We start from the raw sequence: 72089 nt of genomic DNA on the forward strand, positions 1-72089 counted from the left end.
TTGGCTTTACGACGTTGCCATCTCCCTTATGTCTCGCACTGCGAGACATACGGCCTTTTCAAAACAACCTTTTCTACTCCAATTGAGTCGCCTTAATCAGAGCCAAGACCTTTCATCGAATACGATCTCTGCCAGGAACCCTCTACAATCTTCTTCGGGCTACGCACAATGTTCGGCCGACCGAACTCATTTAGCTTCTTGGTCATTCCAGCGTCAACAAAGATGGCGACAATGAGGATGGCGTCTTGTTTATAATCTCCTCACTTTTATTTCTTTAGTCGTTTACTGCTAATGCATTATAATATTTAAATATTTTACTTTTTTCCCGAAACCTGTATAGTTTCTTTCGGTAAAGCACCCATTCCCTGGCCAATCCCCCTGAGTGAGTGAGAGCCATCTAACTGGTACCACCAGCATCACCACGATGCGAGCGCCCCGAAACTTCCCTGAAACAGGTTACGGCGTAAAAAAACTGAATGCAGCTTGCATTCTCCCCTTTAATACGGCTACGCAATGCTCAAAGCAAAACGCGGAATTCCGAAGTGAAATGAACGACGTCCTGGGACGTAGGCCCTACTCTGACATTTTATCCCGCTCCGAACACACCGGAGGAGCAGAATGAAAAGCGGGTCTTATTCTTGACGCAGACCTCAAATTGGCTTACAAGGGTTTCAGTAATGTCTCTGAATTAAGAAAAAAAGCTCCACAAATGGTTGGTCCAAAAAGGTTGCAAGTTATGCAGGGACGGGAGTGGGAAGAAGCAAAGAACGAGGCCAAGCAAGCATAAAGGAAAACACAGTTACACCAGGAAAATAAACGCGGAACATACAGCTGTGCTTTGGGAATGATGAATAAAAAAAAAACGATCAACGCAAGGAATGCGCGACAGTTACCAAGCTCTTACTAGATTGGGGTCGGAGAAAAAGCTTATCTGGGCGTAAGTATTTTCGAGCCACGACTACTTCGTGGAATTCTGTGAAATAAATAAGCCGCCCTGCGGTTGGTTTTCCCGAAAATTCCTGGATAAACGCCCACTGTTTGAACTGCTACTCCCCGGCTACTTCACAATGTTGGAAATCCGGTTCGGCTGCTCAGAGTGCAGCAGCAGCGCTCGGGCGGCATGTAGACGTATGCACGACATCAACAACCCACTCCGCTCAGAAGTAATATCTCTCCCCCCAAACAGGCAAATATACTTGCCGTTGTTAGCGAACCGCATGACATGACTGCAGGAGACGCAGTCGATACAAACTCGCCGCCCTAGACAGGTCCCACATTCGAGTGATGAACAACGCACCCTGACTATCAGTCGCAACGTTGCGTGACATTCGGGAATGTCTGACAGGTCGCCGGCAAAAACGAGGGGATCAATTAAATACGCTGTACCGGAAATGGCATGACTGCATGAGGAGCGCAGCTTCGAAACAGGAAACATCCGGAGCACATCCTAGGGATGCCAACACACGCGGCCACTCCAGACGTAGCCCCGATCGAGCGCGGCGGTCGGAGAGGCGGGGGCGGAGGTTACCTGTTGCTGTCGCTGTCCGGCCGTTGGGTGCCCTCGGGCGTCGTGGTCGTCGTCTCTCCTGCCGGGGTTGAGCGCGCGCGGCTGTCTTCAATCAGCACCTGGCTGGGCTCTGGCGCGGCCCGCGTCTGACGAGCCTATTTGAGCGGCCGACAGACGAGCCCCGGCCGTCAGCCGGCGATCGATAAGAAGCCGGCGGGCAAGAACGCCGCCGCTGCTCGGCGCGCCGCCGCCGCCTCCTCGGGGGGGACGGAACCCCGACACGCGACGAGGAGTCACACCTCCCGGGGTCTGGAGGAGACGGCACCACTTGTGGTCCCGATAACGACAAAACATGGCGCGCTGATTCGTGTGACCGCTTGATCGATTTTCAGGGGCCGCAAACCTGACTACGACATACCGGGAGACTGACTCCCCGGTGTCATCTTCCGCGCCGACACAGTGGCCATGTGTGCATTTCTTACGTGAAAGTGAGCGATATATCGGAGGTGCATTTGAAAGTGTAAATGAAGAAGGGTATTGTGCTCTATTCGAAAAGAAATAATCAGGGGTTTATTCAGAATTTCGATTTGGGAAGGGGGGGGGGGGCTTGGGGGGGGGGGGTGTAAATCCCTGGACAGGGTGCTTGCGGCTGTGGAAGTTTCTGGTGGGTGTTGAAATCCTTCTTGGGGCGGGGGGGGGGGGGTGTTAAGGGGGTGTTGGGGGTGTCTGTATAAATCCCTGGAAATAACATATTTTACGTGAGGTTGGTAGTAAAGATAACTATAGCGGATACTACTGCATCGTTTGTCAGCGGAATGCGACGACTATGAATTCCAAACGTTCATCCGGGATCCACGCGTTTTGCATCTTCATGACAATTTATTCGGCGCAGCATCATGGGAGAGTGACTGCGCTGTTGGCGCAACAACGCTTCGAATCTGACAAAAATGCCGCAAATGGATGCATGGGTGTCGAGAAGTGCGGGGTGTTCGCGTAAGCTATCCTCTTACATTAAGAAAACTAGTAACACTTGAGAGAACATTTGTAATGTTTGGAATCCAACGCACTGCAGAGCCATTTCGGCTACGAACCACGCTGCAATGGATGGCTTCGAAATAATCCACAACACCCGAAAATAGTTAATGTGAACAGATTACGCGGTTCACGAAGTTCTTGTCTCTCGCTTCCATCGCAAGGTCAGGTGCCGCATCGTGGTTTCGAAACATGAATTATGTGCGAAGATGCTCAACCACTTATCTACTTAGTCTGCCGTGGTGTGGGCAGAAAATGGATGTAAAATTTGAATGTCATTCAGTTAAAGGGTGCGAATGCATGTGTAATAATATGTAAAAAAATATCTCGGGCCATCTCTAAGGTCCCTAAAGTAATTTTAGGGACCTTAGCCATCTACACTAACGTGAAACCTGGAAAGGGGGGACGCATGCAGTGTATAAGTATTCTTGGCGCCTTGGCGTTTTTTCCCGCGGAGATGAAACCGTTGGGGTAGAGGTATAGAGCTTTGCTGTAAAAGTCTCGTGTCTTTGAAGCACGAAGCGTTCTAGCGTGAGGCGTTGGAAAATGAGTGTCCCGGTGTGTTCTTTTAGAGCGCGTTTTTCCCATGGAGGAGAGAGAGAGAGAGAGAGAGAGAGAGAGAGAGAGAGAGAGAGAGAGAGAGAGAGAGAGAGTGAGAGAGAGAGAGAGAGAGAGAGAGAGAGAGAGAGAGAGAGAGAGAGAGTAGTAAACTTTATTTGTCATAGCTGGGCGTGACCCAAGGAGGTTGTATAAGCGTAACCACCCGAGAGGGAGGTTCCGAACTTCCGCGCGGGTGCTTCGTCTGACAACGGCCAGAAACCCTTGGTCCTTGGCGACGCCTTCCGCCAGCTGGACGACCGCAACTTGTACTTCGGGGTTGCAGCTGAGTGGCGCGGCCTTTTACTGCTCGTCATTTCTTATGTGGAATCCGGGCTCGGCGGGCTGGAGTTTGAGATGGCAGTCGGAGTCCCCAAACAATGTGTGTAAGTGAAGCAGCTGACAGCCCACACCATTTGCATGTGTCCTGGTGCCTTTCCGGATACTGTCGATGGCATAGAGCGGGGTGGGTGAAAGTGTATGGCTGCTGCCTAAACCACAGTACTAACTGTCTTCTTTTAAAGGATCTGTGAGCTTCCGGAAGTTTAAGACGACTCAGCCTATAGTGCTGATATGTCCAGAGAATATCCTTCCCCCACCCCGTGTCAGGTGGGACCTCTTCGAACTCGAGGTCAGCCTTGTTGCAGAATCCTCGGCCTGCCTCGTGTGCCATGTCGTTCCCCGGGAAGGACGAGTGCGCTTGTGTCCAAATCAGGTGGACTTGTCTTGCTGTCGTCTCAGAGCGGGTCCGTAATATTTGCGCCGCTTCCGTAGAAACTCTCCCTCTTGCATAATTGCGCAGGGCGGTCTTAGAATACGATGTGATGATGCTGGCCCGTGTACCCATGACGGCGAGTGGAACGGCCACTTCTTCTCCCTTGTCTGTAAGGGACGTGTTGGCTGAACACGAGAATACCGCATACCACTGCTGTTGCCGCGCTTCGGCCAGGCTAGCTCGCCGTGGCTACGTAGCAGACCTTTGCGTTAGAGTGTTACTGATTCTGTAGCGCCATGACCCTTGCTTGTCTGCGCTCCTGGTGATGTGATAGATGCCTGTTGCGGGGGATCGGTGCCACACTGATGTGCTGCCGGATTTCCCGATTTAAGGTGGTCTTGTGTCCATGTTGATGGGCGTAAGGGATGCGCAAGGATTCTAGGATTGGTTCTCCCGGTGATGGTGGCTGCTAACCGATTGTATTGGGCCGTGTGTTGGGCTTCAGTGAGCGTGTCCGAGGTGTTATGAATGCCCATCTCTAGCAGCCGGTCTGTGGCGGCGCTGATAGGGATTGCGATTGCTGCCGTCGCTCGCAAACATGAGGTTCGTCCCAGTGCGCACGCCTTGTGACGGCTCTAGGGGCCCGCCACACGGCGTTTCTCGTTCACCCCTCGCACACGTACCGTGCCAACCGTTCTTCGCGCTCTGGGAAACCATCTCAGTAGTCGCGTCACTGGGTGCCTGTCGCTCCTTTTAAGTGCAATGCACTTCTTAAGCGACCCTGAACCTGCGTCCACCGGCGATGTCCGCGCACGTGGAGATGGGCGCGCGCAGCCTGGCCGCTGACATGGCACATACCCACGTGGGGGATTGGCCAGGAATCTCCTCGTCTTCGTTGGCAACGGGGGGAGATGGGCGAGCGCTGCCTGGCCGCTGACATGGCACATACCCACGTGGGGGATTGGCCAAGAATCGGGCGTGAGAAGGGCTAATGCACCTGCTTAAAGGAGTACTGACACGAAATTTCAAAGCTGAGATCCGCTCTAGCAATCAAATACAACGACAACACAAATAGGTGTCTGTGAATAAATGCATCTTTCTTTCTTTGTAGTTGTGTGTGTGTGTGTGTGATCTCTCTTTCGCGAACATTACCGAACCGCGCAAATTCAACTCGTGCATTCGCACTTTCACATTCTTCCCCTCGGGGAAATTCGGGGAATTTTTTTGTTGTCCACCTGTCTGGGCATTTCGTCGCCACCATTACCCTTCCTTCATCTTTTACCGCCCTGCGCGCTTCATGTTACAACGCGTACAAGCGGCTTAGGAAATCATAGCCTTAAGCGGGGGACACATGGGCGGAGAGGGACGCGTCTGTGCACGCGATTCTCCGTTCCGGTAGCCGGAACGGCCCCCGCCTGGCACCCAAAACCGGCTCTCCGCATGCGTCAAACCTGCTAGATATTTGCCGCCGCTGCCACGCGTCAAACGTGTGGGCAATTAACTGGCCGGGAGCGGCAGCCAATAACAGCACGAGGCGCGGAAGCGTCATTCATGACGTTTCGCGCGGGTTTCAAACTAGAGACTATATTCGGTGTGTCCTCCGCTCCTGGATTTCGCGAGGTGGCTTTCTCCTGCGCCGCAGCCATGAGTAGCTCAAGGGCGGCCCGCATCGCCGAAAACGATCTGCTGATATCTCTGGTACGAGCAGAAGCAAATATATGGGATCAAAAAACAACTGCGTATCGCTTTCGCTTGCCTTGTAACTGCAAAAGACCACGCTGCATAAAGTTAAGAGCAACATCTCTGAGAAGTGTCGCATTGCAGTGTTTTTTTTTTCTCCGTGTAGTCAGTGAAGGCTTTCTTTATCGTGGTTGTTTCGGTGGTTTTATTAAAGTTCATGTGAAAAGAACGACCACCTAAACCATAATCTTGCCACGTTGAATGAGAAAAGCATTTGTAGAAATCCAGATAATTGTCAATAATGCCTAGCATTCTTACGCCGCTAGTATTCATTGAGTTTTTTAGAGCGAGATTTGGCTATGAGTAGCCAAATTTTATTTTGATTTTTTATTTTGTTTCTTTTCGGCAATGATCTAGACTGCATCATTATATTGATTAAGCGCATTCACTTGACCAATAGTGTGTTCTTCCGCAGATGACAGGGGTAGGGCTGGTTTCGTCCGTTTGCGCGATTATTTATTGGTGTTGCCGTCGTTCTTTTCCGGGATTTTTTAGTTGAGTCTTCGTTGTTCGGAATATATGTAACTATGCATTTTTTTTAAATTTCGTCCCAATTTTTGCGAAATGGTTGTGCTGTGTATATGGGTGGATATCCTGTTTGACCATTTACTTCATTACGCTATTACAACGATTAAATGTGTTACTTCCGCCAGTTATGCATTTTTGTGGAACTGCAGGGCGTTACATGACTGGCTCGTCTCCGCAATTTTTTTCCGAAATTCTAACGTTCTTTTGTTGGCTTTTTAAGTTGCGTCTTCGTTTTCGAGCACATGTAGGACATAATTTTAGTATGTTCACTGTTGTGATTATTTTTTTTTATTTTTGTAGTACTAAAATGTGCTACAAAAACTAAAATGTTCTTCAAAACTCCGCTTCGCAAATCATATCCATTTAAGCTATTAATGAATGTAATTGACCCCAATTACCTAAAGCAACAATCACCTACGAGAGGAGAACTCCGTCAAGCGTCAATGCGACCCTTGTGCGGGCTGCCAAAGGCTGCATGCACGCACGACGGAACGGGGCGGAGCTAAGGGGCCCGACGCGTCGATGGCGTCCGCGCACCATGTGTCTCCAATTCCACCAAACGGCGGTGGGGAGCGGTTTCCGGAGCGTTTACCGGCGCCGAAAACCGGCTGCGAAGACGGACATGTGTCTGGCCCTTTAAGCTACGTGCACACTAGCGTCCAACTTGCCGCACCGCCCTTCCGAAGGCCGCCAGCGGCGTGGCGCCGCGCCGTCGATGATGGCCACACCAACTTGCCACCGCTGTGGTCACGTGGTACAGCCATTCTGCGGGAACAGCTTGGCGGGCACGTGACTAGCGCGTCATCCCACTCTCTATCGCTCATTGCCCTTGCGCTCTGCGGCACGGAAGAAATGGGTCTCGGATCCATTTGCTCCGCGGCAAGGAAAACGCGCGGTTATTGGCGAAAACAGGTTTCCAGCGGCTGCCAACGTCTACAAGCGGCGCACGGCATGGCACGGCGACGATAGTGTGCACGTACCTTTACAGGGCCCGTCGAGACGGCGTGTGGCGGACGCGGTGGGCGGAAAGTAGCCAGCCAGCACCACTGTGACGACGTCCCTCTAGGAACTGCGAGAGCAGCGCCATCGCAACCAATGTCGCTGCCGGCCGGGGCTCGGTTTATCGTTCCCATTTCTACAGGCCTCTGTCATTATCGGCTCTTCTTTCACTCGGTGTTGACGGATCGACGGCGCAGTTTTTCGCCGACATGGCAATTAAATATTCAAGGGTTGTTGCAATTCTATACCCATCAGATAACTTTGAAATTTGCTCAAAAGATTTTTCTCTCTCCCGTTCTTAGCGTTCTGGCGTGTGTCATTACAGTGGTGTATCGGCTGTTGGCAGGCTTTCCTCCAGTTGCAGCAATGAACGCATTCGCTAGCCGCTTAAAAAAAAAAGCCACGAAAGCAAAGCAGAAACGGAAGCCATATCTGCTGCGACGGGCAAATCACGCAGTGCCGCTCCGTGCTGGCGATAACTATATATAGCTTTCGCAGGTCTTCCAGAAGCGAAGGAAAGACTGAAGGCGTTTATCGGAAGTGTTTTACAGTCCCTTTAAGAAACACACCATCAAAGGCCTCTTTCGTATGTGCTGCAAAGTTAGCTTCACATGCATAGAAAAACGAGACGTCAACAGGAAATAAATCCCAGGTTTGAACGTTTGGATCGGGAACTTCTGACATGCAATTAAACTTAGTTCCTAAAATTTATGTGATATACGCACTTCTTTCTTCCTTTCTTTATTGAATGAAACAAAGGAGAGGTTGACACCACATATGAGCTCCGGTCACTCCTTCTCACCCAAGGTAAACATTCCTATGAAGACAATGCAACGCCCCCATAGCCGTTACACGGTCCTGTAAAGGTGAACTCTTCTTACAAAGTCTTTGCAAAGGTCATTGAGTTATAAATAGTCTTAGAGAGAAGGACAATTAAGCTACAGCAAAGTGCACACAAGACACTGAATGCGCCAATTTGTTCCTCGAAGCAAGTGAGTGGATATAAGTTCGAATGGCAAGAGGAGGAAACGGGTCAGAGTGCCAGTTCGTATACAAAAACAACAGACCACAAATGAGTTCGTACACACACGATAATATACGATATACAATACGGATTGAGGAGGGAAAGAGACTCCACAATGACAAACACAATAAAAAGTAATAGTAACTAGTAGTGGTTCATGCCCTCTAAGGAGAGCATTTAAGCAAAAGATAGTTTCATTTCAAATATAATAAGATCCGACAATGTGAGTAGACCCCAGGAACAGTTTAAAGGCAGAAACGAACGTCGTTGCTGACTCGGTATCGATCATGGTTTGAAGACTTTGGTATGACTGAACGATTGTCTAAAGACATGAGGATGCTTTTAAAACGCCGCCTCGCAGCGTCATGACGGGGACATTCTAAATTGACGTGGACGATAGTTTCATAAGGATGACCCCATAAACAGCAAGCACTTTGAACTTTGCCAATTTCGTGCAGAAAATGTTTTGTCTAAGCATGCCATTACGCAGGCGGTGTGTTAGCGTCTCTAAGCCTCTGAATGAGGGTATTGGAATTTTGACTGACTGTAGGGTTTAACGCGTCGACGCAACGCAGGCGATGAGGTGCGTCGTAGTGGAGGGCTCTGGATTGATTTTGACCACCTGGGGATCTTTGAAGTGCACCGAAATCTCATAAGTCGCTTTTCGCCTCCATCAGAAAAGCGGCCGCCGCGGCCGGGAATCGAACCCGCGTCCCCAACGCCTTAGCCACTGAGCCAAGGCAGCGGGTCGTATCGTAATTTTGAACCGCATTAAACGATCAACCTCAAAGAGCAGGCTGCTTTGCGACTGTCCCGAAAACCACATAATGTGACAATGACTATCAGTAGCTCTCATTAGAATATATATCGCAAGTATGGAATGTGCAGGGGCAAGATGTCCGTGGTTGCAAATTGATGTGCTTGGCGAGCTGCCACATCTTCCGTTGCGTTGCCGGGAACATTACAGTGGCCAGTAATCCATTGAAAAACAATATGGTGCACCTCAGAGGCTGTAGTGAATGCTTTTAAAGTTTCATATACTAATGAATCATTGAAAGCGCTGCTAGTGTGTTTCATAGATGCTAGCGCTGCTTGAAGGTCGGAGATGATAATCTTCCAGTTTTGATGAACTTCATCCCACACTGCAGATGAACCGCAGTGCCAACAAAATAGCGTAAAGTTCCGCCGTAGTTGACGAAGTAGAATGGGACAGCCTAATTTTGTGTTCGTAATGAAATGCTGGCATAACAAACGCAGACGTAGAGGAGTTTACTAGGCAAGACCCATCTGTGTAGACATAAGTGAAGCCGGGGTCGTTCATGTACACAGTCTAGTCCACTTATAACAATATCCAAGTGCCGAAGAAATCCCATCGTTATAACCGATAATTGTTATAAGCGGGTTTCTAAATAAAAAGATGGAACAGAGCTCAAAACATTTTATTCGCATGCCAGCAAGGTGGTACTACTACTAATTTGCGAAAAAGAAGCCACAGTCGGTCATATTGTTTGCCGCGAGTGAAGCTAGCGCCAATATTTTCCAAGAGCGTCTTTAGGTGTTTCACCTAGCTGAGGTAAATGTCCTTGGCGGAAACAAAGTCCCCGAGGGACTGTGTCACGCATTGAGCCTCCTACGAAGAAACTACCTGAGTAGGCTCCGCAACCGCGTCATTAGAATCGTCACTGTTGCACTTTTGGTGCACAATATCACCGGATTGAATCGTTATATCCGATATCGTGGCTCTGGAGCATTGTATTAAACTGTTTATTTTACCATGCAAAGAATACAAAAGTTGATGGTGCCATAGCTGCTCATCGTTATATCCGATATATTGTTATAAACGGTATCATCATAAATGGACTCGACTGTATTTGAGAAATTGCCAGTTGCTACGCGGCGGCTGCAGGCATGTCCCCTCTTTGGAATAGACCCTGCACGGTCAACTCTTTAATCGGACTTGAAAGAAGCCTCGGCCGCACTTGTTCCTGACAAAGTAGTCGTTCCTTAGGTTGACGGAAGATAGGAAAAAAGCCTATTCTTGCTCACATCCATTATAGGTGATCGTGCTTCACTTGTCGCTGAACGTACAAGCACACTTAATGAAAGTCTACCAAGGGTATACGGCTGGCTGGAGTGATTATTGAACGTGTGTTGCATTCTTCGCCCTACGCGGCGGCTTTTATTAAATGGGTCCATCGAACGGGCTAAAATGAATGGCCAAGAGCAGCGGTCCTTGGAAGCACCCTCAGCGCTTCACGTGCATGGTGGAAAATAATATCATGCTTGATATACTGCAAACGAGAATAGAGCTGAGAATTCAAATAGCGCTCGAAGTATGGCTATCTGGTTCGTGGACCCAAACCGGCACGGTATTGTGCGATAATAAATCATGTACCGTATTTTATGTATACCTTTCCGGCGCGTTGCATGTATTAACAAAAGCTTCTTAACAGGAAATGGTAACATCACAGGAAATAATCTTCGCGTGGTGTTTGTTGTTCGGGGAAGCGGAGGCAAGGAATGCCGCATGGCTCCTCTAGCCTCGTGTACTGCGACTTTAAAAGATGCTGACGTATGAAGGTATGAAGCAGTAAAATTTAATATTCCACGTACATCGCTCGCTGAAAGCTGCTCGTGTGGCCCCTTCATAAACAAACTGCCGTTACAAGCCGCTCTCAGCGATCGGGATTAATTAAGCTCATAATGGGATTTCCTCACATTTTCTTATTTTTAATTTTTCCACGCCGTTTAAACTATTTTGAGAAGAATCAAGCACGAAAAAAATAAAACGAAAAAGAGATAAAATAAGAGAAAGAAATGGAGAGACAGATGAAGGCGGTCTATTTTAATATTTCCCACAATCAAAGCCCAGGTTACTGAAGTGATTGAAGAGGACGGACTATCGTGTTTCGCATTGGCACCTACCGAGACTCCTTTTTTTCATCTTGAGTCCCCTCTTTTGTCTTTCTTATCAGCCGCGTACGTGTTTGCTCAGTCAGCGCCCGCGTGTCTGCAGAAAGGGAAGAAAAGCAGAATGGCGACGCCCTTCTTCCAAGTCTCGTCACGTAGCGCGGCTCGCTCATTTGGCGGAGGTTTTCGCTGAGACGAGCTTGTTAAGGGCGATCGCTTAGCAGAGGCAGGCACGCGCGACGGGGAGGCGCCTTTCGCAGCGACGCGCTTGGGCGTGCTAAGAGGGATCGCAGGAGGGCGCAGGCAGTCTTCCGAAAAGGCGGGAAGAAATAATTACCTTCAGCGTGGAAGCTTCCTTCAAGGGAATCCTAAAGAAAGCAAAGGGAAATGAGAACAAAGTACGCCTCTCTCTCTCTCTCTCTCTCTCTCTCTCTCTCTCTCTCTCTCTCTCTCTCTCTCTCTCTCTCTCTCTCTCTCTCTCTCTCTCTCTATCTATCTATCTATCTATCTATCTATCTATCTATCTATCTATCTATCTATCTATCTATCTATCTATCTATCTATCTATCTATCTATCTAATCCAATCTAATCTATCTCTTCACAACCGGTTCGGTTCCGGAACGAAGCCGAACCGCAAAACCGGAACCGAACGGATATTTTTTTCTGGCACTGAACCCGCACCCGATCCGTTATTTTTTTGCACGCTGAACCCGAACCGGAACTAAACAGAAAAAATAAATAGCGGTTACCGATTCACGATGAAACGGTTTGACCATCCGTTGTTGACGTAGCTGGGTCAGTGTCATTCGGTGATTTTTCTTCTTTTCGTACCATTAGCATAGACATCATCTACGCACTATTACCCCTTAAATCAATCGCGACGTTACCAACGTACTCCCTATGCGTGGTCGCAACTCGAGGAGAAAAATGCGCACCAACATTGAAGTCGTATGTTTCGCCTACGTGCATGGTCGGCGCAATTCCCCAGCTGCACCTACTCACACGCTCTCCATGGGAGTTCAAAGCAACCATGAATGAAAAATAAACCGTTACCTTGTTTTTTTATTTGAAAGTAATAGCCTTTGGCAACGCCCCCTACTCTATTCCTGCCCCGCATGACGCTGCAATTCACCATTAACGATCTTAAGTATTGAAAAACCTTCAAGTTTTACTCTACCCGACGTCAGCGGGGGCATAATGTGGGAAAATGAATGAATGAATTTATTGTCAAGAAAAAGGAAAGGAAAGACCACCAGCAGGCGTAAATTGTCACACCTAGGGGTGGACACCGGAACGCCTGCTGGTGTGGGGGTTGGGGCAGAGGATGACAGATTCATAGAGAGGAGAGACAGATGATAGAGGTGACATGTTTACAGAACACAAGAGAGAGAGGGGCATATTTACAAGTTAACACTCACTCCCACACCCACACAAAGTCTGGAGCAAGAGAAAAAAAAAAGAAGTTCGCACAGTCTCGTAAAAGTTCACACAGTCACTGTGCCAGAGAGTCAAGTGCCAGGCGGAGCCCTGAGGCATCCAGGTAGCCGCCCAGCGCCTCGTGGACGCTGTCTCTCTCCCTGGTGTTGCCCGGCGGCCATAGTAGCTCGTCTAGCGGCCGAGCCCTTCCTCCCAGGGCGGCCAGCAGTTCCGGCCTCCCTGCCGCATACTCGGGGCACTCGAAGAGCAGGTGCGGCAGGGACTGGACAGGTGTGCGGCAGTGCCGGCAGGCAGGGCTGTCTGCGAGCCCCAGGCGGTGCTTTCGTTCCGCCGTCCACACCGCCCCCACGCTGAGGCGCAGGATTGCCGAACGCTGCTGTCGGGGCAGCCGTGCAGCCCGCACAGGTGGTGGGGCCTCTCCAGCAGCCAGCCGTGGGTCCGGGTGCTGTGCCCGCACGTGCCGCTGTATAAGCAGGCGGGAGTCGTCCGCCGCTGCCTGGGCATCCGTGGCCGCGGGCGTCAGCTCGTGGGCCTCAGCGGCCAGCTCGTCCGCCCGCTCGTTGCCCTCGAGCCCGATGTGGCCGGGCACCCACTGCAGCCGCAGCCGGGCACCCCTGCCTGCCAGCCGCTCCGCCTTCTCGCGCACTCCTCGAACCAGAGGGGAGTGCGGGTCGCCCTCCCGGATGCGCAGCAGAGCCACCCGGGAGTCGCACAGCAGGGCGCAGCGCTCGGGTGCGGGCTCCAGCTCCAGCAGTAGGTCCAAGCCCAGCTGGACCCCCACAAGCTCTGCCGTGGCCGAGGATGCGGCGTAGTGCAGCCGGGCCTGCCGGGTGGCCTCCCCCAGCACGGCGGCCGCTGTAGCGGAGCCCTGCCGCCGCCGCACAGAGCCATCCGAGTACGCCAGGGTGTGGCCCTCCAGTTCTTTCCAGACGACGGCCCGGGTCAGCTGCAGCAACCCGCAGTGGGGCGTTCGCCGCTTGCTGCGCAGGCGCGGAATCTCCAGGTGCAGCTCGGCCGCCAGGTCCGGAGGGCGGCTGGAGGGCCCCAAGTCTGTGGTGCCCACCACCTGCTCGTACCGGGCCAGCATGCGCCCCATGCGCGAGTGCCGGTGGGTGCGCAGCCGCTGCAGCAGGGGGCCGCCCCCCTCGGCTCGGCGCAGCCGGTCAATGTGGCCCAGGGCCCTCTGCTCGGCCGTCATCTCCAGCGTCCACACCCCTGCCTCAGCCAGCGTCCTGTCGCACTGCGAGTTTCGGGGCAGGCCCAGGCAGGCGCGGACGCCCTTTCGATGGTCGCCCTCCAGCTGCCGCCAGTTGGGTCTCCGCAGGGTGACCAGCGGCAGCGCGTACATCAGTAGCCCCACGGCCGAGGCGCTGTACAGCCGCAGGGCTGTCTGCTGGGAGCAGCCTTTGTCCCGGGCGACCATCTTCCGCACGGCCGAGGTGGCCAGCTGTGCCCTGGCACGTAGCTCCTTGGCGGCCTGGCGGAAGTCCACCCTGTGGTCCAGGGTGAGCCCCAGGTAGCTCACCCTGGTCTTCCACTCGAGCTCCTCGCCGTCTATGCGGAGTTTCCTCGTCCTTCCGCGGGCGGATGCGCTCGGGTGCACAAGCATGGCCTCTGTCTTTGCAGCCGACAGCTGCAGGCCGACACCTTCAAGCTTGCACCGCACCGCATCCATAGCCGCCTGCAGCTGCTGCACGACCGCCCTGCCGTCTCCTTTCGGTCCAAGCACCCACAGGGCAATGTCGTCGGCGTACACCGACATGTGTACCCTATGCCCCCCCCCCTCTGGGCAGGCAGCCTGGCAGGGCTGCCTGGGAAAACAGATTTATCGCGAATTTAATTTTATGTTAGCAATCAAGAGGTACGGTAAAACTTCATTGGAGGCACCACTACATCTCGCAAACCCGATTTTCATCTGTGGCTTTATTCGGCGGCTGCAATCACGTAAATAAGTCAGGCTGCAACGTCATAAGGGCTGGGCAACAAACTGACTGGTGAACGGCAACAACTACATTTACTTCCCCGATTATCTGGCCGAATTGTTTAAAGTTGCCATAATGATCGACATCGTAGCTATTATTTTCGCACTTACTGTAATTGATCGGTCCGAAGCGGTTCACGAACGAATCGGCGTGTAATTTTATATATATATATATATATATATATATATATATATATATATATATATATATATATATAGTAAGGAAATGAGGGGCTCGTTGAGGAAATACAGAAAGATAGGTCAGCAGTCTACGACGCCAAAGGGGCTGACCTATCTTTCTGTATATATATATATATATATATATATATATATATATATATATATATATATATATATATATATATATATATATATATATATGTACGGCAAACAGACAGTGCACCTCTCGGCTATATGTCTATGGAATTCTATGCCACCCGCCATTAAGTCTTCTAACACATTCCACAAATTCAAAAAAGAATTAAAGTGCTACCTGATGTCCCTGCCTCAGACGTAACCAAGATTGTTCCTGATGCTTTGTTTTTCAATGTTTTTCTTTTCTAAGTTGATTCTGTATAGTTATTGCTACCACGTAATTTACTTATTGACTCTGCTTTACATTATTCTTGGACACATCCCTCTTTTCATTTGCTGCTACTATTCAGTGTATTTTAAATTATTCTGTGCAGGAGGTCCCGCTACAGTCTTTGACCTTGGGACCTCCTTCTGTATATAACCCCCATGTATCATTTTGAGGTATTAATAAATTGATATAAATATATATATATATATATATATATATATATATATATATATATATATATATATATATATATATATATATATATATATATATATATATATATATATTGTAGTGCAAAAGGTTCGCCCATTTAGAGTATGCTATCAGACACTGCGAAGGACGCACTATGTCCCGTGTGGGTATGCTATGATACGGTGGCCATGGGCTATAATGGGTATGTAGTGAATGGGGACTGTGAAGACGACGAGGAGATAGCACCGGCCTCGTGGAGAACGCGCCACGATCTCTGACAGCTCGCTGCATCATGATCATCGCTCCGGCTAGTCCTCTCTCTCAGTGCCTACATGAATACCGTCACCTGGAACGCTACCATTCCCTGCCAATAAAACACATCGTCAATATATATATATATATATATATATATATATATATATATATATATATATACATTTTTTCTCCACTTCCTTTCTTTCTTTCCAAAATTCTTTATCTGTTTGAATGACCTACCACATCCTCCCCTTTGCTTTCCGAGGTTTTCTTGACTGCCAACTCTTATTGCTGTCTTATTTTCAACGAGCCCCTCATTTCCTATTCTGATTCGCTACATGCATAGCGAGGGCCTCTGTTCTGGTAGTCTTGGTGCCATAGGAAGCTTATGAGGGTTCAACGCTGGTCTTCCACTCTTGACATGTTGTAGACACTCGAGTCACGGCCCGGGGGTTAAAAAGAAGGTCCCGCTCACCCCGAGTAGTCAGAGTGGCGCTGGCTACCACCCCCAAGCACAGGAAACTAAAAATATCTTAACATAAATACCCCAGAAAGTGGAGGAGAAAATCGCCCCGCCGGTAGCGTAGTGGTTATAGCACCAGACCGGTATTCTGGAGGTCGTGGGCTCGGATCCCACCTGGCGGGCATTTTTTCTCCACTTTCTTTCTTTTTTTCCAAAATTCTTAATCTGTTTGAATGACCTACCACATCCTCCTCTTTGCTTTCCGAGGTTTTCTTGACTGCCACCACCGAAGGGCGTTAGGAAACGCAAAAGAGACGACCAGTCAAGCATCGTCTTACACACGGCAAACAGACAGGTCATCCAGGAGGTCGACGAAATCAGGGTGCTGGACATGCTTCTCGAACGAACGAGGCTCAACGGCGCCACAGTAACCAAGCTGACCACGAAAGCCGACGCGGCCATGCGCCTTGTCCGCCGAGTCTCCAACAGAAGGGGAGGCATGAAGGAGGAGAACCTGATGAGGCTTGTCCAGTCCTTCTTCATAAGCCACGTCGCGTACGTCGCCGCGTTTCACAACTGGAGGGCGTGCGAGAAAGCCAAGGTCGAGGCGACCATGCGTAAGGCGTACAAGACGGCTCTCGGCCTCATCAGAAGTACGAACACTGACAAGCTCGCGGCGTTGGGGGTGCACAACACCCTCGACGAAATCGCGGAAGTACAGAAGACGGCGCAGTTTGAGCGCCTGTCGGGCACCAGAACGGGACGGTACATCCTCCGACGCCTGGGGTACGTGCCCAAGGAGGGAGGACAACCAGCAGGGGAACCGCTGCCCGAGGGAACGCGGGCACGGCTCATCGTCTGTCCGATCCCTCGCAATATGAACCCAGAACTTAACAAGGAACGAAGGACCGCTCGGGCCAAGGCCCTGGTAGACCTACACGCAACTGACAACGGGGCAGTGTACGTGGATGCTGCGAGACACCAAAAAGAGGAAGACATCTACGCGGCGGTGGTGGTGACAGTTGTGGGGAGCGCTTCGGCGCCCCTCGCCACGAGCTCTCTCCTCGGGCGCTCTCCGCCGCCGGTCACCCACCGGCCACGCATGGCCTCCAAGATTCCCCCGCGAACACTTTGCTGCCGCGGGACCTGGGGACGTCGGGCCCCGAGAGATGGCGCTGGCGGACACGACAGGCAGCGGGCAGCGAGGCGAAGGAGCGGGTGGTGCTGAAGAACCGCGCGCGGGGACTCGGGACTCGGGAGAGACAGAGTGTTTCTGGTACTGGTGCCTGTGTGTAGCCGGACGGGTGACAGCGTGGGAGATGTGAGTAAAGAGTTTCTCATTGTACTCGACCGCAGTGTGCCTCATTTCTGGACGGCCGTAGAGAGCAGGCCCACATCTGGCGCCCGAACGAGGGGCTGATGTCAAGCCCACCCGTGGACATTTGCTCTCTGCGGCTGCCGGGAAGGGGCCCACTGCGGTTTGGGACGGCATTCCTTTGTTCCGGGAAGGAAGCGCCATTTTGGCAGTGGGAGACCAGGGCTTTGAGCCGTGTAGATGCATGCCTGAAGTTTTTCTTGCGTTCTTTTTTTCTGTTGTTTGGTTAACGGCCTAAGTGGTTACATTGCGAGTGTATTTAGCGTTTGTAGGGATATTAGTCGCGTGTGTATTTTGACGTATTCCTACTGTAGTTTTTTTGTATTTTAATGAGGCTGTAGTTCAGCCCCGTTGGGCCAATGTATTGTCTTGACGTTCGTTTTTTGCTTCCATTATAGATTTGTGTGTGGAGTGTGTTTGTCGCGTTGCGTATGTAGTTAGCGCGGCTTCCTCTGTATTTCGCGTCTACAGTTTGGCGTGGTTGAGCCAGCTTTTTGTTGGGTAGTTCGCTGGAAATGGCTCCTACCACAAGGAGAGAGACGGGAGAGAAGGAGGAGCCACAGGGCTCGGGGGGAGACTCAGCGGCCGCTGCGCAGGAGGCTGCAGGTCAGTTGCAGCCCGCAGATCTCGTCTCAATGATGAGGCAGATGGCCGGGATGTTCGCGGAGATGACCCGAATGCTCGGTTCGGCGCTAGCTGCTCCCACCGCGGGTCCTGTAGTGCCAGTCTCGAAGCCGCGTTTGAATATCGAATTTCCCTCCTATTCCGGCTACGGAGACGTGAAATCCGTTTGCGAATACCTGCAGCAACTGGATTCGTATCAGACTGCGGTAGGCGCATCGGATGATGACGTGCTGAGGCGGGTCCTGCCCGTGGCACTGGTAGGAAGCGCTGCGCGTTGGAGGCGCTGCCAACCGGCTTTCGAGTCGATGGCAGATTTTAAGGACCGCTTCCGCGCTGAATTCCTGCCACCCGATTACGAACTCCGTATGAGGGACGAGCTTGCCCTTCGCACGCAGCACCCTGAGGAGAGTCTCCTCGAGTACGTGCGGGCTATGCAGGAGCTGTACGAACGGGCCGACCCCGAGGCAGCCGACGCGGTCAAAGTAGCGCGCGTGTGCAGGCAATGCCACCCGCGCTTCAGACCGTACCTGCGGGGCCGGAGTTTTCGCAACTTGGAGGCCCTCGCACAAGAAGCGCGAGTAATTCAGGCGGATTTACTCGCCGAGCTTCACTACAGCTTGCCGCCGAGACCCGAGGAATCGCTCGAACCGGGTTGCGCCTGGTCGGGAGGGGGAGCGGATAACGGCCCCACAAACTCCTCGGTCGGAAGCAACGCAGGCGTAGGAAGGGGGCAGCAGGACGAAATGGCCCGTTTGTGCTGGTTTTGCCACAAGCCTGGCCACTTCTCCCGTCAATGCCCCGAGAAAATGCGTAGCACGCAGGGAAACTCGGATCGCCGGCGACGGTGAGGGACGGTGGCTCGTCGTCGCCGGCGGGAAGCGAGAAGAGGGGGCCAGACAGAGGGGGCGCGAGGGAGCCCCCAGAGAACCCCGGCGCTGGCGCCGATGGGCAACTGGCCCCCTCCGCATGTAGGGCACACGGGGACCCATCCTCGGTGGCCCCGTTCATGCGAGTGCAATTAGTCGGTATATGAGTCATATCACTCTGTAAACTGGGTGACAACCGAAGCTGTTTAGCACATGGCACAAAGGTGGCACTGAATTTCGAACGAAGGTGTGAACTCATTTTTTGCGAAGTGGTTTACTTTTTGCACTGGTCGACACGGGCTCGGCGGTTTCTCTCACCGGGGACGAAATCTTCGAAGCCTGCCGGAAAAGAAGAATCCGGATAAGGCCCGCCGAGACACCCTTGAGCTTAGCAGCGGGTTCGGCAAAAGCAGAGGGAGCTGTGAGACTCACGCTCGGTTTTGATAGCAGAAAGCGCAGACAGCGTTTTGTTTGCTTGCCTGGTTTGTCTGTTCCAGTCATACTGGGCAGAGATTTCCTCTCGAGGGAGGGTGTTGTGCTCGACATGGGGAGGAACGGCTACCAGTACGGGCCGCAACCCCTTTTCTTTCCTTTCGCGAACGCGCCGATGCACGGTTTACACCCGCACGGGGCAAATAGACTCTACTGCGCTGCGGAAGGCCGGGGAGAGGCGTCAGGAAAGAGGAGCACTGATGTAGAAGCGATCGTCGCATCTTTTTCAGGATCCGATGATCAGCGCCGAATGTTGGCGGAAAGTTTGCTCCCCTTATCGGAAGGGGGTGGCGGAAGCGCGCGCGCCGAGTGCAGTGGTTTCATGGGCGGCGCGGGCCACCCCGAGAGGGGGAGGAACGGGCCGGACGGAGGAGTCGAGGCCGGCCGCAAAGGGAAAGCGGAGCGGCATCTCGCAGCGGCGCTTTCTCGCCCCCCGAGAACAGAGGCAGAAAGGAATCTGTCTTGGGGGGAGGTAGTGAGTAAGGAAGAGCTCATTGAGGCCCAGAAAGCAGACGGTCTGTGCCAGCGGGTGCTGAAAAGGCTAGCGGGAGGCGTAGCTTGCACCGGTAACGCTGAGGGGTTTGACGCGTATCTGCTGGGCGACGATGGCTTATTACTTCGCTACTTTCCCCAACTGGACGACGAAGAGGCGGTTTCATCCCCCTTTCGAGTCGTGGTCCCGAGGAAGCTGCGGAAACGGTTCATGCGGTACTTTCATGACTCAGCGCTGGCAGGACATGGCAGCGGCAGTAAGACTTACGACAAGTTATGCCGTGTCGCGACCTGGCCAGGCATGAGGAGAGACGTAATGAGCTATTCCCGCGCTTGCCCTCTTTGCCAGGTAGCGAAGCCGCGCGCTGGGAAACCTGTGGGTTTCATGAAGCCGGTGGAAAGCAGCTACCCGTGGCAGATTGTAGCGTGTGACGTAATGGGACCCCTCCCAAGATCCGCGCGAGGAAACCAGTTCATTCTGGTTATAACGGACCACTTTTCTAAGTGGGTGGAGTTGTTTCCCCTTAGAAAGCTAGCGTCGGAGCGGATCGTAGAGAAGCTGGTGGAGACATTCACTCGTTTCGGCTTCCCCTCCGACCTGATCACTGACAATGCTTCGTATTTCACAAGCAAAGTCTTTTCAGACTGTTGTCGAGCGCTGCACATTCGGCACAGGAAAACGAGTCCTTATCATGCTCAGAGCAACATCACTGAGAGGGTGAACAGGAACCTGAAGTGCATGCTGGTTGCGACAACCAAGGAGCATAAGGACTGGGACGCGCGTTTGCCTGAGCTGGCTTTCGCGACTAGGACTACCGTAAATAGGTCAACAGGTTTGACACCAGGTTACCTAAATTTCGGTAGAGAGATCGCTTTTCCAATGGAAAATGCACTGCTGTACGCGGCGGCGGGTAACGCCCCTTCTCTGTCGCAGTACGCGGTTAGGCTCTGGGAACGCCTTTGGGCAGCGCAACGCACGGCTCGGGAGAATCTCGACGTGGCGCGCATGGAGCAAGCCGAGCAGTATAACAAAGGCCGTTGTCACCTTGTGTACAACATCGGTGACCTAGTGCTAAGGAGAACGCACCCACTCAGCAACGCTGCACGCGGTTTCACTGCAGCGCTCGCACACAAATGGCAAGGGCCATACAGAATTACGGCGCAGACGACTCTGCTCACGTATGAGATGCAGTCGCTTGAAAGCGACGAGCTGGTGGGTCCTGTGCACGTTAGCGATCTCAAGGCCTATCATGTTCGCACTGGCGATGACGAACAGGTGGTAGCGGAACCAGAAGGTGGGAGTCCCGCTTCTAATGACAGAACGGCCGGCGATAGGGTTCGCACCCATCGTTACGACCTGAGGGTGCGGTAGTGTCTACCCCCCACGGGTCCGGGTCTCACGTGGTTCTACCACGGAGCAACCCGCAGCGAAGTCACCGCTTCAAGCTTCATCGCGCCACCTGTGCGGTGGTGCGAGGCGTGGTTTTGTGCCTGGCCGTTACGATGCCAGCCTGGGCCTGCCGACAGCGGGCCCTCCCGGTGCGACCCGGGAGCTTCGCGCCACCGGCCTGGTGGTGCGGGGCGAAACGTTCGTGCCTGGGCGTTGCGAGTCCGGCCCGGGCCTGCCGAGCAGAGGGCCTTCCTGGTTCGACCCGGGAGCTGTTGCCACGGTCCGGGGGTCCTACCGCCCTTCGGAGATGCGAGGTGGCTGCGGTTCGCCTCCTTGTCAGCGGCGGAGCCCTGTTCGTGGGTTGGAGGCCTGCTGAGCTCATCGCGGAGCTGTAGCCCTGGCATGGAGGCGCCCGTGGGCGCAGAGCCTACAGCTCGCTCTGGGGCTGCGAGCGCCCATCAACCGGGTTTGCCCCGGGCTCATCCCGGCGTCTCCGGTTCCGGCGCCGAGCAGCGGAGATCGGGACACCGGGGCACTATCGAGAGGAGCCTGGCCGTTCGGTGGAATCCTGCGCCGGGCAGCCGAGAATGCGCTCCCGCGGACGCCTACATGGTGGCGATGGCGACAGAGCGGCATGCTGCCACACTTCGGCGGGTGCCAGCCCACCCACAGCCGCACAGGGCGGCCCCAGGCGCCGACCAGCGGTTCCTCGTGCACTAGAACCCCGAGGGCGATCTTCAATGATGGACCCGTATCCCCTGTTTGAGGGGGGGAGAGATGTGGGGAGCGCCTTGGCCCGACACCTTCTGGCCTAGGGGGTGTCGCCCGGAGCCTCTCGCCATGGGCTCCCTTCCCTCGCCCTCCTCGCCTACCGTGCGGCCCGGTCGCCGGAGAGATGGCGCGAGTGGACGGGTAGGAACAGGCGGTGGTGCTGAAGAACCGCGCGCGGGGACTGGGACTCGGGACGCAGAGTGTTTCTTGGATGGTGTGTGTGTGTATGCCCGGACGGGCGACAGCGCGTTGGAGGATGTGAGTAAAGAGTTCTTTCACGCAACCGCAGTGTGCCTCATTCCTGGGCATGCCGTAGAGAGCAGGCCCACACAGTCATGACGGGAGACACGAAGACGGCGGCGAGCGTTCACGCCAAGAAAACACATCAGGCCGAGGAGGTAGCGGTGGCACTCGCCCTAGCAGACCCCGGGTGCACGATGGTCATTTGCGACTCGAAAACGGCGATCCGCAACTATGCCAAGAACAGTGTGCGGTGAGGCCGCGCGCATTCTGCGCAAGGCCGAAGCCAACGGCTGCTTCAGTAGAGGCAGTGTGGTGCTCAAGTGGTTCCTGACCCACATGGGTAGAACCGTGGCGGGCCAGGTGGGCAACGCAAACCACAACGAGACGGCCAACGCCGTCGCGCGAGGACTTGCACGCCGCGCGACGAACAGCGACCAGGCCGCCTCGGACGACGTGGACGCAGGCGCCGAAGACTACGACGGAACCAAGAATACGATGACCAGCTACAACGACGTTGTGCGGTGGTACAGACTGTGTCGACGAACGATGCCGCCTCCCCACCCGAGGTTGACTCGGGAGGAGGCCGTATAATACAGACAATTACAGACGGACTCCGTGATCACCCCGGTGCTCGCGAAGTACATGTGCCCAATGGTGTAGGACAGTGATGTGTGCAAACTCTGTGAGTGTGAGCGGGCCACGCTGACCCATATCATGTGGGACTGCAGAATCAGCGCGACGAAGGCAGCAGAAGAAACGACGCTTCCACCACCCTTAGAGGCGGCGAAGTGGACTTATGACTACGACGTGCAACTCCAGGCAGTCCAGCAGGTCTCGGCGGCCCTAGGTTTGCAGCGACCGAGCGACCCCACAGAGGGGAGGGGGAGCGGTGGCTCCCCCCGACCCGGGCGGGGAAGCAAGGGCGCAGGTCCTAGGGTCAAGCCGGGACGACGTCCAGGCCGCGTCACGGCTAGGATGAACCTTTCGTGAGAGGGTCGTCCGAAACCGCTCTGCAGGCGACTAAATAAAGTTGCTCTCTCTCTCTCTCTCTCTCTCTCTTGACTGCCAACTCTTATTTCTATAGGTGGTATTCATTGAAAAGTTTAGCTGTCAATTTTTTCGCTTGGCACTTGGCAACACTGGAAACAGCCACGTACTTGGCCGCTGCGCCACGGACATGGCGCGGCTTGTGCCACTGCGCCTGCACGCCGAAGAAAAAAACACCGGCGTGCGTCGTCTGCTCCGTTTCAACCCGATTCTCCACGGTGGTCTCAATAGAGATGCTATTCATGGCACTCACATTTGACTCCAGACGTTACTTTGCGTTCGGTGGGGTAGAGTTTGGAACGTCCAACACAAATCATGTGCTTAGCACGGACAAGTACCGCCATCCTACGGAGCCCGACGTAACCAGTGATGGTGCACTTCAATGGTTGCCTGCATGCGTGCCTCGCCAGTGAAAACAAGCTATATATGTATATATATATATATATATATATATATATATATATATATATATATACATATAGAAAATTAGGGTTGGCAGTCAAGAAAACCTCGGAAAGCAAAGGGGAGGTTGTGATGGGTCATAGAAACAGATGAAGAATTTTTTGAGTCAGAAAGAAAGTGGTGAAAAAATGTATTCTGGAGGTCGTGGGTTCGGATCCCACCCGGCGGGCATTTTTTCACCACTTTCTTTCTGACTCAAAAAATTCTTCATCTCTTTCTATGACCCATCACAACCTCCCCTTTGCTTTCGGAGGTTTTCTTGACTGCCAACCCTAATTTTCTGTATTATTTCACTGAGCTCCTCATTTCCCATTTCTGATTTGCTATATATATATATATATATATATATATATATATATATAACACAGAAATAAGGGTTGGCAGTCAAGAAAACCTCGGAAAGCAAAGGGGAGGATGTGGCAGGTCATTGAAACAGATAAAGAATTTGGAAAGAAAGAAAGAAAGTGGAGAAAAAATGCCCGCCAGGTGGGATCCGAACCCATGACCTCCAGAATACCGGTCTGGTGCGATACCCACTACGCTACCGGCGGGGCGATTTTCCCCTCCACTCTCTGGGGTATTTATGTTTTTAGGTATTTTTGTTTCCTGTGCTTGGGGGTGGTAGCCAGCGCCACTCGGACTACTCGGAATAAAGGGGACCTTCTTTTTAGCCCCCGGGCCGTGACTCCAGTGTCTACGACAACGAGCCCCTCATTTCCTATTCTGACTCGCTACACACACACACACACACACACACACACACACACACACACACACACACACACACACACACACACAAACACACATATATATATATATATATTGTGAGCGTTTATTGGTGTCTTGACTCATGAAGAAGACTCCTGGAATGAATTAATTGTTATTCGCTAGTGGGACCGATCTCTCACCTGTACATACCCATTATCGTCATCATTTGTGGACTATCATCATCGTCTGGGCTCATTCGGCCGAGTCACCGAATTCCCTGCGGGCTGAGTAAAGAGACCTGCCTTGGGATTACCGTTTCCTTGTTCCATTCTGCTTCCCTCTTACAAGTGGTGGAGGTTGCGTTCGACCCCGACCTCTACCTCAACCGGCCGCACCCCTAGAGCTTCGTTCAGGACGTCGTGTGCTACCCCCAACCCGCCCAACGGAGCGAGAAGGAGCGCAGAATACCGCCGCTTCTGCCCCAGCATGGATGGTGACCTGCCGCCAACGCGAACCTCCTTTCTTCGCTGGCCTCCGCGGTGATGGCGTCGAGGAGTGGCTGGAGCAGTACAACCGCGTCAGCCAATTTAATGGGTGGAACGATACTTTTAAGCTGCAGACCGTCAGGTTCGACTTGACTAAGGTGGCCGAGACGTGGTACTTCAACAACCAAGGTGGCATATCTGACTGGGCCGACTTCACTGAGCAGTTGCGTCGGATTTTCGGCACGCCGTCTGCTCGCTCCGATGGAGCGAAGCGTGCACTTGAAGACCGCTGGCAGCGCTCTGACGAGACGTACGTATCGTACATTGAGGACGTCCTTGCCCTTTGCCGTCGGGTCAGCCCTGACATGTCGGAGGCTGACAAGGTTCGCCATATCCTCGAGGGCATCACAGAGTCCGCATTCAATGCACTTGCGCTGCAAAATCCATCCACCGTGAATGACATACGGACCACATGCCAGCGTCTTGATGAACTTAAATCAATGCGCCTCCAGCCAGCTCATGGACAAGCTCGTCTTCCTGCCGAACCGGACTTGCGTGTTTTAATACGCAGCATAATTCGTGAGGAACTTCAGCTACAAGCTTCGCCCTGTGGTCATGGAGACCGATGCTCCCAGCCTGCGACTAACTTGCGGGAGATTATCAAGGAGGAATTGGCGTCGATAACGGGAAATCCACGCAATGGGCCCCCAGTTGTTTTCGACGTGCCGTCTTACGCGGAAGCAGCTTCCCGAACGCCTGTCTCGAACATGAAAATTTCTGTGCGTCCGTCCGTGCTCGGTAGAGTCGCAGCCGTCTCCTCGCCGCTTCCGGCTCAGACTGGCTACACAAACTGGCGGACGCGTTTGGATGTTCGGCCTCATGACCGCCCAGTGTGCTTCTACTGCGGTATTCGAGGCCATGTCTCTCGCTTCTGTCGACGACGCCAGCGAGATGAGCAGCGAGGCTACGCTCCGTACGAACGCGACGTTCGCTACAACTACGGTCCTAGGGAACTTGCATATCCACCTCGACAGCGCTCACCGTCTCCTCATGATTCGGGCGACCCTTCCCGCGGTTACCGTGGTCAGACGAGACGCCGTTCGCCTACGCCTCCGCGCCGTTTTGTGTCACCTCTCCGCCCCGTTCTACGTGACCCTGGCAGCCAATCGGAAAACTAGATGCTGCAGTTTATGGGGGGGAAACTGCATCGGTCGAACTAATCACAACTCCTCCAGAGCGCCCATCAAATATTTTGCCAGTAATAGTGAAAGGTATATCTGTGCAAGCTTTAGTGGACAACGGGGCCAGTCTTTCTGTGATGCATTTGGATTTGTGTACACGCTTACGTAAAGTGCGAACCCCATACTCTGGCCCGGCACTAAACAGCGCGAATGGACATCGTATAAAGCCTGTTGGAACTTGTACAGCACGCGTTTTCATCGGGGATGATCGACACCATATTGAATTTGCGGTTCTGCCAGAGTGTGCTCACGAACTAATTTTCGGTTGGGATTTTCTTTCGTCAGCTTCCGCCATTATCTCCTGTTCTCAACCAGCTATTCACATTACGAACACCGAACCTTCTTCTGCTCCAAGTCCCCGACATCAGTTCTTGACTTTGCATGCCGACCACGTTCTGGCACCCGGTAGTGAAGAGGTCCTGGTGGTTTTTTCAAGCAGCATTTCTGACGGGGATGTGGTGGCCTCACCATCAACCCGGTTGCTTCCTCGAGGAATTGCCATGTCGGCGTGCCTTCTCCGCTTTTCACGGGGACTTGCAGCTCTGGCCGTCATCAACACCACGGGTGAGCCCATTCTATTACCAAAGGGCATGACCATCGCTTCAGTGGTCGATATAGCGCCCGAATCTGTCGTCTCTAGTTCCTTAACGCCTTCAGGCATGTGCGGTCTCACTACTTCGGATGGTTTGTCAGCTCTTACCGCTACCATTAGCCCAGACCTGACAACCACACAGACAGAAAAGTTACTTCAGGTACTGAAGAAGCACATTGCATCTTTTGATGTGAATTCCTCCACGCTAAAACGAACGTCCGTGGCCGCACACCGGATTGAGATAGATGGCTCGGCGGTTGTACGCCGTCGCCCCTACCGTGTGTCTTCGCATGAGCGGAAGATTATAGAAGACCACGTCGCTGACATGCTCAAGCGTGATGTTATACGTCCATCATCGAGCCCGTCGTCATCGCCAGTCGTATTAGTAGAGAAAAAGGACGGCTCAGTTCGCTTTTGTGTCGATTACCGTGCCCTCAATAAGATCACTCGGAAAGACGTATATCCGATGCCACGCATCGATGACGCTCTCGACCGTCTTCAAGGAGCGGAGTTCTTCTCCAGCCTTGATTTACGATCCGGTTATTGGCAAATCCCGATGCACGAAGATGACAAAGAAAAGACGGCCTTCGCCACTCCCGATGGGCTTTACGAGTTCAATGTTATGCCCTTCGGGCTATGTAATGCGCCCGTGACATTTGAACGCATGATTGATACCGTGCTCGGCGACCTCAAATGGAAAACTTGCCTCTGCTACCTCGACGACATTGTTGTTTTTTCAACCACGTTTGAGCAACATCTCCAACGTCTCGACGAGGTACTCGCGTGTCTCAAATGCCGGACTAATATTAATACAAAAAAGTGCACATTCGCCAGCAAATCGATAAAGGTGTTAGGGCATATTGTGAGCAAAGCCGGAATACAGCCAGACCCTGCGAACATTTCTGCAGTTCTAAATTTTCCGCGCCCGCTACAGCAGAAAGACCTTCGCAGCTTTCTCGGACTATCATCGTACTTCCGCCGCTTCATACGAAATTTTGCAACAGTTGCTTCTCCTCTCAATAACCTCTTGCGTTCTGGCACAGCTTTTGTTTGGAGTGAAGATTGCGAACACCTGCCCTTCAGGAGAGGAATCAACCAACCTCTTGGGCGGGTGAGGAGCATCGCTAGGCGGATGTGACGTCACGTTTGCTCGCAGCGTTCCCGCGCGGTATGTTTACATTTTTCCGAGTGCTGCCTACACGGCGTACGTGCCGTAGCGATTCAAGTAGTCGCGTTCGACAACGCAAGAATTCATAAACTGGCGATGGTTGTCGCCCTGTCAGTCGTCGTTCAACAGCTCCAGCATCTTCTGGCACAACAGCTTTGCAGTTATCTGTTACCATCGGCCAGTTACCATCGGCCGACCAGGTGAGTGTTTTTTGGCGGGTTTGCAAACAGTTCGCATATCTCCTACTGCAAAGCGTGCTGTCTGTTTGCGGCAGTTATATTAGCGACGTTTACGAAATTGTTAACGGCGCGTTCTCACCGTCTTGCATTATTGTTGCTGTTTATGCTGCTCTGTTCGCGTCTGTCGGCGATCGCAAGCTGTTGGCGGTTTGTTGCACGGCGCGGAAACCCGTCTCGCCCGTGGCGCTTCTTTGTCTCTTCTTCAATGTGGCGTCATTAACATCGCTTGTTATCCTATACGATTTTTCTAAGCAACGTGCCTTGTGCTAACCTCTGTTAATGTTGTAACGAAAATGAACTTGCTGTGCGATCTATACGTGAAGTTAGAGCGTGACAGAACGCTGTTGGCAAGGTTTTCGTGTGCGCGTGTGGTTCGTGAGGGCGTTGTAACACGCTGCTTTAGCCTCTTGCACCTCTTTCCTGCATCTAGTACTCTTGCTTGCCAGGAGTGCCTGCCAAGGGATGGTTACTTCGTTATGTGTTTTCATATTTAATAGTGAACCACTCAGCGTTCTATAACTGATGCAAATGCAGGCGGAACGACCCCGATAACTACGCAGGGCAGGGGCAGTGCTTGTGTGGTCTTCTCTGTCGTTTGCCCTTCTTTTCAGTCGTCGTAGATTATTTACTGTTGCGTGAACGTTGTTTGATTCTTCACGTTTCATTTTTCTCTTGCAGCATCTCCTGACTGCAGTCACGGTGCCCCTAGCCTGCGTGCAGCACTCATCCTGCCATTCTAGTGGGAACTGTTGTTCGCAGGCCACTTGTCACGACCTAACGGGTTCCCGCCCTTGCCTGGCTTATAATTGATGGTATACTTCAGATACACTGCTGCGTTCTCTCTCTGCATACATTTAAAGCGAGTGTTTACACTAACACAGCAGTGGATAGCCATGAAGACAGCAGCGTGTGTACTGGTAATGCCAGTGAAAACAAAACCAAACGATCTACAGATCTATGCCAGCTTGACCATTACAAATCTTTCAGCGAGTGTCAAAGCAATGGACAGCTGGGGATATCTCGTGCACTAAATTGTGTTCTTCTTTCTGTTTGTTTTCTATTTGCTGGTATAAATTTACGAATTGATAGTATGAGTAAAGTAGACAGAGAACAAAGTGATTGCGTTGCTCTTAGAAATGCCTTACACGAAATAAAACTGCTTCCTGCGAGTTCGCACTGCTCAGTGCGGGGAAAAAAGGTTCCGTATAACAAATAATTTGGTGCACCCAAACCCATCTGTGATGAACATATGTCATGCATGGATTATTTAAGGGCATGTTATTAGCTTTGGAAAAACAAGAAAGTGACCTCTTTCTTGTGCAGAAAACTAGTTTAGTTGTGATTTTGGCTCTTATCTGTCCAGTGTCAACAGGAATAGTAGCCTTGATGCGCGACTTTGCGGACACTTTCCTGTCACCTTCCTTCAATGTCAACACAGTGGTGGTGAAGACTCCTGGGCAGTCGAAATCGCATGATGACAGGCAGTTATATTCTACCACGAGAAGCACCCTCCATAAGCCGTGAGGCCTTGCTCTGTTTTCAGTTGGGGCTCCTTTTGTTGCCAAGTGCCTTGGTCTTTTGGGGTAAAGCTCCCAAAACAAGGTGGTCTTGTCCCTGTTGGAATTGTCATGTTGATCATACCTTTCACCCACAGCTTTCCAGTTCATTTCACTTTTCTAACCCAATTCTAATGTTATTAGTGTAGGGAAATCTGGTGTCCAGCAGCTTGCGTTTCAAAGGGAATAGATGTAGCAACTACATCAAGCACTAGCTGATTCTGATGCTTAGTGGACTTTGCTGTGAGCCGTCCAAAGCACCACAAGGGGAAGCAGTGCTGGTCTTATGTAGTTTAGTACTTTGGAGCTGCAAAATTACAATGCACCTTTTATTACAATGCACCTTTTTTACCTCAATTTTTTTATGCTGCAGTGGAAATCATGCGAATGCATGTTTGTAAATGTCCATTCCACCAACAAATTCACGGCATGCCTTGACAGTAGGTGCAGTTTTATGCATCTAGATAATCACCTGTACCCATTTATCACAGGCCTGCAATTTGCACATGGTCGGATTTAAGCACCCTAAATGTGGCAAGTGTAACCGACCGTAACACACAATCTTGAAAACTGTACCTTATCAACGCGAAAGCAATAAGTGGCCCATTGACTAAGAAGCCACTATCCGCTGTCTGTACTAGCACAACAGCTCCTAAATCGGCCGGCAGTGCAAAGAGAGCTAAGAGTGGATTGAGTTCAAAACTTTGGGAAGAGTTCAAACCACATGGGAATCAAACCCAGGACATCCCTAGTACAAGTCCAGCACCACATCCTTGACACCACTATAGCTCAGTGGGTCTAGCTGACTAAAGGTGGACCCAGGGAGCGCATTATGCCCTTAAACTGAAAAAAGTCCACAGGTACAAGCAACCCGACATACAATGAGTTTTAAATTTCTTGGCAATTCATTCCGTGGATATGGCGTGATTTTTTTTCCACCAGAATAACTGCCGGAGTGGCGATTCTTGGCATTGCGAGTAAAAAAGTGGACCCTGATTTACAAGGCTACCTGCTTCTACGATATCGAAAAGTAGCTTTCGTTAGCCGGCGCCTCGGAAATCACATAGCTCAGTTTGAAGAGAACAAACTGCAAGCAGGCGGAGATCAATCACTATTTCTACAATACATTAGGTACAAACAGCTTCGTGAATATCGGCCCAGTATTTTTCACCTTGCTGCACATCGAGAATCGAATTTAAGAAGTGGTCTGAAACTATAAGCCAGCTTTCACATCTAAATGATGTACTAAAACACAAAAAAGTTTCCTATATGTGGCACTGTTTTCTACTTTCACCAGAGGCATGTGCTGCTGAAAACACTTTACTTTCAAGTGAACTATATCTAACGCTCTACCACTAGTAAATACTTCCCTTGAGAATTGAACAAAAAATCTAGTTTATTGTTTAGGAGAAAAGCAGTTTCATTAGCTTTCGCACTCCACGAGGAGGACGGCCGATATTTGTGCGGATGTATTTGTTACTATGAGAAAGGCTGATTTTGGTTCACTTAGCGAGTGAGGCAAAAGACGCCAAAATGTTTATACCTGCGTGTACAGCAACTCTAGTTAGGTCGTGAAACTTTTGGAAAGGTCTAAAAGGTGGCGTTGGGGCAGCCCAAATATGGCCGATATTGGACGGGGAAGTGCAAATGGTCAAGAATTTATAATATCTCTTTCTGTGGTAGGTGCAAAAGAAGTGACAAATGTAGGGCAACTGCTCGTTTTGCGCTTTGTTTTCCCTTGAGTAAAAATATTATTTTCAAGTAAAAATAGTTTGTAGGCTTCTAACCTCTTTCATTGCATTGAAAAAAAAAGGCGGATATTGCTACCTATGCGGTTAGTTTTAAACATGTGATGATGACGGCAGTACAGCGTGCTGGTGTAGCAGAGAAATCCCGGCCGAACGCATCCCTGCAGCCGGTGCAGCGCCATGCAAGTCGCCAGAGAAGCGCGAGCTTCACGGACAGGTTCCCCAACCTCCGTCACAAGGCCGCTCGGAACTGGGTTCGGCGACTCTCCGCCAGGTGCATACGTCGTCTGCTCGGGGGTGCTTTGAACGAAGGTACCTGGCGTGCACTGTAATACCAGAGCTAAGGATTTCGCCATGGTGACTTCAAGAGCATAGACTACTTATCTGGATTAAATTTGGACAAACAAAAATTTGAGTGCAGTTGGCCTTTAAGCTACAGCACATAGCCGTAACATCCCCACTCAGGTGAATTGGCCAGTCACGATGATAGCTGCTGTCAGAAGCTTATGGCTATTTCACCAATTTCTGTTTGTCTTAAAACAATGCTGCTTAAATTACACACTCGCCAACTGCACCTCATCGAGTATATTTTACGCTCCTAGCATTCTGCAGTAGCCTTGTTAAGTGTTAAAGAACTACGTATTTGATCACATGTGAAGACTGCGATTTCTGTTAAAGCATTTTGTGCTTTCAACCTGAATTGGTTGACGCTCGTCAATTCAACACTGGCTGCAAACTGATTGTGGTGTAATAAACATAAAACCTGGATAGAGTAAAAATACTGAAGAGTAAATTATGCTAGGCTTATACATTGCACAGCGTAGCTGTAAGCATCAAAATTCAACTTTTTAGGTTTCACGAGGAAAAGCTCAGCATAACTTGGGCCAGCTATGAAGGTTAACTGCAGTGGAGGGCTATAGGTTAAGTCAGGCCACCTATAAATCTTTGACATGCTTCGAAATCTTGGCACACAGCATTTTTTTTTCTGTTCTACCTAAACCAATGCTTTGGACTTTGGCCAAATGTTTTGTACGGGTTAAACTGCACAATGCAATTCCAAATAAGAATTGAACAAACGTACTGTTGTGTCCATTTGAGAATCCAGTGCTTGCCCAATATCGAAAATTGCCTCCAGCAATCGATTCAAGAAATGTACTTGTATGTCCAAGAGACAAGCTCAAATAAAAAGTTACCCTACTTCAACTGCATTCCTTGCATATTTATTTATTTGAAAATATTTAGCACGAAAACAACAGAATGGTACAAACAGGCAGTGCTGTCACTTTTCGTGCTCTCTCTCTCGTGCTGTGTTGTTTTTCCACCGTTTATTAATTTTAAAAATATGCCACATTTGCCATTTTAGTTGTTTTATTTGTTTTGATGTTATGCTGTGTTGCCAACGAAACTTTGTAAATGTCTTCCCAAGAAAAAATATGAATACCTAGCATTTGTAAGTGTATGCTTCTTGATGGATAGCAACTCTCACTATATGAAAGTGAAGCCAAGAAAACACCAAAGTCATCACAAACACTGAAGAATGTTTATTGACATGGCATCACATCACTTGCTGGACAAGCAACAAGGCACCATAATGCTGCTCACACAAGAGTGCGAAGCATGCTCCGCGGCTAAAACCACTTGATAAAAATACAAGCAGGCGCTTATCTGCCCCAAGGTGACCCTGAATGAAAATGTGACATGCGCAACACTGGAAATCAACAAAAGTTATTGGGTCAGGCATAAGTGAAAAGTGCGGGCAAAAGTCGAGGGCACTTTCATGTGTTGGATGACGAGACTGCTGGCACAAGACGGGAAGGATCGAAGGGTGGTAACTCAGTATTGTATGGTTACAAATACGTGCAGATTGCTACTCACTGGACCAAAAGTGCTTGAAGACCCTGATTTTAAAGCAAAACTTTCTATGACTCACCAGTGGAATATGCCATGCCAAAAAGGCATTGCAGAAAAGCCAACTTTTTCTGACAATGATAATGATCGTGGGTAAAGAAGTGCTGAAAGAAAAAAACGCTTCCTGCAGTCAGAAACAAATCAGGACCCTCGCGGTGTGAAACCAACATCTATTCCGTGACACCATTGCAACATGGTCAAAGTAGTTTGAATCTGGATAGCGGTGCATCGAGATGCAAAATTAGACAAAAATGGTGCACCTCACATTCTAATGACGACGACAGTTGAACACGAAGCTTTCGTCAAGCAAAATCAAGCGGCGAAGTTTCAAAGCCACTGCGATCAAAAGTCCAAACAGCATGCAAGTAAAAGTGATAGCTCAAACAGGCAACGTCCAAGCTCAGATGACAATCAAGCAAGGAATCCCTTACGAGAAAACTGAGTTAAACTGAAAGGCAGGTTCTCCTAGACACCCTTCCCACTAACTTATAACCAAATTCCTTAAATGATCTCTTGCGTCCCTCGTACCCACCTAATTTAGCGGAGGCAGTGTGGGACACACTCCTGCATTTCATATACCGACCCACTATTTTTCCCTTGCTATTTCCCACCCATACCCGTCGTGAACTTTAACTAATCGCTACTTCTAAGGGGGTCTGATGCACTAGCAAGAGGCCCCCGGGTGTTTTTTTTTACATTTCAATAAACGTTAATAAAAAAAAGCCATTATTGTCGTAAGACAAAAGCGTGCACGTTTTTTTTCCTTGCAATTACAGCAACTAATGAACACATGACAGAACAAGTAACAGAGAGCAATGATGAAAGTGACAACCACAGATTTGCACATAACTGTGGAGAGGAACTCTCTGGATAGAAGACTGAGCAATAGAAGAGCACAGCAGCTGCGGCTGAACCTTCCCACGCAGCTGAACAGAGACGAAGAATACGGCAAATGGACAAAATTAAGGGTTGGGAGTCTTAGTAGCCACTGTACTTTCTTATCAACCAGGCGTATGGCTGGATGGTATAGATGAACAGCAACGTGGGAGCTAGAGGACTGCTTGCTGGCGACACTACTACCACCCAGTAGTCTGTACTCCACAGTACACAGTAGGAGGAAACAAACTGGAAGTGGGACTGCGAATTGCCATGATGTTACAAATGAAAAAAGTGCTGCATGGCTGTCACAAGTCAAGGTCAATCACCCTTAAGGGGAGGTGCCAAAACCCCTTAGAGAGGGGATGAAGACTTAGAGAGAGGATGAAGACATGACATTTGAATCTAGTGGCTAAAAATGAACCATTCATGTAGCACCCCACCGCAAAAGGGGATTGATCTTCACTCATTTCCTGAAATAAAGTTTAAAAGCAATTCATCCAGGGCAGTTGCCACCAGCACCCTAGAGTAGTATGGTGGAAACACACCCCAATCTTTGCTTTTGGGGTCTTTTACCGGGCTGTCTACCAAAAAACTCAAATTCTTTTTTTCTAAGGGGGCACCCTGGTCTTAAACAAAAAAAAACAACATGGTTTTTATAGTTAGGACGATAAAAATTGGGTGATGCATGTGGTTTTTCATTGAAATTGTAGATATGAAGTTTGTTTCTGTGTAAAACAACTATATTCAACTTTATTTGGCTTTTATGTTTGATTTTTTGACAGCCTTTGTAAAAAAACTGCTTGAGGGATGCAGCTGAACAAGGTACCGGTGAACTGTGCACAAATCAAGGACTGACTGCCATAAGACTAACATTATCATTATATATGGTCTGTAGCAGAAGTGACAGCTGTTTGAAGTTTGGGCCTGGACGGCAACACCAGTTTTCCTGGTTCCCATTTTCTAGGCCCAAACTTCACATGGCTGTAACTTCTGCTACAGACCAGATAGAATGATAATGCTAGTATTATTGCACTCCTTGACTTGTGCACAGTTAACTGGTACTTTATTCAGCAGCGCCCCTCCAGCAGTTTTTTATAAAGGCTGTCTTAACATCAAACATACAAATCCAAATAAATGTGAATAGAGTCGTATTACACAGAAACAAATTTCATATCTACAGTTTCAATGAAAAACCACATGCATCCCCCGATTCTTATCATCATAACTGTAAAAATAAAGTTTTTGATCAAAAACTGATGTTCCTTTTTAACTCTAAGCTTTCTGGCCAGCTCCGGCCTCAAAGGTCAGCTGCGCCTGATCAAAAGGACTGTCAACGCGGCTTCAGCTCAAGGCATCCTGGAATGAGGACACCTCTCTGAAGCATTTTGCGCATTTAATTAAAGTTTATTCTCTCTCTCTCTCTTGCGACTTGAGCCAAAGTCCAAAATCTAAACTGCTTCGACCGTATCAGAAGGGTGCAGTCTGACAGACAATGGTTTCATAATGCAAGGGACACTGGTTCCATTATGACCATGGAAAGCGTTTTTTCTTGAGGTGCTTGATGTGCTTTTGCTTATCCTCATCGCTTTGTGAAACTCACTGTGTAAAGTTAGCTTTCCTGCAGTGCATTATGTAGCCACATTGAATGTAATCAGTGAGGTCCTGAAAGCTTCACTTTAACAACAGGAGTTACGTGCTTGTCAAGACCCTCGTCTCACAGCAAACTTCTCTTCACCAGCAGGCACAGGCTAGAGCCCAGTCAGCAGGTGCTGCAAAGACATGATGAGAGTATTTAAGCACGAACCTCAAGATGGAAAGGAGGTGGAGCAAAGAGCAAGAAAAATGCATCAGGAGGAGACTGCAAGCTCTGGGATGAGCAAGCTAGGTGGGGTGCTGTCAGGACACTGATGTCTTAACCCAAGCCTGGGAACAAGCGGAGCAATAGCGCAGTTGTTCCAGCCTCCTCTGGAACAGCGATTCAGCTTCTCATGACTACCATCTTAGCGACCATGACTGCTCTAAAAAATTTGACACAATAGCAGAGAACCTTTCAGAAATACTGGACTGCAACCCAATAGATGGTATTCACTGAAAATTTCAGAGGGAGATTTCTTCACCCGACAACACTGGAAACCACCACGTCTGTGCCTGCGCATTGTGCCCACACCTCGCAGAAAAAAGAAAACCTCGGTGCATATCGTCTGCACCACTTCAACCTGATTGTCGGCCTTAGTATTAAGAGAAGACCTATTAATTGCACTCAAATTACGTGGTGGTGCTCTCCTTGCCCTCAAGAACTTTGCATCACTGTAGAGTGAAACTGCGGCTATGAACGAAAGCGACACGGCATGCCAGAGGCAACGCTGCAGTCGCCTGCGACTACCGATGTTGACACAAGTGCCATTTAATGAACAGTTGAAAACAAAAACCAAATATTGCTTTCGAAGAAATGCTTTATGCACACGCCGGTTTATATTTATATTCTATATTTATATTAAATGAAGCCAGTGCACGTGATGCCATCTCCCGAGTTGTGCCATGCTTGCACCGCTCACCCCCTTGCTGGTAGCCATGTGCTCGTACCGTGGTCAACCTCAAGTCTTCACCCCTTTCCTTTGAAATCCTTTGTGTACACGCACAACTCACCACATGCTATCGAAAAAGAAGAAATAAAAACGTGCATCACTAGAAAGCATAGCTGCTACCCCAGCAACAAGTGGAGGGGGCACCCTTTTGTTTGTTTTGCCCGAGACGACTGCCTAGAATGGCGGATTACCAGCCCGCGCATGTGCAGATTGGTAATAGAAAAAGGTCCATTACTGCAATCTCATGGAGTCCGACGTATCACAGACGCTGCGGCACATACATGGCGGCGCACACACAGGGTCGCCCACTTGTGGGCCACACCAGTGAATACAACCTATGAAGTGCTATACCCACCACCGATATAGCATTATCTAGGTGCAGTCAGAAACACTTTTTTATATGTTTACACGTACTTTCAAGCGTTCGGAGGGTCAACATGGCTGCTTGTCACTGCTTCTGACCGACCATCCATGGGTCGATCCCACCAATCTGGCTGCCACAAATCACGGTAATAACGCGGAAGTCTTCAATTGTGGGCCGGACTGACACACACGATTCGCGCCAGGGCTGTCAAGCTGGTGTGGCAACTTTCTGATCGCGGCGTTAACACGCCACAGTGGTTCGAACACTTTCCCAGTATGAAGGTAGCTATTTCTGTCGTCGTTGGTTTGTCGCATAATGCATGCTTTATTGATGTTTAAGTTCAAGACCTGGCAAGCTTCTCTAGCTCGCCCAGAATTTCTCGATACGCAACTCTGAGCTGACGTGTGAGCACGTCTGTTTGTCGTGTGGTTCCTTGTTAATGAGCCAGACCATGCAACTGAACGGTGCGAATGCAGATTTGATGCTTTCAGCACGTTTCACTTTTTTCTTCGATCAACAAGAGAGAAACTGTCAGTAATGCTCGTAGAAAGACGGGGCGAGTCAGAAATGCTGCTTGGACACTTCCTAGTACCATATAAATAGTGTACTTAATCTTCCCGAGAGCCAAAGCATCATTTTAGGTTGTAGTGAAACAGACCAGAAAACACCCCTGCCCTTTTTCTTGTCCGTTCTCTTTGAAGCACTCCTTTGTTTATGTAATGAAAACCAATTTGTGCAGCGGCACACTTCATTAGTTATTTGTGTATATGGCTAATTTTTCACATTTTAACATTTATATGTTCTCATTGTAGTATGATACTAATCTTGATCAGTGCATTTTTGAAGCAGAGGTGTTTTCTTCAGGTGGCAGTTCCTTTTCTCTACAAAAAAGTGCTTGCTGTAAACAGCATCAAACAACAAAAAAGGAAATCTGTTTTAAGTAAGGAGGAAAAAGGTTTCACGTCAATTTATAAGGCTGAGACAAAGATTATGGCACTCACTACACGTTTTGCGGTTCCCGTAGGGCTAACAAGCGATTTGCAAAAAACTGGACAACACTTCCCATGGTGCGGAAACCGAAGATGTACTCCTGCAATTAAAACACGGAATTATCGCTGCCCCTTCAAAGGTAGATAATTGAACCATTTTGGCACTTGATCTTTAGAAAGCTTTGATCGCGTATCACACCAGGCTATTTTGTGTAACGTTGCCACTTTCACTCCGGGTCGTTGCACATACAACTATATCCGTAACTTCCTTTCGGACCACACGGCTGTTATTCAGCTCGGTGACCTACAATCCGACACTATCCATTTCCCAACCATTGGCACGCCTCAAGGCGCAGTATTATCCCCACTCCTATTTAACATTGCCCTAATCCACCTTCCCAGTAAGCTCGCCGCGATCCTTCGCTTACTCCACAGCATATACGCCGATAATATTACGCTGTGGACCACCAGAGGCAGCGACTTTCAAATCGAGGAGGTTCTCTAACAGGGAGCTGACTTAGTTACCGCCGCCGCGCAAGTTGGGCTTGGATGCTCACCTGAAAAATCTGAGCTTTTAATCCTCCCTGCCAAATCAACCGGCAACCCAGCCCAGACACCCACCATTGAGGTCCGGATTGATGGTAGAGATGTTCCCCAATTGGTAGTCCTGAAAATACTTGGGCTCTGCATACAGCGCAATTGTGCAAACATTAAGTACCTAGCACAGCTGACTTCTCAGGTGAATCAGACGATCGCCCTCATCCGCAGGATTGCTGCCCGCTACAAGGGGTTCAAAGAAACGGAGCGTATCCGGCTGATACAGGCATTTGGGCTCAGCCTTCTCACTTACTCTCTCCCGTATCTCTTGCCCTCGCGTACCGAACTCTCTAAAGTCAACTGCCTCATTCGAAAGACCTAAAAAACGGCGCTACAAATCCCTCAGAGCACTACCACTGCCAGACTCGAGAAACTCGGCATTTACAATACTGCGGAGGAACTCATTGAAGCCCACCTTATCGGTCAGCTAAATAGGCTCTCATCCACCCCCACCGGTCACACTCTCCTTGTTACTCTTAACCTTAAAGCCCCTATCCTCTGCGATGACAGGCTCCCGGTACCAGCCGACATTCATGGCTCCCTCACTATTTACCCTTTACCGCGCAATATCACCCTGTTTTCAACAAGCAGCGTAGGGAACTACGAGCACAAGCACTTACAGAGAAATACCCCGTCCACCCCACTACAGTTTACGTGGACGCAGCTTGCTATCGATGGCAGGATGCATACGCTGTCGCAGTAGTAATCAACTATCCCAACACTCCTCCTCTTAAATCCCAAACAGACCGCACCAACTGACCCGCTGAGGCGGAAGAGGCGGCAATAGGTGACCGGTAAAAAGCGCAAATGCTCATGGGTGCATTGTCTGCTCCCGCGGAGTTCTGTTACTTCCGGTTCGAGAGCTCTCCTGGCCTCCCATACGCCGACGGCTTTCACGCGCGCTTGTGCTTGTTGTTTATTTGTTTCCACTGAAAAAAAAAAACCGCTCATGCTTTGCACATTCAAGGTGTAACAACAATGAATTCTACTAGGGGCTTCTCTGAAAGGTTAGCACTCTGTGATAAATAAACAACACGCACACACGCACGTGAAAGCCGCCGGCGTACGGGAGACCAGGCGAGATCTCGAACCGGAAGTGGCTGGAGCAGACAACGTACCCATGAGCCTTTGCGCTTTTTATCGGTCACCTATTGCGCTAGCCCTTACACATAGGCCGCCCCCTATCACTATCGTCTCGGATTCGAAAACGGCCATTCGAAATTACGCCAGAGGCATGATCTCGCCCCTGGCGCTCGGAATTCTCCTCAAAAATCCTCCTACCATACAAATAAAGCTGATCTGGACTCCGGCCCACATGGGTGTTGGGGGAAATGAGGCAGCACATAGGGCCGCTCGAGAGCTCACCGTCCGAGCAGGCCCTAGCCTCGAACCCTTTCACGGAGCCCTATCAGCTCGGGACAGTCTCTTGACCTTCCAAGACATTACGGCACATTACCGCCTCTCACGCCGCCAGCTCCCCCCCGCACACCCGGATTTATCCAACAGGGAAGAACGGCTATGGCGACTGGTGCAAACCCATACCCTCCCATGTCGCTACCACCTGCACCATATTTATCCTTCCGTCTACCCCTCCACCAACTGCACGGCCTGTGGAGCAGTGGAAACACTGGACCATCTTCTTTGGAACTGTCCCCACAACCCCTATCCTCTCTTAGCAGACGGTGGGCACTGGGCTGAGGCACTGGGCAGCTCCGACCTGTCTACCCAACGGGTGGTCACGGCGAGGGCTGCTGCGGACACCGGTACGCCGGTCACCACGTCCCCTAAGGGGCCTTTAAAGGCTCAATAAAATGTTTGTCCTCCCCCTCCCATGGTGCGGTCACATGCGGTTCTGCACAGATGGCATCTGGCCCCATTTTGTCTGACTGGCAATGAAAACTGCCTGCTTCAAAATAACAAAGACATTTTTAAGCCACATTTATATTCAGGCAAAAAGTGTTGTGCAGCCATTGCATGTAATGTTGCCTAGTATGAAAAATTGTGCTCAATAGGTTTCTGAGGAAAGCTGGTTTCGAGAATTGCATTGTGCCATAGGACAAAACAAAATTAACTATAAATGAAAAACAACACAACAAAAGTCCTGAGTTTTGCCATGCATATTTTTGTGCTCCTTTTCCATCATGTTTACAACCAACATAGCCATACTGTTAATTACATTGCACCTTTGGTCTCATAGGTCACCCAGAAAGGAAATCAACTGAAGTCGAGGAAGTAGTGTAAGGAAAATTCACTTTATATTGTAAAACAACAACAGTATTAATGTATTCTTGAAAGCGTAAGAAACAACAGCCTCGCCTGGACCTTTTTCAAATGTAAAATAGTTTCTTGTCTTCTTTTTATTTTATGGTGAAGGAATGGGGCTGCTTCTTTTCCTGCAACTTGTTAAGTTGGCCATTTTTTTATGTGATCAGGTATTTAAGCATTCAGGAGTAGACGTGTCCTGATCAGGTATATCTTGAGTCCAACTGAGTAAAGCGTATTCTGATTTTTATCATGCTAAGGGTCATATTCCGAATGCTCCCCATGAGCACAAACGAGTTGCAGTGAATGAATGAAGATAGCACGGAATTCTTTTATCAACACGTAAATGCCTAAGACTAGTTCACATACTTGAACAAATCACAAGCACACCATAAACTTAATGCGGTTGCCCAGCAGTTGGGCAACACGCCACTATTTAAACTAAATGCATATGTTACTCGATAGTTTCCCTCCAGCTTAGAGACTGCCTTTTCCATGTATTTTCTAGTTCATAAATATACCATAGAATGCTTGGCTGCAGCAGCTCTCATAAATTACAAAATGACAAGAATAAGATGGGCATTGCTTCTACAGATGATCCCTTTGTATCATTCCTGACATGAAATAGCCAAGTGAATCTTTTGACCTTGGTAACAAATTGTTTCAAAGCACAGTGCAAACCGTGATGAACAAACAGCATTGCGTCAGGTGCATAGCCTGCGACACTCTCCAGCTGAAAAAAATATCTAATGTCTTTCTGCTTCATTTTCCCGTGTCTACATATGCAAAGTGCCTTTATTAACAATAAAAGCAGGGCGGTAGGAGGGGTGTAAAACGTTTAAAGAGCGCACTGCAAAATAATGTGACACGGTTTTTTTAAACATTATGTATGAGCTGCCTCACGTGAGAGACATTTCTTACAACATTCTTAGCCCTGTATGGCTTTCTCACACAGCTTAGATGTCGTGCGAAAAAGGCAACTTAGTCTAACAGCTCAAGGCGAGGTAGGTGCACCTTCTCCCGTTTGCACTCAAGAGTTTACATGAAAAGGCATTAAGTAATTGCATCATAATCGAGTAAACTGAGGTCACTTCCCACTATGAGGCACAGGGCAGTGTGGTAGAACTCTCACTCAAGGATCTTTAGCGTAAACCAAGACATCGTGTACAGAAGGTTAATTTTTTTGGCTTTATAAATTCAATGCAGCCCCGGCAGCCAAGAATCGAACCCAAGACATTGTACATCCCTGCAGCCATAGGAAACAATGTGAGATCTGAGCAATCTGGCACCTGAGAAATCTCATTAAGACGAATAAAGCTACCGTGCAATATTACTTAGTGTTTACAAAAACCAAGGATAGACAGCATAGGGGCACTAGATACATCCTTGCTTACACAAAACTCAAGAGTAAAATTTAAAAATATATATATATGACGCGGGCATCCGAGGCACGGTATATCTATGGTGTTGACTAACACCATGTACTGTGCCCTGGCCGACCACATAATTTATGTTCCTGCCTCTACTGGAAGCTGGAAAGCACTGTAAACGGCCCTGTGGTCAGCCATAACCCATTACACGCCCAAGACTACAGTGCAAACTGTTGTGACGGAAACCACGTACGGTGCTGTTTGCACGAAGGTCACGCCAGCCCACCTCATAGATTGTGCTATATCGGTAGTGCATATAACAATTTCTGGTGGGACTTCACTAGGTGGTACATATAGCATCATCCATAAATTTTCAACAGTAAAAAAATGAAGGTAGTAATTAAGCAGTGCATGAGCTATCCCTACCTCTTCATTGTTTCACTAGTTACTGAAAGACTTGTATTTGAAAATGTCAGGCTGGAATGGATGCATAGACCAGGTTGGTTTTTTGACATTGGCATAAATAACTAAACTTGATTTTTAGTACACACGCTGCTGTCTTCATGGCTATCAACTACCGTGTTACTGTAAACCCTCGCTTGAAATGTACACGGAGTGAGAACGCACTGGTGGATCTAAAGTATACCATCAAATAGAAGCCAGGAAAAGTCGGGAACCCGTTTGGTTGTGACAAGTGGCCTGCACTAGAATGGCAGGATGAGTGCTGCAGGCAGGCTAGGGGCACCGTGACTGCAGTCAGGAGATGCTGCAAGAGAAATAAATGGAACATGAGGAATGAAGCACCGTTGAGGCAGAAATAAATAAACAATCTAGGATGACTAAAAAAAGGGCAAACGAAAGCGAAGACCACACAAGCAGTGCTCTTGCCCGCCCTGCGTTATCCAGGTCGTTCCCGCTGAATTTCCATCGGTTATTGAACGCCGATTGGCCCCACTATTAAAGATGAAAACACATAACGACGTAAGCATCCCTTGGCAGGCACTCCGGGCAGCAAAAGTGCTGGATGCAGCAACGAGTGCAACAGGCTAAAGTAGCGTGTTACAACGCCCTCACGAACAACACGCACACACGAAAACCTTGCCAACAGGGACCTGTCACGCTCCTAACTTCACCAACAGATCGTACTGCAAGTTCATTTTTGTTACAATATTAAGATCGGTTAGCACAAGGCACGTTGTCTAGAAAAAGCGTCGAGGAAAACAAGTGATGTTAATGACGCCACATTAAAGAGACAAGGAAACGTCATGGGCGAGACGGGTTTGCAATGCGAGCGAGTTCCCGCGCCGTGCAACAAACCGTCAACAGCTCGCGATCGCCGACAGACGCGAACAGAGAATGCAAGACGGTGAGAACGCGCCGTTAAGAATTTCGTAAACGACGCTAATATAACTGCCGCGAGCAGAAAGCAAGCTTCGCAGTAGGAGATATGCGAACTGATTGCAAACCCGCCAAAAAACACTCACCTGGTCGGCCGATGGTGGACAGTTGAACGCCCACAGATAACTGCAAAGCTGTAGTGCCAGAAGACGCTGGAGCTGTTGAACGACGACTGACAGGGCGACAACCATCGCCAGTTTATGAATTCTTGCGTTGTGAACGCGACTACTTGAATCGCTACGGCACGTACGCCGTGTAGGCAGCACTCGGAAAAATGTAAACATACCGCGCGGGAACGCTGCGAGCAAACGTGACGTCACATCCGCCTAGCAATGCTCCTCACCCGCCCAAAAGGTCGGTTAATTCCTCTCCTGAAGGGCAGGTATTGCGAACGGGCTTTTCAAGCTCTGAAAAACGCACTCACGTCGAGCCCTGTGCTTTGCCACTTCGATGACGCTGCACCAACGGTTCTACACACGGACGCCAGTGGTCAAGGCATCGGTGCAGTCTTGTTGCAACTCGATTCGTGCAAGAGGGAGCGAGTGGTCGCCTATGCTAGCCGCACGCTGACGTCGGCAGAACAAAACTATACAATCACGGAGCAAGAATGCCTTGCTGTTGTGTGGGCCATCCAAAAGTTCCGCCCTTACTTGTACGGTCGACATTTCGATGTCGTCACTGACCATCACGCATTGTGTTGGTTGTCGACTTTGAAGAACCTCTCCGGCCGCCTCGGCCGTTGGGTTCTCCGTCTACAGCAGTATCATTTTACCATCACGTACAAGTCCGGCAAAAAACATTTAGATGCAGATGCCCTCTCACGCTGTCCCTTATCGCAATCGGCTGCCTGCTTCTTGCCGGCAAGCAAGCCTGCTTTATCCATGGCGCCCATTGCTCACTCCACGGTTGATGACATTAGTCTCCCGGCCGTACAGCGCGACGATACTTTTTGTCGCAGGATAATCGACCGGATAGACGGCTCCGCGCGACCTCCCAACAGCCGGTTACGTCGCCAACTCCAGAAGTTTCGGCTTGAAAACGGGGTTCTGCACCGTTACAGTCACCACCCTACAGGGGCCAGGTGGGTCCCTGTCCTACCTCGGGAGCTACGCGCAGCTGTGTTAGAGGCATTTCACGATGATCCGACAGCGGACATCTCGGGTTTGACAAAACCTACGACCGCATTCGTTGTCGCTTCTTTTGGTCTGGGATGTCGACTAGCGTGGCGAAGAACATTTCTTCATGCACCAAATGCCAGCACCGAAAACGCACTACGACTCCGCCAGCCGGCTTGCTACAACCGGCACCTTGTCCTTCGGCGCCCTTCGAAGCTGTGGGCATTGACCTGTACGGCCCGCTTCCCAGCACACCAAACGGCTATCGCTGGATAGTGACTGCTGTCGACCATCTAACCAGGTACGCCGAGTCGGCCGCTCTACGATCTGGCTGCGCCCAAGAAATCGCTGAATTTCTGCTGCAGAATATCATCTTGCGCCACGGTGCACCCCGCGTCCTTTTAAGCGACCGCGGCAAGGCCTTCTTGTCCCGAATTGTGGCGGAAGTGCTTCAAGCGACAAATACGATTCATAAAACAACCAGCAACTATCATCCTCAGACGAACGGCCTCACTGAACGCTTTCACCGGACTCTCTCCGACATGCTCTCTATGTATATCAAACCAGACCACACCAACTGGGACCAAATTCTTCCGTTTGTAACCTTTGCCTACAACACAGCAATTCAGCGCACCACTAGCTACTCACCATTTTCCTGGTTTTTGGCCGTTCCCCTTCCTTCTTTATTGATACCGCTTTCTTATCCGCACCGGTCTCTCCCGTTACCCCGTTTTCTGACCAGTTCATCTCCAGGATTAACCACTGTCGACACCTAGCCCGCATCCACACTGAAGCAATTGCGCAGCAGGAACGAAAAGCCCATTACGATGCCGGGCACCGCAACATCAATTTTCATCCCGGTGAAGAAGTGCTTTTGTGGACCCCGACACGTTCGCCCAGCCTGTGCGAGAAGTTTCTGCACCGCTATATTGGCCCATACACTGTCATTGCGCAAACTTCACCTGTAAACTATAGCCCTTTACGGCCCAGCCCACACAAACGTGTGGGTCAACAAATTCGTTTACACAGTGGCGCATGTTTCGGTTTCGGTTTCACAGCCCTGGGTAGCCGCTGCGAACGCTTCCGAGACTTCATTGGTTTCGGTAGTTCACTCATTTTGCCACCAGGGGGCGAGAAATCGCACATTGAAAACGGCGCCCCAGCAGGCGCGATCACGATAGCCGCCTTCAAGATTAAAACTGATATTTCTTCTTGCTATTCTCGTATTTTCTGAATAACAAGCTTAAGACACAACTTGCAGGACTTCGAAAAACACGATCGGGTAAAAAATACACCCGTTCCCTTCGTGTGCGTTCCGTCATTACGCTTTAAAAATGCACCCGCACATATGTGTAGGCTGGGCTTTCGTCGTTACGAAAATTTTGCTGGGCGGTATAGGCTGGCGGGCTCGTGTACTGCAGCGCTAGAGATAAATAATTTTTTCTTGCTTTCTTGGTGCCTCATTTATTCGCGGTTTTGTGCTGGCTCATTGGTAATCTTTTCTTGCGCCTTAACCTTGAACTAGTTCAGTAATTACTTGTGATAATAATATTTATAATTATTAATTATATTAATTAAAACTTCAGTATTATTTATTTTCACAAAATCCTATTTATAATATAGGTACTACTGCTGAAAACAATATAAAACTTCTACGTAATACATAAAAATGGAGTTTTTCTGCGCCTGATGCCGTTTTTAAGGTATTCTTACTATGCGCAGATCATACGAATAGAAGCCCAGCCCACACAGATGTGTGGGTTTGTTTTCTGTGTGAAATACCCTGAGCTTTCCATTTTCACTTGTCGAAGCATCATTAGGAAGGGGTAAATGCACAAAACCTAATTACTTGTTGCCATTTTTTCTAAAAAAATTTCGTTGGGCAGGAAAGGGATAGAGTGTCTCCTGCAGTTGCCTCCAATGACCGTCGCCGACGTGGAAGTGAAGTCGTTCATGTTTCTCGTGTGAAGCGTAAATTTTACCCAGCGCGCGCCTTAGCTACAAGCGTCCAGGCGAAAGTTACCAGTAACTACTGCGAAAGTTACCAGCAACTCCCCAATTTTAAGTTGCCGGTAAACGTCCGTCAAGGAGGCGGATGGAGCTGGCCGCAGTCTGTCCAGCTGCTGGGCTTCTCGAGCTGCCTCTTTCCTACCGGGTCCGCTTCCTGTCTTATGTTGTGTTTAACGTTGTCGAAGCAGTGATTCCGGAGAGCTGATGAATTTCAACTGTACCGACCGGCTCGGCTTCGCCCTGATCGGCTTCCCTTCCCACGCGGTAACTCCTTCCAGAAGTAATCATTAGTGGCGGCGTGGCCAGCAGCGTAGGGACTCTTGTGCCTAACAACCGGCGCAGCCCGCATCCATTCAAGCTGATTTCAGGAACGCCACCGGCGCGCATTTCAAGTAGATCACGAGCCCCTCCGGCAGTTCGGCAGCGGAGAAATTTCGCCCCGGTCTTCTGGCAGAGAATGCGTTGCGGATCCCATTTATTTGACTTTTGCGATAGCACGCGTAAGTGCCTTTATCCCGGGACATCCTGCCTGTTCTGAAGGGATGATACGCGGTGTGAGCACTGCCCTGACTCCTCCGGGGGTGCTGGCACAATTTTGGAAAGCTGACGTCTCTATCGGTGCGGTCTCGTCGTGAACGCTACCAAGGTTCCCGTTTTACAGTGCGCCCTTTTTGTGGGTCCATCATCTCTGCCTGAAATTAAATTGGAGTCGCTACTCTGCCTGTACGAACCCTTCAAAGCTCGGGAGTTGCAGTGTCGCAGAGGGAGGCCGGTGGTTCGATCTCGGTCAGGGAGACCTGTAAAGCAGCGTCCCAATGCTGCACTCGTGACCGGGATCCAAAGCGCAAAGACGAGGCGACATGTTGCCTTTGCAGCGAACCTCACCCGGCAGACTCAGCAGCCGAGGTTTTTCGTTCCCAGGAGGCGAGCAAAGCTGAAATTATAGAAAAGCGCCGGTGCCCGCAACCAGAACGTGACCTTGGCAGTGCAGGTGTAGCTTCCAGACAGACCCCCTTCACTGAATCGTCTTTATCGAGCACAATGAACGTGTCTGCGGTGAAAGCAGTAGGAAAAACTGGTTGATTCCTCTGTCACGGGAATCGGTAAACTACGAAAGCGAAATGTGCAGCGAAATCTGCACCTGAGCATGATTTGCGGGTAGGCGGCTGTCTTGTGCTGTCGGCTGTCGTTGTGGTTGGCGAGCGACGTCCTTCTGGCGGGTCGCATCGGCAAAGCTGTACTGGTGTCATTTCCGTGACGGATTTGACGCCAGTGAAATCTTGGTGTATCCCAGCATAGAACAATTTCGTCTTAAAATATAAAACCGGAAAATAAACAACCCAAAGCATAGCGTACTCTTTAGTATTAAAGGTTTTTTCCCCGCAAGAAGAGCCTGCGTGCAAGAATGCGCCCTTTACAGGCCGCTTGCTTTTGTACTGACGTCACTTCCGTGACGGATATGACGTAAATGAAATCTTCTTGAATCCCGGAATAAAACATTTTCGTGATAAAAGTGGATCCGCTGGTTCTCGCTATGTCTCCGTGTCTGCCCCGGGTGCAGTTTTTGACAGCTAAAATGACTGAGCTCCTTCGGGACTTACCGCTTCTCCCTTTTCAGAGAGTAGCCCTTCTGCGCCCATTTCTTGCTCACGGGAGCGCAGGGTAAAACAAGAGTAAACTGGCAGTACAGGGTAGATTTAATGAAAGTGGTAACTAAGAGATGCGCTATCGGAAAAGCGGTTGAAGTTACAGCAGAAGCATGAGGAGGAAAGCGGTGCAAGAGAATACCGTTGTTCGTGCACTCATTACGGCACGTCCTATTGCGGAACCAACCGCTGTACGCTTGACCAAGGCCGTAGCTCGACCATTCAAACAATCGGTGGTATCATCATCATCATCAATTTGTGAGCGCCGTAGAGCCAGTTGGCCCTGGCGGTACAGCGGCTGGTCTGTTCATTAGCGATTTTGAGAAGCGGTCACCTAAAAACTCATCCCTATTTTCATTGTGGTTTCCTTTGGTTAGACGTCGATCTGAAACTTTATATCGCCACAGTACAAAGAAATGTCACCGCAATAAAAAGATTTCAGCAGCTGCGCGCAAACTTAGTATTGCAGAGAAACGTAATAATCGCGTAATTTTCCGCCGCGCTCATAGGTCAATTCCAATCAACTGCCATTTAAAATTTCTGCTACATCTTCATCGCGTCGTAGCCATGTTATCACGCCTTCGTGCGACGGTTCCTTCTCGGCCACAGGGCCATTGGACTCAGAGGTAGGCCATCTCGCTTCTCTATCTACTACTCCCCCATTGAGTGGCTCTCACTTTTCATTCACTGGGGACAATTCTTCAGACATGGTACTTGATTTACCCCGCCCCAACTCAACAACCAGAGGGCTGACTCTCTTCTTTCGAAATGCAGAAACAGGATAAGTAGGTGCTTTAAATGGTTTACTGGTCCCTGACCAATGTCAAAATATACAAATGACGTTTCGGGAGCACTACGGCTTCCTTGTTGACCAGTAAACCATTTGAAGCATGTTTCCTGACCAGACGGTATGTCGTCAAGCCCTCGACTATAGGATAAGTAGGTGCTCACGCTTCGAGCCAGAGAGGGTGAGACTCAGAGTTCAGTCTCGCGACTACTTGCCTCACTGCTGAGTGCCCCGCAAAGGATTTTCTGCGGTGTTGCGCAGTTCTGTGGATTAAGTTTTTTTTTTCAAACCAGTAGAATGAGTTGTTAGCGTGCGTTTGTCTGTGCTTATTTCTCTGTGTCTTCGTTAGTTCAGCGCAAGCTTAATGATGACTTTTTGCAGCAAGCAGTCAAATGCCAGGACTCTGCTACAGCCTATAGGCGGATGACATTAATCTCTGAAAAGACCGAGGCAGTGACACCCATGCAGAGAAAAAAATTCAGATAGACACCCCGGTAGGGATATAGTAAGCCGCCAGAGCAGGGCCCCCCTGCTCGTTCCCCAAATAGGAGTTACGTCACCAACCAGTCGGCCGGACAATTTACACATACAAAAACACCGAGTTCTCGCGCATCCGGCCACTTCGGCTGTTTATTCAGAAGGGCCGAAAAAAAACCCGAGAATTCTTAAATCGGTTGGACAAACAACGCAACGCAAACAATACGTAGAATCATAAACGTGGCAAAAACTTGAGAGAAAATGAACAAGTCCGATTTCTTCAGACTTTCGTTCTGACGCTACTACTTTACTCGCTCCCTTAACTTCCCCAGAGTCCTTGTACATCTACAAATCTACGGAGTGGTTTCAAATAATATCGAATAAAAGGTGGCTGGTCGACCTTTTCAGTTTAGACTAACCCAAACAAGGCCATACACTTGATTTAGGCAATAGCACACTTGGGCCTCGACGGAAACGAGACAGCCACAATTTCGCCCGAGGGCTGACGATCCCGTTGGGCCTCTATTCCAGTCAGGGGGCGCGGCCAGCGAGAGATGGCCTGGTTACATTTAATGACATCACCACACACGACCGCCTCTCTTGCCGGATTTATTCACCACTGCACCAGAAATTAGATAACATCGAAGGAACGTCTGGCGTTTACCACAAATGAACCCTCTCTACAAACGATCCCGCCTGACACACATACACGACCAAATTTCTAGCCTATCCAAACGCGGCCTGCGCATAGGCGACGAACACGCTACCCTCTGTGACATCATGTAAGCACGTCCCCCTTCCCACTAATCACCTCCGAGGAGCACTGGGAGGCCGCGCTCCGCAGCTCCGATGTGGACCTTCAGGTCCGGTTAATAGATGGGGCTGGGGAAATAGCCGGAGGGTGGATGCCTCCCGCCACGAGTGCGACCTGAATGACACTGGCCAGAATAATGTTCTCTCTCTATCGGCGCTAACAAGTGCGTTCGACTGGCTCAAACCGCACAGATCTAGCTAACTCTATTTGGCTGCCCGATAAAGAAGCGCGACCTAGACGATTCGACTATGAACGCGTCGCACTTCTTGACTATTCCTCACTGGGGAGCATCGGACCAATTATTTTTTTTTTTAAATTGCAGAAACGGACTGTTTACTGTGCTAGAGTGTGACCCTTCCAGGCCTTCCGTTTAAAAAGCGTTTGGGCTCTTAACAGCAGAACTGTTTGTGCCGGCACAAATCCGCCCTGCGTATACAGACAGAGTACCCCGAGCGCACGTGAGCGCGTGCCTCGCGCCGACCGCCCGGCGTCGTCCAGGTTTGCGCGTGGGCTTACGCCACATGAGGAACTCTCGCTTTCGTCTTCGTCGTCGTCGTAAAGCGACCGGCGCGCCACGGGTCCGCCACGCCGAAGACGATGACGACGAATCTGTAAGCCACAATCCACACGCGGAGACGGCCACCGGGCCAGCTGACGAAGAAGGGGAGGCGAGGACGCGCTACAAGAGTATTTGCCCTACGCGGATGGGCCGTCAAAAGACGCAACGACGGAAGCGATGACGATGGTTGTTACCGAATAAAACACCGTACATACTTTAATGGTCCTTCCTTTACAGTGCCTTCCGAAACGGCTTTGCACTGCGGGGCTCCAGTTCCTCCCTATGCCCTGGGATCCGCTGTCAGTGTGGAGAGAAGCTAGGTCGACCCCCAGCTCTGCTGTTTCTCCAGCCTTGCACCAATAGTGCACGCTGCGCCGATTTCCTTTTATTCAAACCTTTCTTCCTATTGCCGCGCCTTTCACGCCTTGAAATTAATTTGTTTTTGATCTCTCCCTCCCGTCATTTTCTCCTACCGCTCTTTTCATTTTACACCCACTCTGGCCGTGTCTTCTTTACCTGTAGTTTAAATGTATTCAACTTTATTTAGATTTCCTCAATGTTTACGTTTTACCATTTTTTACTTGTTTAGTGCCTGTATGGTTTACCTCTCGTCGAGCGACCTCTTCATATCCACTTACCTCTGTGTGCGCATGAGCCGTTGTCACCATCACTACCACGTTCGTCTTCTCCACATCCATGTGCGCAGTAAGAATTCAACACTCGAAATTTCGCGCCCACCTTTAATGCGTCATGTCTTGCTACCACGTGACTCTTCTCGTCGAAGTCCCTGCCAAAAAGAAAGCTTTCCCGTTTATTTCGTAATAACGGAACTGAAAGGCATTTAGGACTTACAGATTAGGTGGGAATAAAGAAATAAAGGAAGTTAACCGCACCTTTCCGGCACTTTGTCTTTTGTTGTAGGATCATCATCATCAGCTTTTTTGCGAGGAACAAAGGGTAGTTTTTTTGCAATAGAATGCCCGTTGGCATAAAAATAACCTATTGACAGGTAGAGATGGGGTAGTAGAAGAGAAGACCATATCAGCGAGCGCCCCTCCTGGCGAATACCTCCATGTGGGTACGTGTAAAACTCATAGCGAGCATCATCATCATCATCATCATCATGGTGATGTCACCGCCACGACAGCCAACGATCGAGTTCTACCGCCTTCTGTTCGGTACTGGAGACGACCACCTGGCCCGGTTGTTTGCTGTCGCCAGCCCACGCATAGGTAAAGGGCACAATGTTCTCTTCCGGGCGGGGATTCTTCCGCGAAGCAAATGACGATAGCTCGAGCTCATCCGACTCATCCGACTCTTCGGACTCGAGCAGCTCTTCAAGCAGCCCAGAGATGAACGAACACGATTTCACCCGTCCTGGCCAAGCTTCGTGCGCAGCATGGCAAAAAGGCTCGCTGGGCGTAGCCTGCCGAACCGGTGGAGATGCCCAACCCTCTTCTGTTGCTACACCCGGCCGCTGCCCTCAGGAAGGCCACCTTGGCAGCCGAGTACGACGCTCTGGCAGGGTCGGGGGAAGACGTGGGCTTGCTCATGGTCGTCGTGCAGCCGCTACACCCCTGAATTGCCCACGTCCACCACGAGCAGCCCACCGAGTTCAGAAACCTGCGCGACAACAGGCGGGAGTCGTGGACCAAAGCACGGAGTCATCTCCGAACCCAGTCGGCGACGCCCTAGCACCAGACCGACGTGTTTCTTCAAAGGCTGATGGAGCCCAGTGACTTCCCCCCGGGACCTCCATTTCATCGCCGTCCAAATGAGGCGCTCCTACAGTGGATTTAGAACTCGATATGGCAATTGGTATACATGAGTTCCTGGTGTGTTTACATTCACGGTTGCGTTATTTTTCATTGAAAAGTGTGGGTTAATTTGCTTGGTTGCTGTTATCTCACTTTTCTTTTCTTTATTTTTTTACCCCCTGCCCATTACGTGGGAGATATGTACTTTATCCATCATGATACCGTTCAACCTACGGGCAAGACACCCGAAAGAAGAAGTGCTTAGTGTTTAGAGCGACAACGTTTCTAGGCATGTTTTGTGTTGTTTTTTGTTGGTGGCTGTTTGTTGTATAGTAGTAGCCTAATAAATATGCTTTCGTTGTTTAGTAAACAGAATGGGTGTTAGCTGACATGCGCGCGCCGATGTTTGCAGCAGTGCTGGTGCACTCCTTTATTTCGGTATGCGCTTGTAGCCCACCGAGCGCACAAAGTTCGCTGTCTTCGATTTGGCTGAATTCGCTTAACGGTTTCGGAGCAGCGTAGCACTCAGTTTGCGAGGGCAGCGTGCGGCACTTGCACTTTTCTCTCCGATTTTCCGGCGGCACAGTGAGTGCGGATTGTAGCTCACAGCTTCTTGCGCTCACAAAAAAAGTGGTGCAGAAGCAGACTGTTAAGTGCAGGGCAAGTTGCGCCTGATGGCGGCAGCTGTGTTAAACTAGTCTGAATTGGCACAGGTTGGGCAGTCCAAAACGGAGAAAACGCCTGTTTCCCGAACTGTGCTTAACCGGCCCTGATGACACCGATGGCTAACGGCTACCTTTGGGTCTCTGGAATCGGAGGGGGGAGGGGGGGGGGGTGGCAACTTCTATCTCGCCTGCAAAAGTAATTTTTTAACTGTTTCTTGTCTCTTCCCCTTTCAGTCCACGTGATGACAAATGACATCTCGCCTTCATAATTTACCTACTGCGCCCGACGGACCCTGCTATTTTTGTCTTCTTAACAGGCTTGGAGATTAGTAAGAGCCCAGCAGTGCGAGCAGCGTGATTCGTGTTGTGAGGCAAGCTGTGGATATTGGAATGCGGTAATTGTAACTCCAAGCTGCCGTCCAATCGTGTGGTTCTTTAATGAGGCTCGTACATGGTTTTAATGCTCAACTCCAACACGCCTCGCAGCAAGTACGTTGGAATGCGTACCAAGCTCGCAACCACACCCGATAAGGTGCTTACCATTTAAATTCTTAGTGTGGCTGTGTTCAACCGCTTTCTTAATTTACCTGTAGTGTACTGGCGTGGATAACCACCTCTCGCTTCTGCCAAGTTCGGGCTCACGCTCTGGAACGCTTCGTGCTATGGAACGCTCCCGCCGCAGCTCTCTCGTCCCCTCAATTTCTGTACGCATTTCCCGGCTCGTACATCACCTCGCCTCGCATTAGCAACGCATGCGCGGTTTACATGCAATGGCAAGAGGTAAACAACTTCGCTGTAAAAAAAAAAATCACGCCATATCCACGGAATGAATTATGATAAGTGGGGCGAAGCTCGAGAGGGGGAGATCATCGGTAACCGTAACTCTCCCGTGAAAGTTCGCCCATTACATCATTAAGAAAGACGTAAGACTGTGTGCGTACATTGTACAAATCAACTTTTATTTTGTTCTTTTATTTTGTTCTTGTTCGTTTGTTGTTTCGTTTCTTCGTTTGTTCTTTTCATTTCGTCGTTGTCATGACTGGATTGCGAGGTCCCTTCATTACGACGGCTTTATGATCTGTAAAATGAAGCGAGAGAGGTTCTTGTACTGGCTGCAATGGGAAGTTTGCAAACACTGTCTATACCCGTTCCTCGGATCGTGGTAGGGTTCATATGGATACATCTGAGTGCGTATCTGAAGAAAGAACTTTTATTTAGGGCGAACTTGTGCCCGAACAAGACGAGAGGAAACGAGCAAAGGTCCTTGCGTCTCGTTCGATCTCCGAGAACGACTGCCTGCGTTCGTGGCGTGATCTCTTGCGTGATCTCCCCCTCGCAGTGCACGTGCGCTCGCGCCTCCGTTGGCGAACACAGACAAGCTCGCGCTCCCGGTGCCGAGTTTGCGCTGCCGGTTGCAGCCGGTTCTTGCGCGTGCAACGCGGCCCACTTTGCGACATCTCCGAAAGCATGCGGCGGTCACGTACCACGAGACACAAGGGATGGACAGACCCATGGCTTTAGGAGCTTCGCCCCTAAAAAAAATCTGGCATCAAAATGAACGCCTATGTGCAGCCGTTTTATTACCAAAGCATTGAGTGTTGGCAACGCTACTTTTAAGAGCGAAGCTTTTTAGCAAATCGTAATTTTTCGTGTCCGCAGTTAAAAATACCAAGAAATTGCCGAGCGCGTGCATGTGAGCTCGTGCCTCGCGGCGACCGCCAGGCAGTTAACAAAACCAAGAATATGCCTAGCGCTCGTGTGTGCCTGCCTCGCGACGACCGCCCAGCGTCCCCTGCGCGCGTTTGTTAAGCCAAACAGACCCGCTTAGGGGGATTGGCCAAGATTAGCCCCCCCCCCCCCCCTTTCCCCCCCAAAAAAAACTGCGTTCGCCGTAATCGTGCCAACACTTGCTCGGAACGAGAAAGACACGCCATGCATACGCCCCTTCAAGGTTATGTCCAATGATTATCACCTTCCCAAAATTGAAGTAAGCTAACACGTATAGAAAGAATGATGGAATAAATTTGGTTGCAGCAGCGAAGAAGAAGCAGATCGGCTGCGATCGTGGACCGTAGATGCATTTTTACGAGTCATGGAATCGCCCATATCCAGGCCGCAAACTGCCTTCGTTACATGGCCTTCGTTGTTCTTCGGTAGTTCATGGCCGTGGTTCAAACATCCACAGGCGGTCTTTGTACAATCTCTGCTTGGCCCATTAAATGTGGCCCTCTTGTCGGCTCCAGTACTTGACAGAGTGTCGCACTTAGATATTTCTTTTGATGAAATCTTTCCCTCTAACGCGAAATTATTCCCTCTGAACCTTTTAACAGGCCTCCTACAGGATCATCTGAACGGTTTCCCATTCCACGCTATTGTTGCAATCGATGCTTCTGTCCGGGAGGAGAGGGCAGGCGTAGGTATTTTTTCTCCCGGTCTAGATTGGGCCTTTTCCCTCCGGCTGCCTAACTTTACTACATCTTTCTACGCAGAATTTCTCGCAATAGTCTTGGCCCTTCGTAAGCTTGGTTCCTCGAAACGACAGGCAATAATTCTCACGGATTCATTTTCTGTTTGTTCTGCCCTTACTTCTTCAACTTCATCCCCCTACGTCGAGTCCATAGCGCCTTCCTCCTTTCGTGAACTTCGTTTGGTCTGGGTACCTGGACATGCAGGTATCTGGCTTAACGAATCGGCGGACGCTCTGGCGGGAATGGCATTGGGCGGTCCAGTAGTGGAGGTTCTGCCGCCCATTTCCTTCATAACTTCGGCTCGCTTCCGTAGGCTGTGCTTACTTCAAAGTCTGCCTGATTATACTTACGACGACTCGGAGCTCAAGCACCTCCGGTACTCATGAAAGTGCAGCATTAGCCAGTCGCGAGCTTGTGAAGTAACCCTCACTTTCGATGTCGCGTGCCAAATTTAAATTATTACTTGCACCGCTCTAATCTGGCCCTGTCGCCGTTATGCGCCTTTTGCAAAGAACCAGAAACAATCGACCATTTCTTCTTCTCCTGCCGACGGTTCTCCTCGATAAGACGAAGATACTTAGAAAGTACATGCAGCCGGCTAAACCTCCCGCTGTCTGCTACAGTTCTTTTGTCATTCGGGGCGAAGGAACTGGGATTCTGCCACGGGGATCTTTGCAGTGCGTTGCACTCATTCATCCTGGAATCAGGCCGTCTGCCGTGCTAGACAGCATTTAGCTTAACTGGATTTTCTTGTCAAGAATATGCGCGCCAAGCTCACTGCTTCGTCTGTACCACTTTCTTCGTGTTTCTTACTTCCAATTTTCATTAAATGGTGTTCGTTTTTACCTTTTTTTCTTTCTTTCTCTAATCTCCTTACTTTTATTTTTCTACTCATCGACTGCTGATCCATCCTAATAATTAAAATTTTTTCTTTCTCTTCAAAAATTACCTAATTTCCTTCGGTGAGGCACCCATTTCCTGGCCAATCCCCCTGAGTGGGTACGCGTCCATTTTACTGGAACCACCACCACCACCACGGTCGTGAAGGTGGCGTACAGCTTCGTTACATTCAAGTCTAACGCGTTAGTGCGGGTTTCCTTCATTTTTTTTTTTTTTTTTCTGAGGGAGGCATATGCACGCTCACTGGATTACTGCGAATTGTAACCGACAACTGCGTAAAGGATGTCTGCCGACCGGGACAGTAATGATGAAAATGCCGCTTCGTGGGGACCACCGTTGCTGGCAGCCCCCTTTCCGGCCGCGGGAGGAGTCTGCACAACGCCGGATTCAACCGATTTGGACTGGAAAGCGTTTAAGTTTCCACCGAACAGAAAGAGAGATGAACGAAAATTAGCACGGAACCGTACGCTTTAAAATGGAATAAACCTATGTGAACCATTCAAATACCAAGGTTAACGAGACACATTCAAATACAGTTAACAGTATTTATTTGTGGCGCCCTGCGTTTGTTGGCGTTTTCAGCCCGACAGTTTTTTACATAGGCCACACGTGTCCAGGCTCAGCTTTCCAGTAGATGGCGAACTCCTTGTCAGTGTCACCCTCCGCGGCGGCTCAGTGGCTATAAGACTCTGTGCTGCTGAACCCAAGGACGCGGGTTGGATCCCAGCCGCTGCGACCGTTTTTCTGGTGAAAGTGAAAAACGAACGTGTACCTAGATTTCGGCCCAATTTTGAGATCCTATGTCCCGAAGTGGCCTAATGCAATTCATAGCCGTTCACGAGGGCGCGCCTCGTATCCAAGCCTGTCTCAGTTCTAGCAATCGGGACAGAGCCAGCGCGCCTCATTTAGTTCGGGCTATATGTAAGTACATCCGTGCGACAACATCAATATTTTAGCTCCAACAGGGGGAAAGACCACCGCAAAGCGGCCGTAATGAAAGAGACCACTCGAAATCTAAAATAAATATTGTGGGAAAAATCAACGAAAGTTTATCGAGGCAACGGGAGAAATTGAACACACACACACACACGCGCACACACACGCGCGCGCGCGCACACACACACACACACACACACGCGCGCACACACGTACACACGCACACACACACACACACGCACGCACACACACACACGCACGCACACACACACGCACACGCGCGCACGCGCACGCACAGACACACACACACACACACACACACACGCACGCATACACAAAGGTTCATTCAACTATAATTTCTTTAGAGAAACGTTCGTTAAACTCAAGAATACATGCAGTGGCGGGGCGATTTAAGAACAGTTCGTTTCTTTTTAATCGTCACGCAGACACCAAAATTAAGTGTCTCTAGAAAGGCCTTAGATAGTGTTGCTTTTTTTCCACAAAGAATGTTTTGCGTCTACAGTTTTCTCACACTACCCCCGTACACAATTTGCAACTCCTAACCACCCCCTAAACGATGGTTTATCAAATTTAATAGTCATTGTTGAAGCATTGAACAGCTGTTTTTTGCGTAAGTGTTTCCTTATAATAGCGATTTCCTGGTAGTCACTATCGAGGCTCGTGAAAGCTTCCAGTGCCTGAAGCTTCCAGTGCATGTCCTCCGTGCAAGAAGCTGGTCGAAGGAATCTGTGCCCTAGATTGACACGTGCTAGAGCTACGCAGAAAGCTATCGACACTCCCGAAGGCAACCCTTGCGCGGAGCTGGGTTATCTGCAGATTGCTCCAGTTTCTGAAGTTGCTGTACGTACGTATAGCGCCTTTAGTGGTGTACATATTTGTCCGATAAAAGATTTAGTTCGATTGTGCAAAACTGCTGATGATTATCCGCTTGCCACGCTCCTCCTAACAGAAAAAAAAAAGGAATGGAATAGCGTGGAAATCACATGTAAATTCGTTAGCGGTGCAAAGCGCCTGATTTTGTTCATTTGCTTCATGAAGATGGCCCAAATCTATCGCTCTTGTTGAATCGAGCGTGTATGCGTCTGGCTCAGCATAATAAATCATTGCTTTCGGATCTCACTTTGTGTTATTTGGCGGTCTACCGCAGAGCGACGATTGAGGGCTCCCGTCAATGCGCTCTGCGCCTGTTTTTGTACTGTAAAGAATCACCTACTGCTCCTCTCCAATGTTTTCTTTTTTTGCCTATTTCCCTTTCCTCGTATCGGCGCGGCTTCTCATATTTGTTGTCGTTGCTGATCGCAGAAGCCGTGAACATACATGCACCCAAACATCTGCGCAAGGATCCACGCACCACCACTTCCCCATGCTTTCTCACTGCGCATGCGCGGCGCACGCTGACAACACCTATCCTCTTTTTTTTTCTCCGCTGTACTCTCTCTCGTTCGTTCTTTTCGATCCCATTGCCTCTCGAAGCACCTATACGCATTTCAGCACCGCTTCTTTACCAATTCAGTTTCCAGAAGGTGATTGGTAAAACACGTTTTAAATGCAGAGCATTTCTTAGCCTCGCCTCTTCCTGCGTCGGACGGCGTCCACAGCTCCGCGTCCGCAGCAGGTGCGCCTCTCCTACTTCCGTCCTCTCTCTCAACAGCAGCTGGCGCGCGCATGCGTCGTAGTCAGCCCGTTCGCTCCGTCGCGGCCTCGGCGTAACAGGTGCGTGATAGCAGCGCGGTGGGGCGTGGAAGGGCTTCAGTTACTGCGTTGCTCCTTCCTTCCTTGGTTGACGCTCGCTCCCACGTTTACTCGTGTCTGCTACTCCAGCATCACGGAAGAAGCAATGGAAGCAACACTGCCTTCAACCAGTACTGAGGCCCCAATGCTCTGCATTTGCTCGTGTTCCCCTCGCGGGAAGGCGCGGAAATTTTTTTTTCAACTCATCTCCCCGTTACGTGCCATTTATTGCGGAATAATCTTGCAAACGCCACCGCCTGCGTATCGAACAGTGATGCATTTCATGAGTGGCTCAGCAGCCATTTTTCATGAAAGATTATTCGCAGATCTTTAACTTGTTGACATATTGTAACACTTTTCCTCCGTTCTTTGTTAAAATTGATATTGTAGTCTACTTTCAGTATAATAACACTAGCTCAAAATGGTATATCATATAAAATATTTTATTCCACTTCGCATTGCTCCCGTTTTACATTTCTATGGTGCAGCAAGACACCGTAGAAAAGTAAAACGGAGGTTCCGGGCCACTGTGGGTTGGCGGGCAATGAATGGCTGACGCGGAGGCAGAAAAATGGCAGAATCTCCACTCCGCAGATGATGGCGAGGGTGCGGAGTACGGGGACTCGAAATGACCTCCAAGTTGCGCCCCGAGTGACATCCGATTTGCGCCCCGACCGTCATTCGATTTTAGTCGCTTTGCTTCCGCTTGCCGCGCTTTCGTATTCGGGGAAGCTCGTTGTCTTCGTAGACGTTGAGCAGCAGAGTGACGCTTTTTACGTTCGTTTACGTCCATGGCGGGAAGAGGGTTTGTGATTTCCGGAACCCGCTTATATACGCGGTGCACCGCGGCGACATCTCGTGTTTACTCGTATAACGCCATCTAACGTAGTTCGATGCAGTCCCTGAGTATTAAAACTTGATCACAACCTGACTACACCGGTGTTTTCGCGCGTTTTCTCGTTGCTAGGTTATGTTTGTGCCTGTTTTCGAGTGTTTCGGAGTGTGCTTGTACCCTTTCAGGTAGTTTGCGCACAGATTTTCGCTTGATGGTGGTGTGCGCACGGATGGACCCGAACGGACATCGTAGAACCTAAGGTACTCCGCACCGTTACATGCGAGGGAGTAAGCCGTTTAACTCTCGGGTACTAACTCATGGTCGCAGCCCACTGAATAAGCGATTAACACTCACTCTGTCTGCTCTACCAGGCACAGGTTCGAATCCTGCCGCTGCCTGGGTGATCTCTAGCGATTGTAAATGCTATGCGCACGGACGCGGACGGACATTGTGAGGTCCTAAGGTGCTCCGCACCGAAAAAAGGCTTCAGCAGGCGCAGTAGTCCTGCGGCTTCCCTTCGCAAGACCAGACATGACCGCTCTTCTCCCCACTGTCCTCCGCGACGTTACGACGAACTAATGGGCCCACGTTGACCACCTCCTCAGAAGGCTCCATCGACTGGACCCTGATTGCAGGTTCCGGATGCCCCCAGGGACCGAGCGAAGCTACTCATCGCTGTTCCATCGACTGCGGTTCGGCGTAACCAACCACAACCAACCAACCAACATCGCAACCAACACCTCATCGGTGCTTCGAGTGACCCTGACTGTGAATCGTGTCACATACCGGAGACTATTGAACATGTACTGTGCAACTTTCCCTACGCGTATCACCGTAGAAATTTAGCCACGTCGTTGGCCCGGCTAGACAATCGGGCATTGTCTGAGGACGTCCTGTTGGTACCCTGGCCAGACCCGCGGTGTTCAAACAATGCCTTCAAGGCAGTGGTGGCATTCTTAAAAATTCCGCGGCCTGGCAGCTAGCTTGCAGTCCAATCCCCTTGTGGTGAACTATTGGACATGTACTATACATGGCATAGACGTTTTGTATATACTTCTACTATCACCTCTATGTCAATCATCGTACCTGTCTATGCTCTTACTCCCCTTCCCCTTCCCTCACACAGAGTAGCAGGTCAGAGACTATACGATCAGCCCGACCTGTCTGTGTTTTCCTTCCATTCAACAAATTACTCTCTCTCTCTCTCTCTCTCTCTCTCTATATATATATATATATATATATATATATATATATATATTCCCCTTGATACCATGATGTTCATAATACCCTGCATTACCAAATTCGCGAGGCTTCGTGTTTCCATTCTTTACCCCATTGGCATTCCAATGTACTGCGCTGCATATTTCCGTTTTATTTTATTCCCCCCTCATGCAATGCTCTCCGGAGCCTGTGAGATACTGTGAATAAATAAATAAGTATGGCCGTTTATTCTCCTGCGTCCGAACCCGCCGCGGTGGCTCAGTGGCTAAGGCGTTGCGCTGCTGAGCACGAGGTCGCGGGTTCGATTCCCGGCCGCGGCGGCCGCTTTTCTGATGGAGGCGAAAAGCAAAAACGCCCGTGTGTACGAGGTTTCGGCACACGATGAAGATTCCCAGGTGGTCAAAATTAATCCGGAGCCCTCCACTACGGCGCGCCTCATCGCCTGCGTTGCGTCGGCGCGTTAAACCCCACAATCAATCAATCAATTCTCCTGCGTCCGTTTGTTCCCGAGTCTTGCTTCAGAGCACGCGCACAGGTTTTTTTTTTTTCGGTTGACCCCACTTCGCACTAGAAGATTACAAAAAAATGGTGGAAGGGATGTTTTAGCCTGTCTAGAGCCAACTTCAAAACTAGGAAGATAAACAAGCTGTGGTATTGGCATCCAAAACAAAGTGTGGATAAACTTATTAAAAAACTAAATTCGCACTTACACACACGCATACACACAGTTTCAAGGTGCCCGGATATTGTACGCCCGCGATGTTCACAAGTGTATTGTCGCATTTATAGACACGTCCCCCCATCCCGCCTTTCCCCTCCTAGACTAAGTTCTGAGAACCGATTTCTCTATTCTGGAGATCCGGTTAATCTGCATAGATTCCAGTCCCATCATTGTACCCGGCCTGGACGTGCAGCGTGACTGCATGCGGCTATTCTTGTTATCTGACCATCGCAGCGTACAACGGCTCCATACGTTCATGGTCTGTCTCGCAACAAAGGCGCTCTTAACGTTCCTCCGGAACTGGACTTGACCGTCGGCTATGAACGCTCGGACAAATGACTATTTCTCCTAACTGTATGAGTGTGTGCGCCTTTTCGTGTGCGTGTGTGTGTTTGAGCGGTCATGGATAAGTGAGAGTTCTTTTCAAATATTTTAATCTCCCCTTCACCCCCATCTGGTGTAGCAAGCCGGGCGGCCATGGAGAGTGGCTGACTTCGCCTTCCCATTAAAGATTTTTATCTCACCCTCTCCATACATTCATGCATACATCCCACAAGCTGTGGGCCTGCTCTCTACGGCATGCCAAGGAATGAGGCACACTGCGGTTGCGTGAAAGAACTCTTTACTTACATACTCCACGCTGTCGACCGTCCGGGCATACACACACACACCATCATCACACTTCGCGTCCCGAGTTCCGAGTCCCCGCGCGCGGTTCTTCTGCACCACCGCCCGCTCCTACCCGTCCACTCGCCATCCCTCGGGCACCGGCGAGGAGGGTAAGGGAAGGAAGCTCGCGATGAGGGGCTCCGGGCAACACCCTCTAGGCTAGAAGGTGCGCCAAGGCGCTCCCCACAAAGCTTATAGCCATACAGCCATTTTGTGTACATGTGAGATAGCTCTCAAGTTCCCATCTGCTCCTGCTGCTATCTCTGACAGCGAGCATGTTTTCCTCCTGGTTCAGAATAGTGTTATTCGCGCCCAGCCGTCTTCTATAGAGGCTTGTGCTGGCCGGCGCAAGTTGAAGAAGAAGGGACGAGACGAAGGACAGAAGGCGTGCTCGTAGAAGCGCAACTCACGATTGACGTATTGAAAGTTAACAGTTTTCCTTCCCGGTTCGCTCACACGGGCTGTTCTAACTAGTACAGTGCGATCAGAAGGTGCTGAACCAATTAGGCGCCACTGAGGCTTTGCTGAGTTGTCGAATAAAAGCTAGCTTCAGCTTCTTGTTATCACCTATTTCTGTTTATCGTGTTTGGCCTCGTTATCGATGCTTATTCCGCTTATTCGCCACTTGTTCCTGGTTATCTTCGGCGGAAGAAAAACGTCAATGAGATAACGAAATGCGCGACCTTGTTGTGCCAGATACGAGATCGAGTCTGACCTGGCTTACGCAATCGGGAAAGGGAGGCAGAAATTACTTCGCCTGAATTTTGCAACTGGGCCCGATGCAGTTGTCCTTTTTTTTTTTTTTCGCATTCACGTGAACCTACGGTCTCGTTTCAACCTCTGTTTGAAGGCAATTTAGGTTACCCCCACTATTAACTCGTGTACACGTTGACGATATTCTATCTTCTTGCACTGCCAGCAACACCGGCTAATAATGGTTATTATGTCAGGCCAAGTAAATGTTCCTTAATGTATAAAAAACAATGCCAAATTCTTTCGTCTGTCATGTTTACCGAAATGTGTATTCTCGTGTCGTGAAAATCATTCGAGCGCACACAGGTCTAACGGTGGGCAACAGCCCCAGGAGTCCGGAAGCATTCTTCGGCGGCGGCACCACACGCTCTCCCTTCTCCCTCACCCGTTCTTTACTGGGGATTCGCTTCGAAGCTGCGTCAATAAAACGAGCCTTATTTACTTGTGAACGGAGAACGAAGGAAAGCGAAGGGAACGGCTACAAAGAAGGCAAGCAGAAACGCGAGACCGCGACTCTTTTACCCAAGATTAAAACCTCTATAACAGAGGAGCTAGGTTATTATTTAGGTTACAGAATTATCTCTAATGCAGAAAATATTATAAAAAATATTAAACCTAAACGTGGCGAAGGAGAATCGTATTGTAACGTCCCCCTTTATCGGGACGAGTTCACAAGTAGTCCGAACAACAGTCCGGTTGTATATATTTTGCATTCGCCTCATCTTCTTCTCTTTTTGCTTTTTTTTCGTGCCCTAACCTGCCTCGATCGACCTCTTCGTCTTCGCGTTACACAGGCCGGCCCTTTTGTAGCAAACCCTCTTGGGTTGATACGGCAGTATGTTGCGCATAGACACAGCTTTCCCGGTGTTATCAGGTCCTTTTTAGCAGATGTACTTCGAAATTATGCTTTTGTTTGCTGTCTTCACAACCATGTAGGGTCCCGAAAGAGGGGCCTTCGAACCTTGTAGGCCTTTCCCGACAAGAGCATAATCACCAACGTCAATCTCGGGAACCTTGGTCGAGTGACGGCGGTCGTAATCTATTCATCGCGAACCGGTACCTTTCATTTTCCCTAGTTGACCTTTCATGTTCGCGGAGTACAATTAAATCGGTAATTCCCAGCAGTTGATCGACATGCAGCCACTCAGATTTCCAATTACATGCGAAGTGTGCACTGCACCCTAGAGCTTCTGTGTGCGAGAGGTTGTGGTGTGCAACCGCGGCGTCCAGAGCACATTTCCAGTCCCCTTTCAAATGTGGATAGAGGGAAATGAACTGCTTGAGACCATGTATAGCTCTCTCAGATAACCCGTTGGCTTCAGGGTGACATGGAGCTGAGAAACACAGGTTCACATTGCGCTGGAGTCGCTCCTGAAGGCTGGCCCGTTGTCGGCCACAATTGCTTTTACGTCTATGAACATATTCCGGCTCAAGAGAGAGATGGCGCTCCTTGCATCTTCCTTGCCGGCTTTACACGCGACCATTGGCGTGCGCTCATCAATTGCCAGTAGGAACGCTTGCGTACTGCCTCTTCCCTCGCCTTTTTTTTCTGAGCTCCGCGAAGTCGAGGTGAATCGTTGCGAATGGTTCTTTAGAATGTTCTGCGATGACCATGGCTCTGGGCTTGAGCTTCGCCTTGCACATCTGACACTGGTGACAGGGCCGTACGTACTCAGAGATGTATTGCTTCACGGTGTCCCAATGAAATCTTTGCTTGATTTTCAAATATGTCCGCCAGAATGAGGTGAAATCGTGGTAAAGGAACAAAAGTTTTGGTACACCAGTCTTCGGCACCTCCAAGCGACAATCTTTCAGCGACATCTCCTCTGTGTCTTGCCATAAGAACGCGTTCACGTGGTTGTCATCAACTCTGACAGTAATGTGGAGTCGTGACTTGGCATCGGCGTCTGGTAGCTTATCACCTGGTCTGTGAGCGATGTAAAATGGGAACTACTGTAATTTACTGACCCTCATTAAACACAGCTGTTGGGCAAGTTGGTGCATTATGATTGAAAAAGAGAGCGCGACTGGGACAACGATACAAATGAAGAACGACGGGACAAGCGCTCACTTGCACCTAACATTTATTGAAACAGCGCCTGGTATATTTATACATGTCTCACTATGAGCATGCGCACTGGAATACACTAAATGGAAAGCACCAAACAGACCTTGGACACAATCAAAGTGGCGTTTCCAAAAATTCAAAAAAGCACAGACGTATCGCTGACGCACTTGTCCCCTTTGTTCTTAATATGAAACGCTTCCAAGAGCTCCCTCGCTACTGTACTATGACTCCTGCTGAAAATTCGAATCTGCTCAAAGAAAGATCTGCATTTTTCCAAAGAACTGACAGGCCTGCAATCTTCACAATGCGCGAGTAAATGCGCGCGCGTATTATTGTTAAGTGAAGAACTGTGCTCGCGTGCCCGGTCATTCAAACATCTGCCCGTCTGGCCGATGTAGGCGTCCCCGCGTGAAAGCAGTATCTCGTATACTACCCCGATGTCACAGGGCACAAAGCGCTTGGCATGCTTCCAAGTTTTAGCAGAAAACACCACCGGCACTATGTACCATTCTGCCACCCTTTTCAGGTTGTGCGCAACCCTATGTATATAGGGTAGAAAACGAGCCTACTTCGCCTTAGGTTTCGAAGTAGGCTGGGAAGCAGTACGTTCGGAAGTAGCGCAGCGCCATCACCACCGCCAGGGCTGCGCCAAATGTAACGTTCCCCTTTATTAGGACGAGTTCACAAGGAGTCCAAACAACAGTCCGGTTGTATTCATTTCACATACTCTTCCTTTTCTTCGGGTCCACACCTCCCTCTACCGACCTTTTCGTCTTCGCATGATATGTATTTTTAGTTTAACCACGAGAATATAAACTTTTCGCCGTAGTGCGTTTCGCATTGTGAAGAAATTTACAGCATGATCATCATCTTCATCAGTGGCAGATAATTCAACAAAACTGGTTGAGTGGCTAGTTGGTTCATGATTCCTATGTACGTTTAGCGCAAAAACCAAAATGAGACGGGATGGCGCTTGTCATGTCTTTTTTCTTGGGTATAGTCTTTGGTTTTAGCGCTAAACATACTTAAGATTCATCTTTGGCCTCCACTTGCGTCACCTGAATACGTTCCTTCCTTCCAACTCGTCTAAGTTTTCCAGTGCTTCTAACTTCATTTCTGTTGCTTCATTATGTACGAGGCAAGTGGGGTTTTGAGCCAGGGATACCCGGAATTTTCTTAGAAAATTGTTGCTGACACTTGCTTGTGCGGGGATCCATAAAGAATCGCTTTAGCACTTAAGAAGGAAAAGAAAAAGGCATAATGAAGACGCCCTGCGACGACAGCTCAATCGGTGCCTTCGGCACAAAATATTAACAAGTGGAACAGGCGTTTTCCCGACGGCGTGTTCTTGCCACTCGAGTCGTCGTCAGATCACGGACTTTCAAAAATCGTTTCAGTTCTCCTACCTTAACATAGGCAGAACCCATCTCGTGATGATCCTTCTAGCCTCTTGCAATGGGAAATCCTCATCCGTGAACCCTTAAAGGGAAGAAAGATAGAAAGTACCTAAACGCAAGGGCTGCTTTCCCGGGCGGAAACCTCTAGGTCCATTAGTTTAACTGCTCCAGCAGTTTTCGAAATCATACCTGAGAGCGCTTTACGAAACAGCCCTCGCTCCTTTCGAACTTTTTCTGCTCATGAAAGTTTCGCGAACTTCAATAAAGCATAATAAAGGCAAATACAAAACTCGCGCGTTTCTCCTCCACGACTTTCGAACGCTCCGTCAAGCTGTCATTTTTCTTGGAATGTAAGTGGTGCCGTCACCGGTAATTTCAATTTCTGGCAGGTTGCACGCCGGCAGAGAACCCACGGCCTGCTGGCTGCGTCTAATGACCGATGATGATTGATGTGTTACTCCAAATACAGTTAATGCGCGCCCACAACTGTTGCAACGCCCGGTGAGATGAACGGACGTGCAGAGAGATCGCCGAAGTGCAGCTGCCGCTGGCTTTCTTTTCTTGTCTCATTTTCTTTTGAGAAAGGTTTATTCAACGGCATTCGCGCTCCTCTGGGCAGGTGGGACAAGTAACGCTTTCTTCATGGAAATCTCCTTGATGTAAATTTTAATGCGAGAGCTTTAAATGGAATAGGGCGGAAAAGCCGGCGGGGGTGTCCGAAGCAGCGAAGTGGTCCAAAGCAACGGCGTTGCCGAGCCTAAGGGGCTGTCTGAACTTCTGGAGTTGCAGCAGGAAGCGCAGAGGGAATAAGGGCCCGCGGGTACGCGCCATCCTGCTGTTAAGCCTTGCGTCACGCTTTCAGGTCTAAAATCGTCAAAATGTACCCGCAGCTCCACGGGCACCCGAAGCTTCTTGCTTAAGTTGGGCTGGGTAGAGTCGCCATTGCGTCCAGTATGCTAAATGGCTGAGGACATTAGGCGCATCTTACGCCGCGGCCGGCGATATGCTAGTCAACGTGCAAGGTCGTCAGAGGCACTTGTGGAAGTTGCGACGCAGAAGTGCACTAGAGCGTTGCCACTTCCTCGGACCCTGGCGAAATCTTGGCGAGGCAGCTGCTAAGGACGAAAACCCTGTTTACGTTTCTTGCGGAATTAGGGCTGGAAGAGGTCCGTTAACCTATCGCTGTTCGTTTTCGGGTTTTATATACATTTTAAATGCAGAGCATTTTAGTAACTCACGATGTCACCCGCGTTGGCGTCCGTAGTCCGCGTCCGCATCGCTCCCCCCACACTATATAAATACTTGCCGGCGCCAGGTTTCGATCCTACGACTCTGCGGACGGAACGCAAGGTGCACGGTACTCTACCAACTGAGCCACAAAGCCGACACAGAACGGAAGGTTACGAACGTGCCTTATATCCTTGACTCATTCAACCGTCGGCCAGAGGTGCGCCCTCTCCCCCGCGTCCTCCTCGCCTTCTCTCCGCTCGCAACGCCCTCTCTCGCCGCGTTCGGTTCGGGCGCACAACAGGTGGGGACGTGCGCAACACCCTCTCTCGCCGCGTTAGGTTCGCGCGCAAGAACAGGTGGGGCGCTCGCATCGCGCTCTCTCGCCGCGGTCGGTTCGCGCTTAAAGCGCTGGACACATGTACGATTTGTACACGCGATTCGCATGTGACTGATCGTTACGACTGTCACCACGACTAGTCGTACGCGTGAATTTGAGACACATGACCCGATGCGTGCATGCGATGCGCCGTCGGCGTCGCTCCGCCCACCGTTTTTGCTCCATGGTCAACTACGACTATCGCTGAGCTGAATTTGTAGATTCCGCGCGTTTAATCGCAAAAAATTCCCCCGCATTTCCCCGAGGGGGAGAATGTGAAAGTGCGAATGCACGGTTGTCGGCCCGCTTGCGGCGCTTGCGCTCGGCCCCCGCAGCCCACCGCCTCGCCGCCTTCTCTTCCATCTCTTCCATCGGGTTTGTAGTATCACGTGTACACCACGCAGTTATCAAGCCGCTATAACGCCGCTGAGTCGCCAACGCACGCCGCTGACGACGTAGTTTGAATGCGTTAAAGATATAAGGCGCATTACTAACACTGATATCACCGTCGCGTCCGTGGCTTAGTCGGTAGAGCGTCGCGCTGCGGCCGCAAAGTCCTCGGATCGAAACCTGGCGCCGGATGTTGTTTTTTTTTTATATAGAGAGGAGGACTGCGGACGCCGCCGCCGCCGCCGGCGGTGGAAGGTTTGGGGTCGCTTATAAAGTGCATTCGCACTTAAAAATGGATAAAGCAGGCAATCGTGAAGCGTTTCCTGCCTTCGGAAACAGTTCGCTCCCACGCCGGCCGCGCCTGCCAGCTCGGACACTCAGCGGCTCGAACCGGCGCAGACCACGGTAGCAACCGCTTGTCGCTGCTCTTCTGAATCAATCTGATCGTAAAAATGAAGTTCCACATGCGAGAAAGTAGGTGTTAGTGTGGTGAAAAATTGTGCTTGGGATTGTTATCAGGGCTTATTTTAAAAGCGGCGATCAGATATCTGCCGCGATGCAAGCGTATACGCTGACCGGCCCCCGCGGCGCGCGGCGGGCGGTGCGCCGACCGGTCGAGAGATGGCAATACCTGCGCGGAAGCATCGAAACAGGCTACGCAGATGTTCAACTACGACGATCGCTGAGCTGAATTTGTAGGTTCCGCGCGTTTGTTCGCAAGAAATTGATAAAGCAGGCAATCGCGAAGTGTTTTCTGCCTTCGGAAACAGTCCGCGCACACGCCGGTCGCGCCTGCCAGCTCGGCACACTCAGCGGCTCGAACCGGCGCAGACCACGGTAGCAACCGCGCTTGTCGCTGCTCTTCTGAATCAATCTGATCGCTAAAAAGAAGTAGCTTATGCGAGAAAAGGGATGATAGTGTGGTGAAAAGTTGTGTTACGGATTGTCATTCGCAGTTACACAGATAGCGGCAATCAAATATCCGCCAGGATGCTGAGCCTAAAGTTTCCAACACCAGAGCCGACCCGAGCAACGCACGCCGGTTGCGGGAGGTTGGGGCTCAGCGGGCTCTCATTGGCTGTGGCCTCACGACGATGGCAACGATGGCACGACTGCATCTGGCTTGCCAGACGCACGTCGTGAGCCTCCTCCGACCAGCGATCGACGCCAAAACGGGTCCTAACGATCAATCGTAACTATCAGTCGCATGCGAATCGCGTGCACTAGTCGTACATGTGTCCAGCGCTTAAACCACATATGTCGTTCGCGCGCGCTGCGGTCGCTAACATCTGTGGCGTGATCGTGACGTCAGCATCACGCGTTCGCGTGGTCGCGATTTCGGCGCTATAACCCTCTCTCGCGAGGGGCATTGGATTGGATTCGATTGGATTGGCTTGGATTGGCTTGGATTTGGATTGGATTGGATTAAAGTGGATTGTGTTGGATTGTGTTGCGTCATAGCCGCGCCACGTTGCGTCATAGCCGCGGCAGGGGGTTCACGGCACGTTTCACCATCGACTTCATCGACAATGTCTACGCTGGAAGACAACAATTACAACAACAACCAATACGTAATCCATACGACTTGCAGGCGCGCCCCCCCCCCCCCCCCCGCAGAAATGCTCTGCATTTGATCGTGCCCCTCGCGAGGGGGATGTTTTTTAATGGGCTAGAGTGTAAGAGTAGTTTGGTCTCTATTTCATCGCTATCTTCCCGATCCTTACTGACTTGGGGCAGGAGGTACTGTGTATACCGTTATTGCGGGAGTCGACTGTGCATGCGCGAGAGTTGCCGTGAACGGTGACTTACTGTATCCTTCCGCCAAGAACAGGTGAGCGTTGAGCTGGATGTGTAATTGCTTTACACAATATGTGCCACTGTATTTTTTAGAATCGGGGGCTAAAAATCGGGTGCTATTTTTTAAACTAATAATCGTGGAGAAATCGGTTTTTTTTGGTAAGACCCAGGTGCAATCTAGATATGTACTAAGGAATACCCTCAGTTTATTTAATCAGAAGGTGTCACGAGCTTCTTAACTCTAACGCGTATTGGTGTTTGTTTCAAGCCGGTAATCGAGAAGACGTCCGAGTTTTCTAGCAAATTCTCTCCAAACTTTGGCGTTTCTTTGAAAATGAAGCAGCAATTATGACAGTAATGAGCATTCATAACTTGCTGGTAATCGATTGTTTTACACGTCCTTAATTGATTACATACGCAATCATAATCATCTGCATGCGCAACTGAGAGCTGTCCAATCGTTGAACGTACCTCAGCCGGGAGATAGTTCTCTCAACATAACAGCTTCCGTTAGCTAGGCACAACAATGTCACTGCAGCATGTCAGCAGCCTCAGGTAGCGAGTGGTAGAGTCATGCCAATATTCAATAAGTTCGAAAGCTCTGTTTGAGGGGCTTGGCTCCAGCAAGTACAGGTTGAGAACGGCGGACCGTCAGCCCACGATCGTGCAGATCGCTATATTGAAAAGGTCCAATGGGGGAGAAATCTGGTTTAACCCTACACTCCTGAAACATCTTCGGGCCCTAAAATTCGGGTGAAATCGGGTTTTACTCGAAAACGAACAACCCTACGCTAAACCTCTGAACCTATACATTTTGAATATGTATACATCTCCCCATCACGGACCGTTACGTCTTACTTTGTGTAGCTATATTTAAAATTGACGTATCAACGTGTATATCGCCATCTGTATTCCGATATATACTGCGATG

The 72089-nt window shown here is 49.9% G+C and overlaps 1 protein-coding gene and 1 long non-coding RNA gene across 4 annotated transcripts in view; both read right to left on the bottom strand.

The window, feature by feature from the left end:
* LOC144144652 (uncharacterized) overlaps positions 1-1686 on the bottom strand; it is an 86248-nt gene extending 84562 nt beyond the window's left edge. For both annotated transcript variants that reach the window (XM_077676179.1, XM_077676178.1), the window contains exon 1: positions 1529-1686. The gene's annotated coding sequence lies outside the window, so the exon portion shown is untranslated. The remainder of the gene's footprint in view (positions 1-1528) is intronic.
* Positions 1687-34807: 33121 nt separating this feature from the next.
* Positions 34808-44201, bottom strand: LOC144144654 (uncharacterized). 2 transcript variants are annotated; one of them, XR_013317299.1, is made up of 3 exons: positions 43902-44201; positions 43064-43183; positions 34808-36902 (listed from the first exon to the last, which is right to left on the bottom strand). It is a non-coding gene; the product is annotated as an uncharacterized LOC144144654 (long non-coding RNA). The 2 variants fall into 2 exon arrangements; XR_013317297.1 differs by having other exon boundaries at positions 34808-36019; positions 43902-44182.
* Between the last annotated feature and the right edge of the window lie 27888 nt (positions 44202-72089).

This window comes from Haemaphysalis longicornis, unplaced genomic scaffold (genome assembly GCF_048455015.1).
Source record: "Haemaphysalis longicornis isolate Haplotype H1 unplaced genomic scaffold, Haemaphysalis longicornis Haplotype H1 scaffold_7, whole genome shotgun sequence".
In the NCBI taxonomy this organism is placed as follows: domain Eukaryota; kingdom Metazoa; phylum Arthropoda; class Arachnida; order Ixodida; family Ixodidae; genus Haemaphysalis; species Haemaphysalis longicornis.